A 62,772-nucleotide genomic window follows, 5' to 3' on the forward strand; every position below is an offset into this window, starting at 1 on the left:
CAAAAGCTCAGGCTTCACATATTGTTTTGTGCACTTGGATCTACATGCCATAGAGATAGGACATCCTTATATGGTCATCTCAGTCACAGCACCTGCAGTCTTTTGTTTGTGAGGGGCAGCCAGTCAGAAGAAAGGAAGGGAGAGGAGCTAAAACTTGTTTCCAACAGTGGATCAAATGAGGAGCTGCACTGCAGCTCAGTGTAAATAAGGATTATTTTAAACTCAGAACATGCAGAGCTCCTACAGGAGTCCAAATTCTGACTTATTACTTCATTTCTAGAGTCTAGTAATATAATACATATTTTAAAAAACATACATTGCAAAAATAAAGTGAAGAATATGAGGACTCGTTTGATTTTAAAGCATTTGGAAGGCGTGATATAAGTGATATAATTTGAATGTTATTAAAATGATTCAATGGAGGAAAAAAAAACACCTTAAAACCGGAGTAAAGACATTTTTAGGATTTTATTTATATTTTGTATGTTTCTCAGATTTATTCCACAAAGCTGGTTCTCAGCGGCGAAAACGATTCAACAGTATACACAAGCATTGAGGGCGACTTCAAGACACAAAGTTCAGAGATGTGTGTTGCTTCAGGGGAAAAAGGCAGAGCTGTCGTCATATCAAGTGTTCAGCAAACAGATGGCTCGTCGACGGCGGCGGCTCCTTCTGTGACGGCTTTGACGCACTTCGCCATTGTTTGGGAAGCCCTGCTGATGGAGTCTGAAGACAGAACGAAGCAGCACAGATTATGATACATATTTGCTTGCACATTATTTTGAGAGAAAAAAATAGCTATTATATATATAAAAAAATAAGTAAACAAACATACCTGTCATGTAGAAGTCCTTTACTGTAAGCTGAGGCGGCACCAGAGGAGCTGCTAAGAGCTCCTGGTTCACAGTCTGAGAGGAACAGAGTGAGGAGATAAACAGCTGAATCAAGTTGTCAGGTAAATCAGAGGCAGACCAACTAACTGTGTTTCTGTACCATAGCGAGCTCATTGGCTTGTTTAAAGTAGTTCGCCTCCTCTACATCGTCGTAACGGACCAGGTTAGGAGAGACTTCGGCTAGCCTGGATCGGATCTCATCTAAGGAGTCGTAGGGCAGCGTTACACCCGTCAGCTGAAAACGCACAGAGACGTTAAGATGACTGGTTTCGTGTTAATAGTGAACATCAGTACGGAATACTCAAAACACTTCCTGCTTACTTCAGACAAAGCTCTGATGATCTTCCAGTCCTCTCTGGCGACTCCAGGAGCAGTGACGGCTATCTTGGTGTGCTGGCTCCTGCCTTCAGTGTTGACATAAGTGCCGTTTTTCTCCGTGTATGCAGCACTGGGTAGGATGATGTCTGCCATCGGTGCTCCTACGTCACCGTGATGACCTGAAGGGGTTGCAAATTGATGTTCATTCATGTCCCCAGATTAGCAGCATTTGGTTTGTCAAATCTGTGTGTGTGTGTGTGTGTGTGTGTGTGTGTGTGTGTGTGTGTGTGTGTGTGTGTGTGTGTGTGTATACCCTGGTAGATGATGAGGCTGTCTTTGGGCAGGTCAGCTCTGCTGATGCAGCCCGCATCAGCTCCCAGCAGGAAAAGCACTTTAGGTGGATTCTTCCTGATGGCGTCCACTCCGGCCTTGTAGCCTAGATCGAGGGCAGCCACTTGACTCGCCACCCTGCTCTCACACACACACACACAGACACACACACACACACAGTATGAGCACCTACTGTATCTCATTGCATTAGGGTTACTTGAAATCAGCTGCTTAGCTGTACCTGTGCAGGACGTTAAGGACTTTCCAGCTGTCCTCCACTCCGCTGCTGGCTCGAGCGTTCTGAGCAATGGTGGAGACGGCGCTCAAAATTGCAACTCCATCTTCTCTTTGCAGAGCGCCGCTGCCCACAACCACAACTGGACGCTTGGCAGCTGAAAGGACCTGCCAGGAGAGAACGGAAAAAAGATATTCAGTCTGGAAATGACTGCCCCTGCCTGAGCCCGGTTCTGCTGGAGGTTTCTTCCTGTTAAAAGGGAGTTTTTCCTTCCCACTGTCTTCAAGCGCTCACTCATAGCGGGCAATCTGATTGTTGGAGTTCATTCTCTATATATTCAAGCGTTTAAGGCCATTTACCATTTTGAATCTCACTGGACGACGTGAGTGCCCATTACCTTGCAGAAAGCATGTGTGCCATTGGCCAGCTGCTTCAAGACTGAAGTGTCTTCTCCTAGGTGATCGTACGTGTAACTCAGGTCAACCTTGTGGCCCACCGTAGCAATCTGCAGCTCATTATGGAGCCAGCTGACGGAGTGAGACGATAACAATTACAAAACTTAAAAAAAAAAAAAACAACTTAAAACTTAGACTTAAATAACAAACCGTTAACTGTGATATGTGTTTACCTCTTGCGGATTCTGGCATTGAACAGTGGGGCTTCATAGCGAGGGTTCGTTCCCACGAGCAGCAGCAGGTCACAGTCCTCAATGCCAGCAATGCGAGAGTTTAGCAGGTAGTTGGAACGCAGGTCAGTTCTGCAGAAAGCAAAAAAAGAAGTAAAAAATAACACTGTCAGCTAATAAAGCCATGTATTTTAGCACCTAAGGGATGATGAGAGGTTCTTCCTTACCCTGCACCTGCCATGGGGAACAGCTCCTCAGTGCACAGGTTTTCTGAGTTGAGTCTGTTGAGGAGATCTTTGAGGGCGACCAGAGCTTCAGCGTCCGCCATCCCTCCCACTATGGCTGCCACCTCACTCCCCTGCACGCTCTGCAGCTGCACAAACACAAACATTTATGCATGACGACAGCCCCAAACTTCCTGACTACAAACAACAACAAACCTTAAAGTTTCCCAGAATTTATTTATGATTAATTTAATTACCAAGCAAGAGCCAACAAAGAAGCAAAAGCACTTACTGCTCCAGCAACACGAGTGAGAGCATCCTCCCAGGTGGTCGGGGTCAGCTGACCTGATTCATCCTTCACCATTGGTTGGGTCAGCCTCTGCCTCTTCAACCCATCATATGCAAACCTGCAGATACAGTTTAGTTCAGATACAGTGGAATAGATATATATATTTAAAACAAAAACACACCCAACTGTTTTAAAGATGATTATAAAGTGTGAGACTTTATGTCCAGTTCTGTATTACCTGGTCTTATCAGAAATCCATTCCTCATTGATGTCATCGTGGAGCCTGGGCAGTATCCTCATCACCTCGCCTCCACGTGTGCTCACAACAATATTGCTACCGACAGCGTCCAACACATCGATTGACTCGGTTTTCCTGCAAAGACGGCGGAACAACATGACGTAAAACTGCTCCGGGAAGTTCAAGAGAACTCGTGTTAAATACAATCGAGCATCAGACCCTTTCCTACCTAGTCTCCCACGGTCTTGCAGTGAAGGCGTAGGGCTTGGAGGTGAGCGCCCCCACAGGACAGATATCGATAACGTTGCCCGACAGCTCCGACATGAACATCTTCTCCACGTACGTCCCGATCTGCAAGTCGTTTCCTCTTCCTGTCGTTCCCAGGTCTTCAACGCCGGCAATCTCGCTTGCAAAACTACAAACACACGCAGGCAGGGCAAGCTGTTTGAATATCCACCTCCATGCAAATGTTACAGCTCCATCAAAGCATGAACTGGTTTTAATCACTGTACATCAAATCTTTCAACACTGCTTTTAGTTATTTATTCACCCTTTATTACAGAAGTGCAATATTTTCTTTAATTACTGTGACCTTTCCCTCTTGAAGCACACATTGATGTCTAGCACTGTGCATGTATGTGTGCGTTTTAGATGAATAAGTGTGTTATCGGTCTTTATTATGTCCTCATGTTCGGTTTCTAGGTAGTTTAAAACACAATTATAAAGGAATTGTGGACCTTCCATGAATGTAACGTGTCTTTTGCCACATTACATCGCTGTTAATGCCACATTATTACATTATTCGTGACTGACGTGTACATGACACTCACCGGACGCAGCGCGTGCACTGAATGCAGCGGGTCATGATGGTTTTAATGAGAGGCCCGATGTTTTTGTCCTCCACTGCTCTCTTTCCTTCTGAGAAGCGGCTGCGGTCTGAACCGAACTGCATGGACTGATCCTGAGAAAAGAGGAGAAAAAGACGGGAAAAAAGCTGATCCTTTGATCTAAATGCACTCATGAGAATAACTTAAATTACACTTCTGCAAGGTTACCTGCAGGTCACACTCTCCTCCCTGATCACAAATAGGGCAGTCCAGTGGGTGGTTGGCCAACAGGAACTCCATTACTCCCTCTCTGATGAGACACAAACACATGAATACACGCCTTTAATTTTCCTTAGTTTGACTTGTTGTTTTCAAAGTGTGCCCAAAGTTTGAATAACATTAAGCTAGAACCAGAGACCGCTACAGTTTTTACCTGGCTTTTCGTGTTTTCTCTGAGTTGGTGAGGATGTTCCAGCCTTTCATGACGGGCATGGCGCAGGCTGCTACTGGCTGAGGGCACATGACACAATACGCATACATTACAAATAAATTAATCATTAATCATTAATAGATTAATCATTTACGCTGAGATTGGTCCCAAAGCATCTTAAACTCAGTCTCAGCTAAAATCCTTTTCATCAAGTATAAACAGTAGCCTGACGTTACCTTTGGTGCTTTCTCAATCTCCACCAGACACATGCGGCAGTTTCCTGCCACAGAGAGGCGCTCGTGGTAACAGAACCTGGGGATTTGAACCCCGACCTTCTCACAGGCCTAGCCAGGAAAAGAAACAAGGCAATTTGGTTAATATACGTGATGTGAAATTACAATCCAGGCTTTAGCGAATAGATTGCCAGGTATTTTACGTTTTCTTGCTAATTTTGTGGTCTGCCTTCTTTAGAATTAAAATGTGAAAATGACTAACAGATGAGTCAAAGCTTTGCTAAAATATGCACATTCCTATTGCACTAATATTCCTTTATAAAACAGGAAAGTGACTAAATGTCAGCTGATCTGTCCTAAGTGGTTACTGCCCAGTTGACTGGTGCTTGAAGGAATCATAAATCCAGACTGCGTGGTGTTATTTCACAGTGTTTGAAAACTAGGCCAAAACTTAATCCAGAGATTAGCTAGCTACCTAAAACTGACCCATTTGTTCATCACCCCTATCCTCGCTACTCTACACTGGCTACCTGTTAGATACAGAATTAGTGTATTTGAGCCCATTTTTGAATATGAAGCTCAGATTCACTTTGATTCACATTGATGCACGAAATTACTATCATGAAAACACAGATACCACAAAGTACTACACAGCATGAGCTGGCAACACTATGTGACATCTACAACAGCTTGCAGTAAAATTGTGTACTGAAGCTTTCGTACCTGCAGCACAGTAGTTCCAGGCTCCACCTCCACTGGTTTCCCATCCACAAATACCTCCACCATGTTGCTGGCTGCACGCACTGGGGTACGCACTTGAAGTGCATGCACATAGAAAGAAAAGATCCTACTCAATCAACAGGCACATTTTTATGCCTGTTACATGCATACAGTAGGTGCTATATTTAGAAACTTGCATTAACTGCTATGTAATCTCTACTCTAACTCACAGACCATACCTGGGTTGGAAGAAGCCAGGCTGCCCTTGGCAGCTCCAGCTAGAGCCCGGCCAACGGTCGGCAGTCGCAACATGACTCTGTGAGAGAAAACATATGAGCGCAACTCAATGTGCTAATGCTGAAGTCATCATAATTACTGAAAGTGTACACAAGTGTTTGCAAAGAAGAAAGCAAGCATAAATGCCAGATCGTTACTTTTGTTTTTATAACACAATCACTACAGTGCAGAAAAACGACAGTGCACTAAAGGCCTCTGCTGTTGCCACTTTTGTCCCCATCTATATTCTGAAAATGCTTTATTACATGGTTGTTATGTTTGATTCAGTAAACCTAGTTTAGGTGACAAACTCCTACTCCTGAGCCACGGTACCCAGTGCGTCTGGGCTTTGCAGCTGTCAACAATAACAAGTGTTATGGCCGCGATTTCAGTGTTCAGCATTTTAACAAAATAATGCAGAGAAATGAAGAATTTACAAATAATATCGAGACAACAAAACATCAAACAGCACAGCACAACGGCTTTAAATAATACCCTGCTTATGTGGATGTGCTAATGAGCTGCGGGCTAACAGTGACAGCTAACAGTATTACTCAAGGACACAGAGACGCTGCATGTTCGTAGAGGGTAACTGAAGTTATAAGCTCAAATATTTCCTTTTTCGTTTCCTTCCATTTAATTACACATATATGTCGATGCGTTCATGTATGCATCACATTTGTTTGGTTCTTACCTTTCGCTATTTGGCCTTCTTGACCAGAACAGCGGTGATCTTAGTTATACCACCAATTGAAACGGCTATGGCGTTAGCGGAAATAGCAGGATGTCGTGTTTCCGCTTGAATACGAGGTCACACTTTTCACAATAAAAGTCTTAAAATCGTTCAAACACTAATATTCAGCATAAATTGCAGTTTTTATTTACAGTCTGTAGCTTCAATGTAGCAACAAAATGTCCCCGACTTAAAAAATTAAAAAAATTAAAGTAAAGTAAATTAAAACTCTAAAATAAAATTTGAAATCTCAATTATTTAAAACATGACGGTGTTTGAAAAAAAAAAGAAACTGAACTCGGTTTGTAAATTTTATCTTGTGGACATAAAATGTATTAATAATATGGAACAAAGTAATGATATATTGGTCTGTGTTTTGGGAAAAAACAAAATAAAACAAACAAACAAACAAAAAACCCACTGATAACTACACGGCGTTTTAAATTGCCACACTGGAGACTTTCTCACCGTATGAAAGTTCAAACTTCACCTTTGACTACATTTCCCATGAGGAAGGGAACGTTACCGGAACTATCTACGTGTGCATTTTCGCGACAGTTCAGGAAGCATCATATGCAAACAGCTACAGAAAACGAGCAGTAGTTTGGGCTTTCTCATGTGAAGGACTGCAAGAGAAACAGGTAATTTTGTCGTTAAGTGAGGAATTTCAGTCGTTTACCAAAAAACTAAATAGCTACTGAGCAATTTGCGTTATGGTTATTGCTGGTGAGACTTAACGGGCCGTCTCATCTTATTAAAGTAGCTAGCAACGTGCTAACTGTGTCTGCTAGCAAACAAAGCGACAAGGAGATTAAAACATATCAGTGTTTATGCAGGAAGTCACTATTATTATTTAGTGTGTGTCCTATTTAATTGATACGTATGAGATGACTTTACATAATGTGTAGATGTTTATTCCAACTTAGTGAAAATGCACCAGATAGCTGCTTCTGTGCTGTTCTTTTTAAGCAGTTGTTTTTTTTTTTATTGAAGAAAGCCAAGAATGCTTATCAATCACAACTTGCTGTAGGACATATATAATATTACAGGTTAAGAAGATATAGTGTACAAGTTTGCTTTGCAGGACTATGTGCCAAATTTGAAACCAGAATTTACAGCTAAGGTACAGCTTATATATAACTTACACTAGGCTGTAGGGCATCGTGTCTAGGAGTTAAGCTTGATGAACTTCTCTATGGCTGTCCATGGTTTTCCAAAATGGCTTTATTGTGGGTTCCTTATCAATTTTACAATCACGCACCAAATCCTTCATACTAAGCATTTAAGCACATTTATATGGCAAACGTATCACACAGAGCATGTCAGGTGTAATAAAAATGAGTGGAAATGCACGTAAATCATCCATCATTGCTCTGGAAGCTTTGAGAGTAGGCATAAAATGGCATAATACAGTATAGTTATAAATTCATCCTAATTTTGTCTCAGGTTAGAGTCCTTTTCACTTTTCACTCTTCTCATCTGATTTTCAGCACCATGTTGCCAACCACAAACAGCAACGGTGCCCTGGCTTCCAGGGACGCTGCACGCCACACAGCGGGTGCGAAGCGCTACAAGTATCTGCGGCGGCTGCTTCATTTCAGACAAATGGACTTTGAGTTCGCCCTGTGGCAGATGCTTTACCTGTTTACCTCTCCTCAGAGGGTGTATCGCAACTTCCAGTACAGGAAACAGACTAAAGATCAGTGGGCCAGAGATGATCCTGCTTTCCTGGTCCTGCTCAGTATCTGGCTATGTGGTAAGTCAATACTCATTCCCTAAATAATTAAAGAGCACTGTGGTCAAGGTTTGATGAGGATATTTGTGAATTTTACCTCTAACCTAATCTGTTTGACTACATTTAAACAATCACTTGTCCTGCCAGTGAAACCCCGATGTTGGCTGTCTGCTATGATACCTAAACACTCCCTGTGTTGTTGTGCAGTGTCAACAATAGGCTTCGGTCTTGTGTTGGAAATGGGAGTCGTGGAGACGCTGAAGCTGCTGCTCTGGGTCGTCTTTGTTGACTGTATAGGAGTCGGTCTGCTCATATCAACTATAATGTGGTGAGCAGTAGCATTGAATAAATTAATGAGATGTCCTCTTATTTACTCTAATTAAGGCGTATTGTTTGTTCTTTACTGCATGCCAAATCTTATGTGTTCTTCTCCAGGGTGGTCACCAACAGGTACCTGCTGAAACAACCCAGCAGAAACTTTGACGTGGAGTGGGGCTACGCATTTGACGTTCACCTCAATGCTTTCTACCCGCTTTTAGTCATCCTGCACTTCCTGCAACTTTTCTTCATCAACCGTGAGTAGCCTGTAGATCTGTATGAGTTTAATCAGCATGTGTGAAATTAAATCATCTGATTCAAACCAACAAATGTTTGTCAGTACAGTTAAAATAAAATTTAAAGGGCTAAAGAAATGTTTATGATGCTCTTGCTTCACTACATTTCTCTTTTTCATTTCTTAAATTTTGTACCATGGCAGTTGCTAATATTTAGGCTTGATAATTTCTCCATAGATGCATTACAGCACTGATGACTCTTCTTGTGTGTTGTTTTGTGTGTTTTTTAGATCTTGTGATGATAAGTTCAGATTGGTTCTTGGGATATTTTGTCGGAAACACTCTATGGTTGATTGCTATTGGTTATTATCTCTACATAACCTTCTTAGGGTACAACGGTAAGTACCCTGCACATCATAATGCTGCATGCATTTTCTTAATCTGTTTTTGATTTATTGCTGAAAATTCAATTTCATTATATCTTAGTTACATTAGAAATGAAAAAAAAATCTTATTTTTTTTAATTTATGAATTTTCAGGTTCATCATTTGTTGATTTTCTTAGTCTTAATCTGTGAAAATACTGACTGTTGATTTCTCCAACAATGTGTCACTTTGTTATCACTAAAAAGCTGCTGTAAATTGGTGATTAACGCCAAAAGGTGATCAGAAAAGTAGCAGAACATTTTCTACTGCGCATGAAAATGTTTCATAAATTTTTGTAACTTAACAACTATAATTTTGCTATAATTTACAAAGTCCAATCAGCCCTAATTTTCAACATTATTAGTATTTTATGGGCTTAGATGTGCAATAACAAAATGTAATACAGCACTAAACTGTGATCTTGGTTTTGCTACCATCTAGTGGCCATTTGGTGACATTGACACAAGTGCAGCAGACTAAACTTTGAATTTACACACATCTACAGGTGTTTTCGCTAAAGTAAAGTGAGAAGGCTTTAACTTATTAGAGATTCATTTTCTTTGTGGCTATAAGGCAGCATGACCACCATGGAGCACGTATACCTTGAGAGAAATGTAGTTCTTGCTGTCAGTGGTTCATGTAAAGAGTCTTCTCTTTCAATCCTCACAGCTCTACCCTTCCTGAAGAACACCGTGGTGCTGCTCTACCCCTTTGCTTTGCTCGGCCTTCTCTACATCCTCTCCATATCTCTGGGCTGGAACTTCACTCGGGGTCTCTGCTCGTTTTACAAGTACAGAGTCATGCAGGACCGGCTTGCCTCTGAGATTGGACACTAGCTGGCTCCAGGCTGACGCAAAATCTGTTTTCAGCTCATCTCTACGTGACAATGACTCCACGTCCAGCTGCTGTCAGACAGGATTTTGCTGAGAGGGACCTCTGGTGGACTCTTGGTAAACTGGTTGATTGATGCCGAGCTGGGTGACACTGCTCAGCTCTCTCTTGATTTTCTGTTTGGCTGTGATGTTGAGCTGCGGCTACAAAGTCCGTAAACGGTGATGTGTTCAGACTGGTGACAGAAACGATGGGGGGGTGGGGATGAGACGCAGCTTTTACTGTTGTTTTTTTTGAATGATTTGTAAATATGACTCTGGCAGGTTGTAATATAAACACAGAGGTTTGTTTTTGATGAGTTTGCTTTGTTTCTTTGAGTTTTCTTAAAAAAATAATCAGATTCTGCTTATTGAAGAAGGAAAAAAAGTTAAGTTAGAAACATGGGATGCAAACTTATTTTCTTTCTTTTCTTTTCTAAAAGTGTACATTCCAAAGCACTTTCAATAAAAGGTTTTAACTTAAGGTGCCTCAGTTTTATGTGCTGGCACAGGTTCAGCACAGTTTAGTTTAAAGCTCCCAGCAGCAGCAGCGTTTTTGTTCTCTGGATTGCTTTTGTAGTAACACGCTTCAGTCTCATGGTGTCGCTGTTGCAGTTGCAATCACAACTGAGAAACTCGCTGAAGCATCGCTGATGCTTTTGCTTTCTGTGTAAATGAAGAGTGACTATTACAAAGGCTGGAAGATCTTAGCAGATGTGTTCAGTGTGTCCCATCAGTTCATACTGATGATACAAAGCAAAAAAGGGTAAAATAGTCATCGTGCTATCCTGTGATGTTCTAAATAAAATGGAAAATTAATGTAGTCTTAACTTTATGAAAGTTATGTTACCAGTAGGGATAAATAAATAGCCCTAAAGGTAGAAAATTTATCTTAAAGTCCATAAAAATGTAATTTTATTTAAGAAAACATAATATCCAGCCTGCACGCATTAAAGAACTCATTCAAGTAATTTCAATAATTATGGGATGTTTGCCTTTCTGTGTGTGCATGTCAGTGGCCTCATTCAAAATGTCATGAGTGAGAAACTGATTTTCCCAAATTCCGCACCAATAAACTGAACTCAGTTCTGCTTAATATTAATTTTATTTTTTCATAAATGGCTGTTGGTAAGAGCAGATGTTAAAATTAGGCAATGGAAAGGTAAAATAGGCATGTTAAAATGTTATCACTATTTAATCAACATTCCCAGAGCAAAAAGTACATATTTTTGCAAAAAAAGTTTAACTTTATACAAAGTGCAGCTGCTGTTTTGCTTGTAGTTGAATTACTTCATCTGCAGTTTTTTCCCCTTGTAACAGTAACAGAAATGCACACATGAAGGTAGCTCCAAGGAACATCTTCTCAGCATCTCTTAAGTTTTCAGAAAAGATTAAAAGTCCATCAGTGATACTGGTGTGCTCTGACAGTAACAAAAGTGAATAAATCACTTACTGTCATCCATTTCACTGAGTGCATTGATGCCAGCTCCTCTGTAATCTCAAACTCTTTTGTTATCCCACGCTCTCATCGCTCACTGAATGACACGCAGTCTGACGACGCCACATTTTTGGATTGCCTTGGATCGCTTGGAACCCTGGCTCAATAGGTGCTAAGAAAGGACTTGGTACCAGGTGCTGCCACCTATTAGAAAACCCTTAAATATGTGTTGAGTTTACTCGAGTAGATACTAATGGAGAAGGGCTGTGTGAAGACGTATTAAATGTAGGATTTAGTGTGTGAATGTAATCAGCACCGTCACTTTAACCTCCTAAGACCCGAACTCTTCCACGGCATGCATTTTTAATTTCCCTTTGATATTTGGGCTGATTGGGTCCTGATGAATGTAAAAACAAAGAATTACCAGATTTGTTTTTTTTTACCTAATTTTTGTCTCTAAGAAAAATGAGAGCCACATGAGGATATTCGTTTAAAACTTTGATAGAACAGTAGCAGTATAATGTCCTCGTAAGTGGATATCAGGCCCTTGTAGAGCAAAATTGAGTATTTTGGTCTAAATAACCCAAAATGTGATGTCCACATATGTGGACGCCAGGTCCTAGGAGGTTAAATATTTAAATATATTTGATGTTTCCCACTCAGGATTTAAGCTAATGACCATGAACACCAAAGCCTGCTCTGTACCAGTCCAATTGTGCATCACTGTGATCTTCACCACAGTTCTGCAAACGAACTAGTTTTGTGTGCACTCGACTGTATCTAACTGCCTGGTACAATATTTCCATGCAGTCTTTCAATAACACAAAATTTTGCATGACGTTTCACAAAAAACACAATTTAATCACATTATGTGTATGAGTTAATTTTCCAGCTGATAAAATGTTTCTCTCAAATGTACAGTTCTAACCTTTGAAAATTACTTACCATCTTCCTCTGCTGTCTTTCTCACACCTTTCTCCATCTCTCAGTGTGCATATTTTTTTCTCTCAATGGGAAATAAAGTAGCTGTACTTTTATCTAGCAGATAAATTTAATGAGAAAGAGCATTCAGCCGTCAAGTCAAGTGGCGTTTTATTGTCATTTCAATCATGTACAGTGGTACAGTACAGAGTAAAATGAAAATAGGTTCCTCCAAGACCCTGGTGACAGACAATCGGCACAGGACTACGTAAAGTGCAATGTGCAAAAATTGCAAAAAAACAAGACAAGATAGTGCAACATTAGACATATCAGGATGATACAGACACAAGACAGTGCAATGGAAATGTGCAAAATACTGACTGCTGGATTTCCCAGAGGACCCCACACGAGGGATTAATAAAGTTTTATCTAATCTGTTGTGCCAAAAGTATCTTGGTGTGAGGGGTCTTTGCAGATGGAACGGGTGCTATAAGTGTCCGTGATGGAGGGGAGAGAGGCTCCAATGATCTTCTCAGCTGCTCTCACTATCCGTTGCTGGGTATTGCAATCCAATACGGTGCAGCTACCATACCAGGCAGATATGCAATTACTTGGGACGCTCTTGATAGTCCCACCGCAGAACGTGGGGAGAATGGATGGAGGGAGATGGGCTTTTCTCAGCTTCCGCAGGAAGTAGAGATGCTGTTTGACCTTCTTAGTTGAGGGATCAGGCCCCTCCTCTGTGGAACCAGCTTCCAGTTTGGATTCAGGAGACTGCCCCTCCCTGAGTCTGCTCTGCTGGAGGTTTCTCCCTGTTAAAAGGGAGTTTTTCCTTCCTACTGTCACCTTCCCTAAATATAATTGTTGGGGTTTTCTCTGTTTTCTTTGTATTGTTGTAGGGTATTTACCTTGAAATGTAAAATGTCTTGAGGCAACTTTTGTTGTGATTTGGTGCTAATATATATATACAGTGGGGCAAAAAAGTATTTAGTCAGCCATCGATTGTGCAAGTTCCCCCACTTAAAATGATGACAGAGGTCAGTAATTTGCACCAGAGGTACACTTCAACTGTGAGAGACAGAATGTGAAAAAAAAATCCATGAATTCACATGGTAGGATTTGTAAAGAATTTATTCGTAAATCAGGGTGGAAAATAAGTATTTGGTCACCTCAAACAAGGAAAATCTCTGGCTCTCACAGACCTGTAACGTCTTCTGTAAGAAGCTTTTCTGTCCCCCACTCGTTACCTGTATGAATGGCACCTGTTTGAACTCATCATCTGTATAAAAGACACCTGTCCACAGCCTCAAACAGTCAGACTCCAAACTCCGCCATGGCCAAGACCAAAGAGCTTTCGAAGTACACCAGGAAAAGTATTGTAGACCTGCACCAGACTGGGAAGAGTGAATCTACAATAGGCAAGCAGCTTGGTGTGAAAAAATCAACTGTGGGAGCAATCATCAGAAAATGGAAGACATACAAGACCACTGATAATCTCCCACGATCTGGGGCTCCACGCAAGATCTCATCCCGTGGGGTCAAAATGATCATGAGAACGGTGAGCAAAGATCCCAGAACCACACGGGGGGACCTGGTGAATGACCTGCAGAGAGCTGGGACCAAAGTAACAAAGGTCACCATCAGTAACACACTACAACGGCAGGGAATCAAATCCCGCAGTGCCAGACGTGTTCCGCTGCTGAAGCCAGTGCATGTCCAGGCCCGTCTGAAGTTTGCCAGAGAGCACATGGATGATACAGCAGAGGATTGGGAGAATGTCATGTGGTCAGATGAAACCAAAGTAGAACTTTTTGGTATAAACTCAACTCGTCGTGTTTGGAGGACGAAGAATACTGAGTCTCATCCCAAGAACACCATACCTACTGTGAAGCATGGGGGTGGAAACATCATGCTATGGGGCTGTTTTTTCTGCCAAGGGGACAGGACGACTGATCCGTGTTAAGGACAGAATGAATGGGGCCATGTATCGTGAGATTTTGAGCCAAAACCTCCTTCCATCAGTGAGAACTTTGAAGATGAAACGAGGCTGGGTCTTCCAACATGCCTAGCCAGTCTCCAGACCTCAACCCCATAGAAAATCTGTGGCGGGAGTTGAAAGTCCGTGTTGCTCGGCGACAGCCCCAAAACATCACTGCTCTCGAGAAGATCTGCATGGAGGAATGGGCCAAAATACCAGCTACTGTGTGTGCAAACCTGGTAAAGACCTATAGTAAACGTTTGACCTCTGTTATTGCCAACAAAGGTTATGTTACAAAGTATTGAGTTGTATTTTTGTTATTGACCAAATACTTATTTTCCACCCTGATTTACCAATAAATTCTTTACAAATCCTACCATGTGGATTCATGGATTTTTTTTTTCACATTCTGTCTCTCACAGTTGAAGTGTACCTCTGGTGCAGATTAATGACCTCTGTCATCATTTTAAGTGGGGGAACTTGCACAATCGGTGGCTGACTAAATACTTTTTTGAGATATTCCATTTATGTATTGCAACTGCTGCTTTATCTAGCCTGGACTATGACTAGATTATGGGAATGACAACTAAAAGAGGGTCAAAGGGGGTCAGTTAACCTCACAGGATGAGCAGAGATTGCATGCTACAAAACTAAATGCAACAGCTTGAGTTCAGCTTTGACTTATGCTATCTAATATAACCAAAAAAAATAATGTTTTAATGTTTAAAAAGTAAAGGTTGAGCATGTAAGCAGACTGTGGGATGACATTATATTGTCATTAGGAACTTAGCAAGTATCTCCAGTAATATGTGTGCACATCAGAACTAATGGGAACAAGTTCTTATCATCAATTGATAGCATCTGAACACTGTACACTTTATCCCCTGAATTATGCTACACATAAAAATAGATAAGTGATAAAATCCAAAGTTTATCACAATTTATTCAACAACGGCTTTTAACTTTATGTGAAGTGCTGTTTCTATTTTGCTTGTAGTTAATTACTTTGAAAGCAACAATGTAGCATTTTCATATTTTACAATTCTTGTAGCATTCGTTGTCATGGTCATCATCCTGATATCCTGTTGCAATTATGACGTAAGTGTTAGGATGAATGGGTTAGGGGTTAGGGTTTGTTTTTAAGGATTTAGCAATTGCACAATGTGATCATGGCAACTTGGCCTCACAAAACTCCCTGACTGAAATGAGCCATCAATCCCTTTTTCATTTATTGTAATTGTTTATTTGTATATATATACAAAATCTGTACTTTTTAAAGAGTCTTCATATGTTTTTTTTATCATCAAATTTATATTTCAAATGTAAATAAATATACATGATAGTATCGATCCCAAGTCGGCATCGGTATCGGATCGATACTAGCCTGGTGAGATCGATTCTTTACTTTGAGTTCTGCTTGTATGCTATGCTGTGCTTTCGGCAAAAACGAAACAACCAGGTCGCTGGACTCACCGCTCCTGTGTCAGCGGAGAGCACTTTGCTCCCTCTCCCCCACTTTTATGTTTCGGTGTAGCACTGACACGTCACGTGACTTAGACACTTTGGGGGTTGTTAAGTTGTTTACATATTAATTATATATATATTTTTTGTTTTTGTTGTTGAGAATTTTAATTGTGATTTTTTTTTGTATTATAGTTTATCAACAGTATTTGTTTTAATTTGTTTACTGGTTTGCGTGCACTTAAGATTAAAAAAAAAAAAAAAGATCGCCACCACGGCAGACCCGATGGCATTTTCATAATTAATTCTTACAATAATCACACGGTTGCTGTAACAGTACATTCAACGGCTGCAGCTCTCCCGCTGGCAGCCGTACACATCACCACCACCAAACCTGCAGCGGCATCGCAGAACACGCCCTGCCACATACCCCCATCGCCCGCTTCACCTCACCCCGCGAGCAGCAGAGGGAATCGACTCGGACCATCGGCGCCCCATGCCCCAGCCCAGCGATGGGGAAGTGTCAACTCTGGTTGCCCGCGCCTCCAGCGGAAGCCCCTAGCCTGATGGCCACCCATATCGCAAGCAGCGGCGGCGCAGCAGGCGTGGAAGTGAGCTGGCGACCATGCAGCCTGCCGAAGTGGACAGCATGCCGCCTTCAGGTGTGGCAGGACCCCCACGCACCTCGACCTCCGTCTCCAGCTTGGCAGGTCCTGCTGGCGCGCCAGCCTCCGGCTCACCCCGAGCCGCGCGCTGTCCACCCTTACAGTGATCACACGGTTGCTGTAACAGTAGCCTACATTCAACGGCTGCAGCCCTCCTGCTGCCAGCTGTACACATCAACTACAAAAACAACAACAGCACAAGCAGCGCACAGGTTTTAAGCTGGCGAGGCATCATTGTAGATGCAGTGAAGGTGAGTCCATCTCACCTGCAGCGGCATCGCAGACCACGGCCGCCACAATAATAAAACATTTTTTATTTAATTATAAATATATTGTTTCTCCTAATTATGCCCCGGGTTTTAACTAATTATTAATACCAAAGGAAACATCACAAAAAACACTTAAGGTCATGAAAATTAATTGCGATTTAGCAATTCAGTGAGGCATCCACCTTATTTATTGAAAAGTATCGTATCGGTATTGGTATCGGCGATACTGGCCCGAATTTACTTGGTATCGGATCAATACCAAAATATGCAGCATCGCACACCACTACAGGCTACTGAACTGCTGAAATGTTGGACAATGGACAACACTGAGGGGACTAACTTCACTAACTTTCACATTGGTACTTAATGTGGTACTTAAAAGTACCACCACAACACATGAGGTGCAGATTACAATACAAATATCGTGGTTTCATTCAACTTTTAGGTTCATTGTTAAAGAGCATGTACAAAAACATTATGACATCTTTCATTAGCATGATACACCACCTTCCCCCAGAGACAGAGTTGTGCTAAAACAGGTGCACGTGTCTTAATGAAAGAGGCTCACCCCGACATAAAGTCAGACTTTATGTTCATTTGATCACCACAGAACTTGTGTGGTTACATCATTAGCAAAAACCTCGATTTAATTCTTTCACCTCTGCAGTGGAGTTTAGTCTGCGGACACTCAACAAAAAGGTGCTATTGTAATAGGGGGCCATTTCTTACTCCTGTGAGAAGCAAGAGTTAACTTGAGGATCAGGTTGTACATGTCTGTTGGTGGTTGGCATCCCAATGACACTTCTTCCAGGGCTGAAGTGGGACTGTTAAAAAGTGTGTTAACGCATTAGTATTACAGGCTGTGCCAAACTGCATTCTTGACACTTGATTCGGGAAGGTGTGAAAGGTAATCCTGCAGCATATTTTGCCACTCACACTTGACAATACACCTGTGTTTGCTAACATCTTGCTGCCACGGTACAGTGTAAATATAAGCAAATGAATGAATGAATTAAAAAAGGAAAATACATTGATAATTTTCTGCTGGGACATTATGTGTTTTTTAAGAAGTCAGCTAATTGGATTATATTTCAGAAAAGCTTTTTAAGTATTTTTTAATTTTATTTTTAAATTTAATGTTATTTTTTCGCCATTATAAAGCAAGCGACTGCTCCACCAGAACCTGAGTTTTTACATGTTTGCATGAGGAGATTTTGGCTGGACATAAAAAAACAGTTTTGAGGAACACTTTCCCTTTTTATTGTTTGCTTACACGTATATGATTTATTTAAAGATGAAATAACTTGGTGTCATTGTAAAGTGTGGGATCAGATTTATTAATTTAAAAGATGGCTGAGTGCTGTTTAAGTGAACAGTCTGCTCACTGGAGTTCAATCATTAAACCTTCTAATAACTAAAAACAGAAAGCTTTATGTAGCTTTAATTTACACATTTCATGCCACAGAGTAAAATCCATGCATAAAAGTGAACTTCACACATAATTTGAGCTTTAAGAAAGTGACATCTGGTTCTTTGACAGTCACTCAGTCAAACAGATACGAAGATTATTTGATAAGACATCCTGAGAAACTGAAACTTCAACACAGATATACCAACAGATGAACTGTTGATGTAAAAGTTTGTACTTGTTTGTAAAGTGACATTGCCATTTTGCTTTTAGTTTAATTATTTTATCTGCAGGTTTTTTCTTGTTAATTGACAGAAATCCAGTCTGCTGTCCACTTATATTTCTGTCAGAGGAGGACAGCTGTCCTTTTCAGATCCCTCAGTCAGATGTGTGTAAATACTTTTAAAAGGTAAACACACGGAAAGCTCCCCGACCAGATAACATCCCAGGTCGTGCTCTCAAAGCATGTACACATGAAGTGGTAGCTGTCTTCACAGACATCTTCAACCTCTCCCTGTTTTTGTCTGTAGTCTTCTCATACTTTAAGAGGACGGCCATCATCCCTGTCCCAAAGAAACCTAATGTGAGTTAACTGAATGACTGTCACCCAGTAGCACTCATCTCTATCGTTATTCACATCTTCACTGCCTGCTACACTTGATCCTTTTCAGTTTTCATACAGGCAAAATAGATTCACAATGAACTTTTTAACTATCAAATAAGGGACACTCTGGCATGCCAGAAGCACAATGCGCAACCAGCTGGGTACAATGTAAATATACAGTGTAAATATACAGAGATTTAAGGTTGACTAAGGGAACCAATTTTTGCTCATCATACAAGACCTCCTGGCTAAAATGGGATAGTTGGCAACCCTAGCTCTCCCACCGGGACCATAACAACACATGTGTGGATGCTGTTTATTGACTACAGCTCAACTTTCAACATTATAATTCCATCCAGACTCATCACGAAGTTTGGGAATCTGCACATCAGCATCTCCTTATGCAGCTGAATTTTGACTTGTTCCTGAGCCATAGCAGTTACATTTTTTTCTTCTTATCTTGGTAGAACGTGCGCTTTGAGCGTCTGAGGTCTCGGTTCTTGGCAGTCACTCGCTTACACAGATAAAAAGATCATCTGATTAGAGATCCAGAGAAACCCCAACTTCAACATACCGACTAACAAGTTGTTGTTGCCAATGTTTATCCATGGCCACTATCCTCAAATCTTTGGTACATTCTTCTTTGTTTACAGTGATCTTATGCAGGAGCAGCAATATTCAAACTTCCTGCTGTCAGATTTTCCCCAGGTGCATTTAACAATAACTGAGTTTAAAAACAGAAAGGACGAAGATGTTGATGGTTTTAACAGGACTGTGGCACTTTGGTACTTGGAAAAACAACTACACTTCATTTAGATAGAAAAAAACTTGGTTATATTATAAAGATGAGAACACAAAACATGGGGTGCAGACTGCATTACATATATCATTGTTTCATTCAACTTTTAAGTTCATTTTTGAAGAGCGTATATAAATATATTAGGGCATCTTTCATTAGCATGATACGCCACTCTATCGAGAGTATTCTGTCTGCCTGTCTGGTAACCCTGTATGGCAATTGTAATGCTCTGGTCTGCAAAGCTTTAAGGAGGGGGGTCAGAGAAGCACAACAATCACCATGTCTGAACTGCCAGCAATCCAAGACGTCTACAGACAGCGCTTTAGAAGGAAGGCCCAGAGGATCCTCTCTGATCCTGGCCAGACATCCTTCACGCTCCAGCTGTCACACAGAAGGTACAGGAGCATTCGGACCTGCACCGGCAGATTCTGGGAAAGTTTCACAAGCCATCAGGCTGCTGAACTGCTGAAATATTGGACACTGAACTCATTCCTACGTAAAGACAGACTTCATTTGATCACCACAGAATTTGTTTGTGTTCACCTCATTTGCCAAAACCTTAATGTAACTTTTTCACCTCTGCAGTGGAGTTTAGTCTGAGGACACTCAACAAAAAGCTACTGCTATTGCTACAATATGCTATTGTAATAGGGTTCTATTTCTTACTCTTATGAGAAGCAAGAGTGAACTTGAGGATCAGGTTGTACGTGTCTGTCAATGGTTGGCATCTCAACGACAGTTCCTACAAACTGTTGTTCAACACAAACCGCTGCAGGGCTGAAGCATGTTTGTGAAAATGTTAACTCATTATTATTACAGGCTGTTCCAAACTGCATTCTTGACACTTGATTCAGCAGGTGTGAAAGGTAATCCTGCAGTATATTTTGCCACTCACAGTTGACAATACACCTGTGTTTGCTAACATCTTGCTTGACATGTTTGCATGAGGAGATTTTGGTGGAAAGTAACCAAACATAAAGACTAGTTCATACGATTTTGAGGAAGACTTAAGAAAAGCTTTCTTTTTGCTTACACGTATATGATTTAATTCAAAAATGAAATAACTCTGTGTTATTGTAAAGTGTGGGACCACATTTAGTAATTTAAAAGGTGGCTGAGTGCTGTTTAAGTGAACTGTCTGATCACTGGAGTTCAATCATTAAACCTTTTAATAACTAAAAACAGAAAGATTTATGTAGCTTTAACTCACACATTTCATGCCACAGAGTAAAATCCATGCATAAAAATGAACTATTCTTTTTTTTTTTTTTTGCCTGTCCCATTTGGTTCTTTAGCCGTCAGAATTGTTGCCTGAAGACCAACAAGGATACCAATGGATTTACTTTGCCAAATGGATCATCACGGCCTTGCTGTATTGGTCCCTTTGATCGACTTTGTTGTTATTATTTATTTTATTTTATTTTCAGTTGTTACAGACGGGACAGACATGACTGAGGGATAGGAAAGGGAGAAATAAAGATGAAGCAAAAGAAAAACAGAAGGGGAGAGGGGCAGTGAGAATGGGCACTTAAAAAGAGAAAGAAGAGGAAAAAAAATCTCCTGGATCACCTGTTGAGAGAGAAAGAAGAGAAAACAAGCAAAAAAAACAGAGCAACATACTAAACACAACACCATCACGTTAATGTAGCTAAGTGTAAACAGCAGTAAATACTAAATATTGAATGTTGTTGTGTAGCAAGCAGGACCGACAGCGCACAATGTGCTTGGAAGTAGCAGCCAATAGAGGTGTAGTTTATGTCTATGAACAGTGAACACCCGTGTGCACACCTGTGTGGATCAGCCTTTTGTATTCAAAAGGTTTCCCCATATAATGGTCTGCAAGCGGATGTAGAGAGCCATAGCCCTGTCCCCCAGGGCATGAAGCAGGCATGGAGGAGATCCAGGCTCCAGACATCCAGAGGCCCCAGAGTGCGAGAGCCCAAGGAGGACCACCGGAGGGGCATCCGTGCCACCCTCCTGGGAAGAGCTGAGGAGAGCCCCAGATGAGGGCTCACCCAGTAGCCACGGAGCAGAAGCCAGAGGGGGCTGCACTGGCGTGCCCGCCAGCTCTGCCGGCAGCCACCTGTGCCAGAGTGAACCGAGCTGCAGGCCCAGAGGCCGGAGGCCCGAGGGCCCCCTTTGTCCCGGAAGAGGCCTGACCGAGCAACAGGGGCCAGGCCCCGCCAAGTAGTTACCGGGAGTGAGCTGGTACATACCTGAGCGCCCAGCCCCGGACACCAAGAACCACCAACGCACCGACCCCTGAGGGCATTAGTCACCGGCAGGGAGTGTGGTGAGGGGAGATAGGCCTCCACACTTTGGAGGGCCTGGGAGTTCCCAGAGAGGTGGAGTGTAAGACCCGACCTGACATATAGACACAGACAAACAGGCACACAGACACAAACATGCATTCCCACTCTCATGCACACATATACAAATACTCAGCACTCACCCAACGTAGGGATAGACATACATGGACACTGTACACACAATCACACTCCCCAAACAAACTCTATACCCCGGGTCCAGGTACCCTCGCCCCTAGAGGGGGAAATGGTACCTAGGTCCAGGAGATGTTACCCTTTCCCCCGGGGTGGAGGCAAGCAGACCTCCACAGGTTCCGCAGCAGCAGAGAGGCCCCGCATCCCAGATCCCAATCGAATGGCCAACACCTCCTCCCAGTCCCCCCGCCCCGATGGCCAGCAGAGAACAGGGGTGTGTGAATGAACTTCTCAAATAATTATAGCTTTGAGCAAGTGAGATCTGGTTCCTTGATAGTCACTCACTCAAATAGATAAGAAGATCATCTGATAAGAAAATAAGTGACAGAAATCCAGTCCGTTGTGTACTTATATGAGTGCTTCAAAGTTAGGTTCAGGGTCTGAAGTGGAAATGTGGAGGCCAGCAGACAGGTGATCATCATATCAAGAGTCGATCTGTGTCTGGATTTGTTATACTTCAACAATTACAATGTTTGTTCCAATTCTGTGATTGAATTCTGTACATGGAGTTGGCTCTGATTCTGCAGTCATACTCCGATGATGTTAACTATTTTAGTTACAACATCAAAAACACGGGTAATTTTTAACGCTGACTCACATAGTACCTCCTGATGTATAAGACAATGCAAAAGTACCAATTTCATTTCCTGGTTCATTTCAGTCACTTTATCTTGCATTTGCTTCAAAAGTCTGACATTTTGTCCTGTCAGATTTGCACATGTGGCCTGTTAACGTGTTAAGTTTAATGGGCTAGGGGTTAGGGTTCATTGATGAGGAGTTAAGGTTGGTGGGTTATGATGTTGGGCAATTTGGCCTTGCAAAACCCCTTACGTCACATGAGCTCCTAGTCCTTTTTTCATTTACTGTAAATTTATTTTGCTGTGTTTATTTGTATGTATGCAGACAAATAAAATCTGTACTTATTGCAGTTTTGTCTCTTATTATATTTTGTGTTTACATTGTAAATGTACATAAAGATATAAGTAATGTGGTGGTAGTACCATCTCATATGGAGAGCAATATGTCTCAAAAACGTGACAAATGTGTACAATAGGGGCAGGGATAGCTCAGTAGGTAAAGTGGTTGCCCCATGATCGGAAGGTCGGCGGTTCGAATCCACTTAACGGCTACCCTGAGGTACCCCTGAGCAAGGTACCGTCCCTACACACTGCTCCCCGGGCGCCTGCTTAGTTGGCTGCCCACTGCTTCACTGAGTGAATGGGTCAAATGCAGAGAAAAACAAGTAATTTCCCCATGGGGATCAATAAAGTATCCATTATTATTATAATCCACAAGTATAAACTAAGGTTTACAAATGTGTGTGCAGTCATTTGTGTGTAACTTTTGAGGACTCACTAGCATGCGCTTCAGTCCACACACAAATACAAAGTAATTTGACCACACATAAAACTATTTTGCAAATGCATATACCTAAACCTGAATAAATACTGATCATTTATGCAGATACATTTGGGTCACAGCATTAACTTTATTTACTACTACACAGTTGAGAACTGGTCAACTTCTTCAACACCAATCTGGACAAACTGTTTCTTAATGAATGTTGTACATGGTTTGTGAGACTGCAACACAAAAGTTTTTATTTGTTGTTATGAATCATAACACTCAGGTCTCAGAGTGTACAGCATCACTCTTTTTGACTGCATTAATCAACATTTCCTTGAACTTCTCCAAGTCGACGTTCTTCATGATGAAGACTTTGTGTTCTTTTTTCAGCTTCTCGTCGCGGTCCAGCACCATCATGCCTCGAGTGTAGATCCCCTGCAACTCCACCGTCACTGCAACCTGAAAGAGTAACAAAATAATTCATTAAACAATGATTTCAGCGAAGATGTTTTACATTGTAACCTGACAAAAAAAAGTTGCAGTCACTCGCCTCTTCACTCTTAGGTATGACTGCATCATTGATGGCTGCAGCCATGGCGTAGGCGTCACAGGGATTAAATTCTTGATGTTTCTGTTCACACTTCTGTTCACACAGTATGTCAGAGGTAATTAGACATCTTATAATATTCTGTAAGTTGTCACCAGTGGGGCACCAAGATTTAAGCAAAAGGGCTGCGAGCATATTTACACAATACTGAAGATGGATTAAATTCATTGCTAACTGGAGCTTATTTTCTTGTACAAAGTGAGGACTTAAGACTTAAATGCTTGATGCTTTGTGTCAATTAATACACTCTTACCTGTCTTGAGATGCGTAAAATCTTTTCCACAAAGTCTGATTTTTCAGTATGTACAGATAACCAGGTGTCACAGAAAGACTAAGGGAAAAAAAGACTGTAAGATATTTTCAAATACCACTTTATACACAAACTCAGTGTTAGCAGAGATCCTTTCAAACTTTAAAACTGTTCAGACATTATTCATTGGAACAGAACTGAAGCCCTCGTTCAGCTTGTTTCCCTCCTCACCCATGGCAGGCAGTTCCAGCAGGTGAACTCCCAGGTAGCGATGTAGGTTGGGCATGTGTAGCGGTCCAACACGATGTAAGCAGCCTCTGGGTCACACACAAAGTTAAACTCTCCACATATTGTGATGTTACCCCTGGCTGCACACAGAAACAAGCACAGTCACACACTCATTCTCATATATATCAGATATTTATAAGACTAAAATCACGAATGGATAATGAGAGACAGAGGAAATACTCTGTGAGGAGACCACCTTCAATGGTTCCCCCCATGATGTAGAGCGCCTTAAGCTTTTTAGGCAAGGAAGGGTCCAACTGCACTGCTGCAGCCAGGTTCATGAGGGGGGCAGTGGATATGAGGATCACCTGGAGGCAGGAGACAGAGTTGAATTGATGATTTTATTGCCTCCTAACCAACCTTTGAGCTGAAAACAAACCCTCAGTTGTAAAATAATAATTTTCCTTGAAAAGTTTTTTAAAGAATTATCATTTATAAATGTGTTTAGAATGAATTGAGAATTAAACTGGTTTGGTTGGCCCAGTGGTGCAGTTTGTCTATTAAGCACTTGAAACTTGATGAAAATTGACAGATAATTTTTACGACTTCCCAATTTAAACTGCATTGAAGCTTCAAGTTATGCTTTTTTATGTGTGTTTGGCAACTTTGTAATACTTCGCAACGAGTTGGCTTCTTTCACATCAAGTGCATTGTACCCTTTGCAATCCATAACCAACAGATGATATCATTGTGTCTACATCCATTTTTACTGGTCACCATGAAAAAGCAATTAAATCATTAGCTCTGGGTAAAACAAGTTTTTATTAGTCAAGTGATGCAATTTCATCTGTGGGAGTTCAACAATTTTCAGCTAAATGTCAACATACTTTTTTAGGAAGACTTCAAGGCATGTCTGCTGAAATAATCTGTGACTGGGCCTTTAAATAAAACGTTTGATCAGAACCACAAACCATTTATAAAAAGTGGGTAAATGTATTCATGTATTTTGAGATCACCTACTTCTCCACACAGCATTTTTACCCAACCCCTGTGTAAGCTACAACGTTCTTAGTGTACACATATCACAGGAAAATGAGGCTCTCAATTTTCATTCATGTAAGAAGCTTAATGGTGCAGACACTCACCTCTTTATCATTTGCGTTCACAAGGTCAACAATGGCCTGTTTGGCTTTTTTCTGCTGCACCAGATCCAGGCTTGGTGCGTGTGGATCTGGAACGTCCCCAAACCCGTCTGATCCAAAGAAATTATCTGCATGGTTTTCATGGTCCACCAAAGGCTTTGAGCAGCCACGGTACACTGGAATCTGTATGAGTATTATATGCTGGATGTAAGAACATATCTACGAACATATTCGTGTAGAAGGGCTCTCTTACAGCGTGACACAAACTTACGTCCAGCCTGTCGCAGACTTTCAGGACACGAAGGACATTTCTGAGGACATTCTCCACAGACGTGTTGCCATAGCAGCAGGTGATCCCCAAAACTTCCACATCAGGTGTGGAGAGGGCCATCATGATGGCAATAGCATCATCCACCCCAGCATCCACATCAATGATGAGCTTCTTCATCCTGTGTTTAACCACAGGATTCAAACCTGAAGAGTGATTATTTCTAATAATAATCCATTTTTGACCACATGTCTAACTGTAGCCTATCTCAGCTGTCAGATGGAGGGAAAGAGGCAAAAACACAGATAACTACAAATATTTTAAATAAACACAATACAGTGTTTTTCTCTTCACACTCTCAAAACCTTTCTCTCATAGCATAACTACATGTTTTGTAGCTTTCCTAAATATGAAGGTTAGATTGAAAGACTGCTTCAACTGTTTTATGGTAGAGGCAGGAGAATGTTTTAGATACAGCATTAAAATGTGTAGTGTTCAGTACAAATATCATAATTAGATCAGCTTTTAAAATATCTGGGATCTTCATTTTACAATATATATGAAAATAGTCGCTTGCACAAAGATTTAGAAAAATGTTCATGAACAGGTAATTGACCTGCATCTGATTGTGGCAAGGTTAAAGAATTTTAAACAACAGTTTCCATTGTCAAAAAACAAAAAACAAATCAAAACACCACAAAATTATGCTTTTAGGTGCAATAAAAAGAAAGAAAGAAAAAAATAAGTGATTTCTGGGGGTTTTAAGAATTACATTTTAAAGATATGTTAACCTTCACAAATACTGTGAGATTCTGAAATTATTACTGAAATAAAATGTAAAATACTCACCTGGTAAATGGATTCTGGCAGATGTTTAGAGCTTAGTGATTGGAGCTGTGATAGCTGAATGCTATCAACTGAAGAGCAGCCAGCTTTATATAAGGAAGTGTTACATAAGTACATGGCTAACTCCACCTTCAGATATGCTGTAGGTGTTACAAATTTAGCTTGAGATTTAGATTGTCCAAATTTCCACTTGCTTGAATAAAGTGAAAAAAATATTTTTGTCATGTAAATGAACAGCATTTAAAAAAATCACGCACAGAGAGGTGGGTTGGGAAAGTAGATTCTTAAGGTGTAACACTTGTATCCTTTGGTATCGACTAATGGGTGTTATCTTTGTATTAATGTTTAAGAAGACGGTTACAAAAGTGCTACCTGCTAAATTATGTAAAAAGTGGCACACTAAGATAGACATTTTCACTTTTTATTGTCATGCAGCAACAATTTAGATAATTAGAATTAGAATCAAATATTTAGAACATTTACTGGAAGGAACAGAATTTATTTCATTTGACGGACTAGTTACACAATATGGGATCAACAAGAAAAGATTTTTAGAATATCAACAAATTAAATCCATAGTAAAAAAGAAATTTAAACCGGGTCAAGTTGAACTACAAACACCACCAAGTGTGGTTCAATTTCTTACTCTTAAAACCCCCAAATTACTATCCAAAATATACAGAATGTTTTCTAAATCAGATGAATCAATATCACTTCCTATTGCAAAATGGGAAGCGGATTTATCAGTTAACTTAGACCAAAACTTCTGGTCTCAGACTTGCTTAAAAACCTTTCATCTAATCAGAAATCCCAGTCTTCAATTCATTCAATACAAAATATTACACAGAATGCACTATACAGGTCATCGGATGTTCAAGATGGGCTTTACGTCTACCAACAACTGCTCACACTGCCAAACCAATTCACCGGCAATTATATCCACGCTCTTTGGTTCTGTCCACCAGTTCAGAAGTTTTGGCGCGAGATATGTGAAGACTTATCAAAGTGTCTGAAATGTAACATTCCAACTTCCCCCTTAGTGTGTTTGTTGGGCAGCTTAGATAATGTCACTTCAGAAAAGAATATAGCCCATATGGTTTTCACTGCCCTATGCATAGCCAAGAAAACAGTCCTCATGAACTGGAAAAATAAAAATAATCTTAATTCTAACCAATATAGAAATTATCTATTAGATTCTATTAGATTAGATTAGATTAGATTAGATTAGATCTGCCTCAATTTTATCCTAACCACATCAGATCAATTGCTCTGGGGGGGGCGGGGGTCATAGTTTGGTCCCGCCTTCACTGTTGTGATTGGTGTGGGGGTAGGGACAGGCTTAGGGCGTCGGGGGGTTCCCCGGAGGCATCTTCCTTGGGGGGCTCAACCCGGGGTAGCGGTCATGTCCGGTTGGGGGCTCTTTTGGCTCTCAGGTGACTGTTTCCTCGTGGCTGCGTGCAGCGGGGCTAGGGGAGGGTCTGTGCTGACGGACGTGGGTTACTGACCTGGTAGCCTGGCTGCCCCTGGGTGGGTCCAGGATGGGCGTGAGGTTCTGGGGGCGCTCCGTCTCTGGGCTGGGGCCTGGGCCGGGCCTCGGGGGCTTGGGTCCTGGTTGGTGTGTTGCCGGGGTTGTGGGCGGGTGGGTGCATGGGGGCCCAGCCCTGGCGCAGGGTGCCGCCGGTGCGTCGAGCCACCTGGGGGGGCTCTTCAACTGGTGAGGGAGGTTGTCACATCTTGCAGGAGCTTTCCTCTCCTCAGGAACTCTCTGCAGGAGGGGGAGATACAGGAGAGGTGGAGGAAGATCTCAGCCTGGGTGTTTATTGTCTTATGTAGTCTGGAAGATGAGTGGATGGTGGGGTGGGTGCAGTTTTCTCTGTGGTGGGGTTGGGTGGACTGTCCCGGGCTCTGTGGGGCCGGGCGGCGCTGCTGCACTGGGCCCCGGTCTGGATGGGCCTGGGCCCCCTTTCCCTGGCGGGTCGCGGAGTATGGGGGTGCCTACTGGGGTCAGCGGGGGAGCTGGCCCCAAGGAGGGGACACTTGCCCCTCCCTTCCTTCCCTCCCCATCTCCAGCTGCCTCCCTCTTCCCGCTCCACCACAACCACCCACACATGCAGGGCCTTGGAGTAGGGGTATGTCACCAGGGTGCAGAGGAGGCTACCCCCCCCCCCCCCCCCCCCCCCGTCCCCCGTCCCCCGTCCCCTTCTGGCTGCCTCTGCCTCAATTTTATCCCACAACCTAGACATTCACATTACTCACACTCTCATTACACATACATATAGGATCTTGGGGGTGGGCACGATACACGGATTCCAAAAGACCATCAGGGTGTACACCTCACCCCTGGCGTCATTGCCCACCTCTCAATTTTAAATACACGTAGACATTGAGGGCTAGCAGGAGGGACCATGCGCTTACCTGCTGCTCTCTGGCAGGTAGCTCCAAGCCCTCCTGGGTTTTAAATGCACCTTAGAACACACATGCATCAACATTACAATGAGCGGGTGGAGGGAGGTTTGGAGTCTTCTCTCACCCCCCGTTCTCTGCGGCCTGCTGGAGCGGGGGGGCTAGGAGGAGGAGTTGGCCGTCCGACTGCGGTCTGGAGTGTGGGGCCTCCCTGCTGCTGCGGAGTCGGGGCGGTCTGCTTCTCCCCACCACAGGGAAAAGGGTAACACCACCTGGGTCTGGGTGCAGTTCCCCCCCTCCAGGGGCAAGGGTACCTAGACCCGGTTCGTAGAGTACGCTTGGGGAGTGTGATCGTGTGTACAGCGTCTCTTTATGTCTGTCTCCACGTTGGTTGAGTGTGGAGTAAGTGCATATGAGAGCATGAGGGTGGGAATGGATGTTTGTGTCTGTGCGTGCCTGTATGTCTGTGTCTATATGTCAGGTTGGGTATCAGACGCCACCTCTCTGGGGACATCTCAGGCCCTCCAAGGTTTGGAGGCCTATCTCCCCTCACCACCACTTCCCCTGCCAGTGGCGGACTCCCTCAGGTGTCGGTGCGTTGGTGGTTCTTTGTGTCTGGGGATGGACGTCCAGGTACACACCGGCTCACTCCTTGGCGGCCGCTTATCGGGGCCTGGAGCCTGGGGCTCGCTCGGGCCACTTCGGAGGTGGGGTGCCCCCGGCCTCTCGGCCTGGGGCTCGGTCACTCAGGCACAGCTGGCTGCCGGCGGAGCTCACGGGCGCGTCACTGCAACTCCCCCTGGCTTCTGCTCCGCGGCTGCTGAGTGACCCCTCATCTGGGACTCTCCTCAGCTCTTTCTGGGACAGTGGCGCGGCTGCCCCTCTGTTGGTCTTCCTTGGTCTCTTGTGTTCTGGGGGCCTCTGGATGTCTGGAGTTTTGATCTCCTCCATACCTGCTTCATGCCCTGGAGGACGGGGCAGTGGCTCCCCCACACCCTCTAGCAGATCATTACATGAAGGAACCTTTTAAAAAAACAAGCGCGTCCATGCTCACAGGTGTACACACGGGTGCTCACAGCCACAAACTACACCCTTTTTGGCTCCTACCTCAAAGCACACTGTGTTCTGTTGATCTTATGTGCTGCACAATAATGTTTAATATTTAGTATTTACTGTCATATTCCCATATATCATTGTGATGCTGTTTATTCTATTACTCTTGTTCTCTTCTGCTTGTTTTCTTTTTTCTTTCTCAACAGGTGATCCAGGTGATCGATAGATGCATTTTTTTCTCTTTTTTTTCTCTGCCCATTCTGTTGGTTTTTGTTTTTTGCCCTTCTCCCCCGTCCCTCTTCTCAGCTGTTTCATTCCCTCTTTCTTTCTCCCCTTCTTTCCCCCAGTCAAGTCTGTCCCGTATTCAGCAAGTGAAAATAAAATAAACAATAAAAGGTGAATCAAATGGATCGTTACGGCAAGGCTGGGATGGTCAATTTGGTAAAGTAAATCCGTTGGGCATCTTTCTTTGCCTTTAGACAATAATTCTGATGGCAAAAGAGCCAAACGGGACAGGCAAAAAAAAAAAAAAAAGACATTTTCACTTTTTATTGTCATACAGCAACAATTTAGATAATTTCGTCCACTCTCGTAGGTAAAATATGATGCTCTTTTATCTCTGCAGTTATTAAGCATGGGGGGTCTTGGTCTTTTTCTACTTACAGTCTGTGCTAAACTGCATTCTTGACACTTTATTTCAGCAGGTATGAAAAGTAATCCTGCAGCATATATTGCCACCCACACTTTTTAGTATAGCCATGTTTACTAAATATCTAAATATCTTCAGTGGAATTCAATCATTCAGCCTTTTTAATATCTAAAAAGAGCTTTACACACACATGATGGCACCGAGTTACATAATTCCCTTAGGGATTAATAAAGTATCCTGATTCTCAAATATATGCATACGAATGAATTTCTTCATAATATTTTTTTTATTCTTACCTTGGTAGAATCTGAGTTTTGAGCAAGCAAGGTCTGGGTTCCTTTACAGCCACTTGCTTACACAGATGAAAAGATGATCTGAAGAGACACTAAAAGAAACCGAAACTTCAACGTACCAACTGATGAGTTCTTCTTTCCAATGTTTATACTTATCCATTGTCCTTAGAAGCTGCATCACATTCTTGTTGGTTTGCATACATTGGTACACTCGATCCTTTTCAGTTGACCAAATAGATCCAGAGATATTGCCATAGCACTGGCTCTGCATACTGCCCTCTTCCACCTGGACAAGTAAGTAAATAAGTAAGTAAAATTTATTTATATAGCACATTTCACAGATAAAAATCACAAAGTGCTTTACAATAGATCAGACATACAAGTTAAAATTAATTAAAAGCCCGTTTGTATGAAAATGTCTTCAGCTGCTTTTTAAAGGAGTCAGTAGAGTCTAGATAGCGTAAAGACAACGGCAGAGAGTTCCACAGCCTAGGTGCCAGTGTCTGAAAAGCCAGATCCCCACGTGTTTTAAACCTAGTACGTGGGACCATTAGTAGCCTCTGACTTGAAGACCTAAGTGCTCGGGATGAAGCATGAGGTTTCAACAGGTCAGAGATATACTGGGGAGCTTCACCGTGCAGAGCTCTAAAAGTCACAACTAAAATTTTAAAATGAACCCTAAAATTTACAGGCAACCAATGAAGAGAAGCCAAAACTGGAGTAATGTGTGACCTCTTGTTTGTACCAGTTAAAAGTCTTGCCGCTGCATTCTGTACAGACTGAAGGCGATCCAGAGCTGATTTGTTGAGACACGTAAAAAGACCTTTACAATAATCCAAACAAGACGAGATAAAAGCATGAATAATTATCTCAAGTTCTGCCTTTGACACCAGTAGTCTGAGTTTAGAAATGTCTCTTAGATGATGTTTAGAGTGTTTGTCAAGAGACATTTAACTGTCAAATATAACACCTAAGTTTCTGAGACTCGACTGAAATGAACAGTCTAAAAAACTGATATGCTGCCTAATTTCTGAGAGCATGTGATCAGGTGCAATAATCACCTTTTCAGTTGGCCAAATAGACCCAGAGATATTGCCATAACACTGGCTCTGCATACTGCCCTGTGTTATTGTGGTGGACAATAACACCACATGTGTGCGGATGCTGTTTATTGTTTATTGATTACAGGTCCACTTTCAACATTATAATTCCATCCAAGCTCATCATGAAGTTTTGGCATCTGCACAACATCATCTCCTTTTGAAGCTGGATCTTGACTTCCTCACAGACAGACCACAGTGGTACAGATCGGCAATGGCATGTCATCTACACTGACGATGGATGTGTACTCAGCCCCATGCTGTACACCTTGTTCACCCATGACTCTGAGGCCACACACAGCACCAACACTATAGTTAAATTTGCAGATGATACCACCGTCAAGTCTGCTTCCAAAGCAGAGGTGAGAGCCCTGATATCATGGTGTTGAGACAAAAACCTACTGTTCAGTGTCAGCAAGACCAAGAAGCTGTCACGGCTGCCGGGGCGAGCCGTGTGGTGTAGGAGGAAAAGGACCCAAAATGCAGGCAGTTGACTGGTGATGATAGTGACATTTATTTACAGAAGTGGCAGTGACAAAAACAGGCAAAGAAGGGTGGGGAGCTAACCGAGACCTAAACTGGAGGAAACTAAAGAACAGACCTGAACATGGGACCGAGAACAGAGGATGCAGAGGGACGGAGAACACACTAATTTACGCGGAGTTACACAGAGAAACGCAGGCGATCCGACGATGAGAAGAGGCAAACACACACTATAAATACATACAAATAAATGAGGAGATGACATGCAGGGGTGGACACAGCTGAAACTAATGGACATAACGAGAAGCAGACCTAGAAAATAAAACAGGAAACACACAGACTGTTTTACAACACAAACTCAGGGACACAAACAAAACACAGAGGGAAGACACAGGTAGGGATGATAAACATGACAACCAAACCCAAAGAACTAATACAAAATCAGAATAAACACCAAACCCAAGATGAAGCCAAAAGGAAACACAAAAAGCTGGGTCAACAACCCAGGACCATGACAGAAGCTCATTGTGGACTACAGGAAACTGCAGGGCGGAGGGCACACCCTGATTTACATCAAGGAGACAGAGGAGAAGGGAGTCAGATACTTCAGGTTCCTGGGGATTAACATCAGTAATGATTCGAGTTGGTCACATCGAGTGGATATGATCACAAAAGCAGTGAAACAGTGGCTCTTTCAGCGGCGGTTCAGGGCGTTTGACGTAGACTCCAGAATACTTACCAATATCTATCAATGCACCATCGAGACTATTCTGTCTGGCTGTGTCTGGTATGGAGGTTGTAATGTTCTGGTCCCCAAAGCTTTAAGGAGGGGGGTCAGAGAAGCACAACAATCACCAGGTCTGAACTGCCAGCCTTCCAAGACGTCTACAGACAGCACTGTAGGAGGAAGGCCCAGAGGATCCTCTCTGATCCTGGCCAGACATCCTTCATGCTCCAGCTGTCACACAGAAGGTACAGGAGCATCTGGACCTGCACCAGCAGATTCAGGGAAACTTTTACAAGCCATCAGGCTGCTGAACTGCTAAAATGTTGGACATTGGACAACACTGAGGGGGCTAACGTCACTAACTTTCACATTGGTACTTCTTAAAAGTACCACCACAACACATTACATTACAAATTATTTTTTTTGTTCTCGTTTGGTTCTTGGCGAAGGCGGTCCACGTTTCTTCTCTCCTCCTCTCCCTTATCTTCCCTGCTTAGCCTCTTATGTCCTTGTCTAGTCTCATGTTTTTTGTATTACTTTTCCCTGGAACACTCTCTCACAGTGTGTTCTCTAAAACCTAAAAGAGAATTATGGATTTGATCAACTGGTCCCTGAATGCAATTGACACCCTTTTCTCAACGAGAAGTCTGGGCTTGGGTGAGCCTGAGTGTCCTGGAGGTACTTTCCCTGCCGGCTACACGATGGACGGGTGGCAGAAATGGAGAATCGTGTGCCTGGAGGGACTGTCGATCGAAGACACTGAAGATATCTACCTATTCGGAACCATGATAACAGGGTTCTTGCTGATCAGGGCTGGCTTGGCCCTGGCTTATCGATGAATTAAGAAAGCGGAACTGGCTGTTCAAACCCCCACAAGGCTGCCTGCTGGGATTGAAACGATGGGACGAGGCATGACTTCTCAGAATGGGCTCACTGAGTGCAGCATGGATAAGATCTTGGAGAAGCTTACGGCTGCCGTGAACACTCAGAATAAGACCTCTGAGCGCAAACTGGATCACATCCTGGAGCAACTCACTGCGGTCATGAGTTCTCAGAATCTGCTCTTTGAGCACAAGAATGACAACATCACGGAGCGCAAGTTTGATAACATCATGGAGAAGCTCGCGGCTCTTCAACGGGAGACGGAGAGACCAGTGTCGGAGTGTTAAGAACAGCTTTGAAATTCTCATGAGTTGTTCACACTAAAGAAAACCACCATCATAATGCTATCCCTTCGGCGCCAGCTGCGGGCTCAAGGCTGGAGCCGAACAAAAACTCCCTGATAACGACTGTGTTTAGACTGTTCTTCCCACTCCATGCAGGCTACCTGGGTTGGCTGGAAGACTGTTTACTTAGCCTGGGCGAAGGACACTATCTCAGCTGAACTCTGGAAACGCACACACATACACTGATAAGCACTCACTGTGTTGTGTGTGTAAGGTTGGGGGGGGCGGGTCCATTCCACTGCAGGGCAACCTGCATGTGGCGAATAAAGCTGTTGACTGTTAAAAAATATTGTGGTTTCATTCAATTTTTAGGTTCATTCACAGACATAATGACATCTTTCATTAGCATGATATACCACCTTCCCCCAGGAACAGAGTTATGCTAAAACAGGTCTACATGTCTTAATCAAAAGGACTCATTCCTACTTAAAGTCAGACTTTATGTTCATTTGATCACCACAGAAGTTGTGTGGTTACATCATTAGCAAAAGCCTCAATTTAATTCTTTCACCTCTGCAGTGGAGTTTAGTCTGAGGACACTCAACAAAAAGGTGCTATTGTAATAGGGGCCATTTCTTACTCCTCAAGTTCTTGATCCTCAAGTTCACTCTTGAGTGAACTTGAGGATCAAGTTGGACATGTCTGTCAATGGTTGGCATCTCAACGACAGTTCCTACAAACTGTTGTTCAACACAAACCGCTGCAGGGCTGATGTGTGATTGTGAAAATGTGTGTTAACTCATTATTATTACAGGCTGTGCCAAACTGCATTCTTGACACTTGATTCAGCAGGTGTGACAAAACAATGGTTTTGTCACACCTGCTGAAACCATTGTTTTTCCTGTGACAAAACCATTGTTTTTCTTGTGACAAAACCATTGTTTTTCTTGTGACATTATTGGTAATGCCACAAGAAAAAACATTGTTTTTCTTGTGGCATTATACTGCAGGATTCCCTTTCACACCTGCTGAATCAAGTGTCAGGAATGCAGTTTGGTTGATTCAGCAGGTGTGAAAGGTAATCCTGCAGTATCCTTATCCATCATTAACGCCCACTCACATCCTGGGCCATGATAAGGTGGGGCCAGGTTTCACAATGAGCTCGCCTGAAACTCTGGCTGATTGGGACCCACACCCAGTTTCACACCTTGGCTCAGGCGATTAGAGGATCATCAGGGGGTCCTTCTGTCCCTCTGTGGGAGGACACTCCCACTAGGTTTAAATCTGGGACTCCCCACCATTTGACCTTAGAACTGAAGAAGCTTCTCGGATGAGAGGTGAAACGTCTTCAAGTAACTTAAAGAAATCCAGATGCTTTTCTTTGCAAAATTGGTAACATTACAGAAAACCACTGAAATGTACACTACAATGGGAAAGTACAAGAGGGAAAAAAGACACCTCTACTCATGCTGGGCTCCTATGGTATGAGAACAGGAAACAAAAAAACTCCTCTGCACAGAAAGCACATAAATGTCCACAGCACAACATTATGGAGCACGTGACAACCAACAGGGTTGGGTAGGGGATGAGGAGTAATCCTAAGCAAACATAGCAGCCATCCTGCCACTGCGCCGTCTCTCCAGCGCAGGCCCAGACCCGCCGTGTTCTCCAGGAGGGAACAAGCATCGAAGGCGTTTGGAAAGGGGGGGTGGGGGACGAGTGAGTGCTTATCAGTGTAAGTGTGTGCGTTTCCAGAGCTGAGACAGTGTCCTTCGCCCTGCCAGGCTAAGTAAACAGTCTTTCAGCCAACCCAGGTAGCCTGCATGGAGTGGGAAGAACAGTCTAAACACAGTCGTTATCAGGGAGTTTTTGTTCGGCTCCAGCCTTGAGCCCGCAGCTGGCGCCGAAGGGATAGCTGATAAGGTTTCCGAAAGAGACTCAGGCGCAGGCCAGGGTTTTCCTTTAAGCGAAGGACAGTGCGTTTATTTACAGTGAACACATACACCAAGTGGCTATATACAACGTGCAGGGGAAACGGGTCCGGGTCGCCAGGGTCCGTGGGAAACAGGGTTGGGAGAAGGGTGTTCCACACTTTCTGTACAAAAACGTTCCCCCTCAATCACTCCTCTCCGCATCGGGTTCCAAAAACGATCTACACACAAAACGTCGGGTTAGCAGGATAATTATAAGAAATTCTCAAGGTACAGGTTAGCAGAAACACAAGTCTAACTGACACTGATAGCTCAACGATCCAGCGAAGACTAGTGCAGACTCGCCATCTAAGTAGTGCAGTAATCAGCTGGGATCAGCGGCCGGTGTGGTGATGAGCAGGTGTGTGGGCCAGCAGCGGGAGCCCGCAGTGAGCATCGCTGTGGCGAGAGAGAGAGAGAGTGAGAGAGAGAGGGCGAGAGAGCAAACAAACCACAAACATATTGCCCCATAGAAGATTGACCAGCGGGGCACAGGGACCATGACAATAGCATTATGATGGTGGTTTTCTTTAGTGCGAACAACTCATGAGAATTTCAAAGCTGTTCTAACAGTCCGACACTGGTCTCTCAATCTCCCATATAAGAGCCGCGAGCTTCTCCATGATGTTATCAAACTTGCGCTCCGTGATGTTGTCATTCTTGTGCTCAAAGAGCAGATTCTGAGAACTCATGACCGCAGTGAGTTGCTCCAGGATGTGATCCAGTTTGCGCTCAGAGGTCTTATTCTGAGTGTTCACGGCAGCTGTAAGCTTCTCCAAGATCTTATCCATGCTGCACTCAGTGAGCCCATTCTGAGAAGTCATGCCTCGTCCCATCGTTTCAATCCCAGCAGGCAGCCTTGTGGGGGTTTGAACAGCCAGTTCCGCTTTCTTAATTCTTCGATAAGCCAGGGCCAAGCCAGCTCCGATCAGCAAGAACCCTGTTATCATGGTTCCGAATAGGTAGATATCTTCAGTGTCTTCGATCGACAGTCCCGCCAGGCACACGATTCTCCATTTCTGCCACCCGTCCATCGTGTAGCCGGCAGGGAAAGTACCTCCAGGACACTCAGGCTCACCCGAGCCCAGACTTCTCGTTGAGAAAAGGGTGTCAATTGCATTCAGGGACCAGTTGATCAAATCCATAATTCTCTTTTAGGTTTTAGAGAACACACTGTGAGAGAGTGTTCCAGGGAAAAGTAATACAAAAAACATGAGACTAGACAAGGACATAAGAGGCTAAGCAGGGAAGATAAGGGAGAGGAGGAGAGGAGAAATGTGCGACCGCCTTCGGCAAGAGCTAAACGAGAAAAAAAAAAGTAATTTGTAATGTAATGTGTTGTGGTGGTACTTTTAAGAAGTACCAATGTGAAAGTTAGTGACGTTAGCCCCCTCAGTGTTGTCCAATGTCCAACATTTTAGCAGTTCAGCAGCCTGATGGCTTGTAAAAGTTTCCCTGAATCTGCTGGTGCAGGTCCAGATGCTCCTGTACCTTCTGTGTGACAGCTGGAGCATGAAGGATGTCTGGCCAGGATCAGAGAGGATCCTCTGGGCCTTCCTCCTACAGTGCTGTCTGTAGACGTCTTGGAAGGCTGGCAGTTCAGACCTGGTGATTGTTGTGCTTCTCTGACCCCCCTCCTTGGAGCTTTGGGGACCAGAACATTACAACCTCCATACCAGACACAGCCAGACAGAATAGTCTTGATGGTGCATCGATAGATATTGGTAAGTATTCTGGAGTCTACGTCAAACGCCCTGAACCGCCGCTGAAAGAGCCACTGTTTCACTGCTTTTGTGATCATATCCACTCGATGTGACCAACTCGAATCATTACTGATGTTAATCCCCAGGAACCTGAAGTATCTGACTCCCTTCTCCTCTGTCTCCTTGATGTAAATCAGGGTGTGCCCTCCGCCCTGCAGTTTCCTGTAGTCCACAATGAGCTTCTGTCATGGTCCTGGGTTGTTGACCCAGCTTTTTGTGTTTCCTTTTGGCTTCATCTTGGGTTTGGTGTTTATTCTGTGCTCTGTTTGTGTCCCCGAGTTTGTCTTGTAAAACAGTCTGTGTGTTTCCTGTTTTACTTTCTAGGTCTGCTTCTCGTTATGTCCATTAGTTTCAGCTGTGTCCACCCCTGCATGTCATCTCCTTATTACCTGGTGTGTATTTATAGTGTGTTTGCCTCTGGTCGTCGTCGGCTCGCCTGCGTTTCTCTGTGTAACGCCGTGTAAATCATTGTGTTCTACGGCGCTCGCTGCATCCTCTGTTCTCGGTCCCATGTTCAGGTCTGTTCTTTAGTTTCCTCCAGTTTAGGTCTCGGTTAGCTCCCCACCCTTCTTTGCCTGTTTTTGTCACTGCCACTTCTGTAAATAAATGTCACTATCATCACCAGTCAACTGCCTGCATTTTGGGTCCTTTTCCTTAGTGATGGGCAGATGAAGCTTCATGAAGCACTGAAGCTTTTCATCCAAATGGTTCACTCCAGTGCAAAGCATCTTGAAGCTTCATTTGCTCTAGTAGGACATCTACTGGATGTAAAAATATTAGTTGGCATGAATTGGAAGAGCGTGACCTTTTGCACACAGCCTGTAAATGTCAACAACAAAAGGAGTGTGTAAAACATGTATATTGTAGTGATGGCAGTATACTGTGTATATTTACACTGGCAGTATGGAAAATGATTATTTGGAAATGTTTAAAATGGAAATGATCATTTACTGTGTGGTGGGGTTAGGGTGTGGACAGTAGTTGTGCTTTTGTAACGTTGAGGTTACTCTCATAAACCTCCAAACTGTCTCCAAACTCTCACTAACCGCAACTCTCCATCAAACACCTACATTTTGAATGAAGTCTGAGGGGTTTATATCTCTGTCATAGCTCGCGGCAAAGTTCGAACCACTTCATGAACCAGTGACGTGGTACAGCCGGGCAGCGAGGCTTCAGACGTCATCATTTTCAGCTCCTCCCATAAATTAAGCAAGCCTCGATACGCGCATCGCGGAAACGCCCCCTCAATTACTCGACACAAGCTTCGAAGCCTCGATACAGAATGTCACATCACTACTTTTCCTCCTACACCACACGGCTCGCCCCGGCAGCCGTGACAGCTTCTTGGTCTTGCTGACACTGAACAGTAGGTTTTTGTCTCAACACCATGATATCAGGGCTCTCACCTCTGCTTTGGAAGCAGACTTGACGGTGGTATCATCTGCAAATTTAACTATAGTGTTGGAGCTTTGTGTGGCCTCAGAGTCATGGGTGAACAAGGTGTACAGCATGGGGCTGAATACACATCCTTCGTCAGTGTAGATGACATGGCACTGCCGATCTGTACCACTGTGGTCTGTCTGTGAGGAAGTCAAGATCCAGCTGCATAAGGAGATGATGCTGTGCAGATGCCAAAACTTTATGATGAGCTTGGATGGAATTATAATGTTGAAAGTGGACCTGTAATCAATAAACAGCATCCGCACACATGTGGTGTTATTGTCCAGGTGGAAGAGGGCAGTATGCAGAGCCAGTGCTATGGCAATATCTCTGGATCTATTTGGCCAACTGAAAAGGATCGAGTGTACCAATGTATGCAAACAAACAAGAATGTGATGCAGCTTCTAAGGACAATGGATAAGTATAAACATTGGAAAGAAGAACTCATCAGTTGGTACGTTGAAGTTTCGGTTTCTTTTAGTGTCTCTTCAGATCATCTTTTCATCTGTGTAAGCAAGTGGCTGTACAGGCAGTGCAGAATTATTAGGCAAGTTGTATTTTTGAGGAATAATTTTATTATTGAACAACAACCATGTTCTCAATGAACCCAAAAAACTCATTAATATCAAAGCTGAATGTTTGTGGAAGTAGTTTTTAGTTTGTTTTTAGTTTGAGCTATTTTAGGGGGATATCTGTGTGTGCAGGTGACTATTACTGTGCATAATTATTAGGCAACTTAACAAAAAACAAATATATACCCATTTCAATTATTTATTTTTACCAGTGAAACCAATATAACATCTCCACATTCACAAATATACATTTCTGACATTCAAAAACAAAACAAAAACAAATCAGCGACCAATATAGCCACCTTTCTTTGCAAGGACACTCAAAAGCCTGCCATCCATGGATTCTGTCAGTGTTTTGATCTGTTCACCATCAACATTGCGTGCAGCAGCAACCACAGCCTCCCAGACACTGTTCAGAGAGGTGTACTGTTTTCCCTCCTTGTAAATCTCACATTTGATGATGGACCACAGGTTCTCAATGGGGTTCAGATCAGGTGAACAAGGAGGCCATGTCATTAGTTTTTCTTCTTTTATACCCTTTCTTGCCAGCCACGCTGTGGAGTACTTGGACGCGTGTGATGGAGCATTGTCCTGCATGAAAATCATGTTTTTCTTGAAGGATGCAGACTTCTTCCTGTACCACTGCTTGAAGAAGGTGTCTTCCAGAAACTGGCAGTAGGACTGGGAGTTGAGCTTGACTCCATCCTCAACCCGAAAAGGCCCCACAAGCTCATCTTTGATGATACCAGCCCAAACCAGTACTCCACCTCCACCTTGCTGGCGTCTGAGTCGGACTGGAGCTCTCTGCCCTTTACCAATCCAGCCACGGGCCCATCCATCTGGCCCATCAAGACTCACTCTCATTTCATCAGTCCATAAAACCTTAGAAAAACCAGTCTTGAGATATTTCTTGGCCCAGTCTTGACGTTTCAGCTTGTGTGTCTTGTTCAGTGGTGGTCGCCTTTCAGCCTTTCTTACCTTGGCCATGTCTCTGAGTATTGCACACCTTGTGCTTTTGGGCACTCCAGTGATGTTGCAGCTCTGAAATATGGCCAAACTGGTGGCAAGTGGCATCTTGGCAGCTGCACGCTTGACTTTTCCCAGTTCATGGGCAGTTATTTTGCGCCTTGGTTTTTCCACACGCTTCTTGCGACCCTGTTGACTATTTTGAATGAAACGCTTGATTGTTCGATGATCACGCTTCAGAAGCTTTGCAATTTTGAGACTGCTGCATCCCTCTGCAAGATATCTCACTATTTTTGACTTTTCTGAGCCTGTCAAGTCCTTCTTTTGACCCATTTTGCCAAAGGAAAGGACGTTGCCTCATAATTATGCACACCTGATATAGGGTGTTGATGTCATTAGACCACACCCCTTCTCATTACAGAGATGCACATCACCTAATATGCTTAATTGGTAGTAGGCTTTCGAGCCTATACAGCTTGGAGTAAGACAACATGCATGAAGAGGATGATGTGGACAAAATACTCATTTGCCTAATAATTCTGCACTCCCTGTAAAGGAACCCAGACCTTGCTTGCTCAAAACTCAGATTCTACCAAGGTAAGAATAAAAAAAAAATATTATGAAGAAATTCATTTGTATGCATATATTTGAGAATCAGGATACTTTATTAATCCCTAAGGGAATTATGTAACTCGGTGCCATCATGTGTGTGTAAAGCTCTTTTTAGATATTAAAAAGGCTGCATGATTGAATTCCACTGAAGATATTTAGACTTTTAGTAAACATGGCTATACTAAAAAGTGTGGGTGGCAATATATGCTGCAGGATTACTTTTCATACCTGCTGAAATAAAGTGTCAAGAATGCAGTTTAGCAAAAAGACCAAGACCCCCCATGCTTAATAACTGCAGAGATAAAAGAGCATCATATTTTACCTACGAGAGTGGACGAAATTATCTAAATTGTTGCTGTATGACAATAAAAAGTGAAAATGTCTATCTTAGTGTGCCACTTTTTACATAATTTAGCAGGTAGCACTTTTGTAACCATCTTCTTAAACATTAATACAAAGATAACACCCATTAGTCGATACCAAAGGATACAAGTGTTACACCTTAAGAATCTACTTACCAAACCCACCTCTCTGTGCGTGATTTTTTTAAATGCTGTTCATTTACATGACAAAAATATTTTTTTCACTTTATTCAAGCAAGCGGAAATTTGGACAATCTCGATTAAAGCTAAATTTGTAACACCTAAAGAATATCTGAAGGTGGAGTTAGCCATGTACTTATGTAACACTTCCTTATATAAAGCTGGCTGCTCTTCAGTTGATAGCATTCAGCTATCACAGCTCCAATCACTAAGCTCTAAACATCTGCCAGAATCCATTTACCAGGTGAGTATTTTACATTTTATTTCAGTAATAATTTCTGAATCTCACAGTATTTGTGAAGGTTAACATATCTTTAAAATGTAATTCTTAAAACCCCCAGAAATCACTTATTTTTTTCTTTCTTTCTTTTTATTGCACCTAAAAGCATAATTTTGTGGTGTTTTGATTTGTTTTTTGTTTTTTGACAATGGAAACTGTTGTTTAAAATTCTTTAACCTTGCCACAATCAGATGCAGGTCAATTGCCTGTTCATGAACATTTTTCTAAATCTTTGTGCAAGCGACTATTTTCATATATATTGTAAAATGAAGATCCCAGATATTTTAAAAGCTGATCTAATTATGATATTTGTACTGAACACTACACATTTTAATGCTGTATCTAAAACATTCTCCTGCCTCTACCATAAAACAGTTGAAGCAGTCTTTCAATCTAACCTTCATATTTAGGAAAGCTACAAAACATGTAGTTATGCTATGAGAGAAAGGTTTTGAGAGTGTGAAGAGAAAAACACTGTATTGTGTTTATTTAAAATATTTGTAGTTATCTGTGTTTTTGCCTCTTTCCCTCCATCTGACAGCTGAGATAGGCTACAGTTAGACATGTGGTCAAAAATGGATTATTATTAGAAATAATCACTCTTCAGGTTTGAATCCTGTGGTTAAACACAGGATGAAGAAGCTCATCATTGATGTGGATGCTGGGGTGGATGATGCTATTGCCATCATGATGGCCCTCTCCACACCTGATGTGGAAGTTTTGGGGATCACCTGCTGCTATGGCAACACGTCTGTGGAGAATGTCCTCAGAAATGTCCTTCGTGTCCTGAAAGTCTGCGACAGGCTGGACGTAAGTTTGTGTCACGCTGTAAGAGAGCCCTTCTACACGAATATGTTCGTAGATATGTTCTTACATCCAGCATATAATACTCATACAGATTCCAGTGTACCGTGGCTGCTCAAAGCCTTTGGTGGACCATGAAAACCATGCAGATAATTTCTTTGGATCAGACGGGTTTGGGGACGTTCCAGATCCACACGCACCAAGCCTGGATCTGGTGCAGCAGAAAAAAGCCAAACAGGCCATTGTTGACCTTGTGAACGCAAATGATAAAGAGGTGAGTGTCTGCACCATTAAGCTTCTTACATGAATGAAAATTGAGAGCCTCATTTTCCTGTGATATGTGTACACTAAGAACGTTGTAGCTTACACAGGGGTTGGGTAAAAATGCTGTGTGGAGAAGTAGGTGATCTCAAAATACATGAATACATTTACCCACTTTTTATAAATGGTTTGTGGTTCTGATCAAACGTTTTATTTAAAGGCCCAGTCACAGATTATTTCAGCAGACATGCCTTGAAGTCTTCCTAAAAAAGTATGTTGACATTTAGCTGAAAATTGTTGAACTCCCACAGATGAAATTGCATCACTTGACTAATAAAAACTTGTTTTACCCAGAGCTAATGATTTAATTGCTTTTTCATGGTGACCAGTAAAAATGGATGTAGACACAATGATATCATCTGTTGGTTATGGATTGCAAAGGGTACAATGCACTTGATGTGAAAGAAGCCAACTCGTTGCGAAGTATCACAAAGTTGCCAAACACAAATAAAAAATCATAACTTGAAGCTTCAATGCAGTTTAAATTGGGAAGTCGTAAAAATTATCTGTCAATTTTCATCAAGTTTCAAGTGCATAATAGACAAACTGCACCACTGGGCCAACCAAACCAGTTTAATTCTCAATTCATTCTAAACACATTTATAAATGGTAATTCTTTAAAAAACTTTTCAAGGAAAATTATTATTTTACAACTGAGGGTTTGTTTTCAGCTCAAAGGTTGGTTAGGAGGCAATAAAATCATCAATTCAACTCTGTCTCCTGCCTCCAGGTGATCCTCATATCCACTGCCCCCCTCATGAACCTGGCTGCAGCAGTGCAGTTGGACCCTTCCTTGCCTAAAAAGCTTAAGGCGCTCTACATCATGGGGGGAACCATTGAAGGTGGTCTCCTCACAGAGTATTTCCTCTGTCTCTCATTATCCATTCGTGATTTTAGTCTTATAAATATCTGATATATATGAGAATGAGTGTGTGACTGTGCTTGTTTCTGTGTGCAGCCAGGGGTAACATCACAATATGTGGAGAGTTTAACTTTGTGTGTGACCCAGAGGCTGCTTACATCGTGTTGGACCGCTACACATGCCCAACCTACATCGCTACCTGGGAGTTCACCTGCTGGAACTGCCTGCCATGGGTGAGGAGGGAAACAAGCTGAACGAGGGCTTCAGTTCTGTTCCAATGAATAATGTCTGAACAGTTTTAAAGTTTGAAAGGATCTCTGCTAACACTGAGTTTGTGTATAAAGTGGTATTTGAAAATATCTTACAGTCTTTTTTTCCCTTAGTCTTTCTGTGACACCTAGTTATCTGTACATACTGAAAAATCAGACGGTTGGCGAATTCAGCTTATTTAGCAGAGGCAACGGCCCATTTGTCTCATCTTTTTCCTTCACAGTCCGAAGATGTACTTGGGCTACTCCACTCTTACCCTTTTCTCTTTGGGGATGTGCCCTCGCGTACTAATGTCTGTGAACATGATATCAATGTTGGTGATGCAACCCCAATCAAACAGCATGCGTACCGCTGTCCCATGGGAAAGTGCGAGGTGATGAAGAAGGAAGTCAGTTATTTAGTGGAGAACGGTTTGGCACAACCAAGCCACAGCCCTTGGAGCTCCCCGTGTTTACGTGTCTGATGGCACCCCACGTTTCTGCACCGACTACCGGAAGGTAAATGCAGTGACTGTCTCTGATTCTTTTCCACTTCCTCGTAATGAGGATTGCATTGACAATATAGGTCCTGCCAAATACATTTCCAAACTGGACCTTCTTAATGGGTATTGGCAGGTGCCTCTGACCTCCAGAGCCTCCGACATTTCTGCATTTGTCACACCCGACCATTTCATGCAGTACACCGTGATGGCGTTTGGCATGAAAAATGCTCCAGCCACATTTCAGCGTTTAATGCAGCTGGTGTTGGGGGATGTGCCTCAGTGTAATGTGTGCGTGGATGATGTAGTGATATACACGGACACGTGGGAAGAGCATGTGGCCATCCTACAATCAATGTTTCAGCGATTGGCCGAAGCCTCGTTAACTCTAAATCTCGCTAAGTGTGAGTTTGCCAAAGCGACAGTCACGTACCTGGGAAAGCAGGTGGGTTTTGGGCAGGTTCGCCCGGTGGAGGTAAAAGTCGAGGCTGTCCTCAGCTACCCGGCCCCAACCACTAGGCGGGAGCTAAAGCGGTTCTTGGGCATGACTGGATACAATCGCTGTTTTTGCAAGAACTTTGCAGTAGTTGTGGCCCCTTTGACGAAGCTATGTAGTAGTGATGGGTCGTTCGCGAACGAAATGGCTCTTAGAGCCGGCTCTTTGACGTGAACGACGCGAGCCGGCTCCTTATCGCGAGCCGGCTCCTTATCGCGAGCCGTCACGTGGGTTTTTTTTTCTTTTTTCTTTCTCTCAGCCTCTCTCTCGCACTTTTTTCCCGCTTCACTCTGCACGCGGGCCTTGTGCTTTACGCTGGGCAGAGGGGGGAGGGGCGGTAGTTACACTCAGTAGCACAGGAACAGAGCCAGAGAGAGAGAAAGAGAGGCAGGGACAACAACATTAGAAAGGTATAGTAATCATCCACAACTATTTTCGGTTGCAGATGATAAAGGATTGAGAAAGTTTATTCATGCAGGTCCATATGACAGAGAATATGCATGTTCTTTTAGTTTTCATATTATAATTTATATTTAATTGTGTTGTGGTTTGCAGTGTTTTGTGTTCTTTTCACTTTAAATTTGTGAAAGGAAAAAGCTGAAAATTTAAATAGTTAAAACTTGAAATGTGAATAGTTGATTTTTGTATTATATGATTTATTTATTACATTTTATGTGGAGTGAATAAATAAAAGTATATTTACGGTGGCCCCTAGAGACAAAGCACATACAAACTTCAAATCACGTACGAACTCTGAAGCATGTACAAACTCCAAAACACGTAAAAACACGTACAAACTCCAAAACACGTAAAAACTCCAAAACATGTAAAAACACGTACAAACTCCGAAGCACGTAAAAACTCAGAAGCATATAAAAACTCAGAAGCACATAAAAACTCAAAACACGTACAAAAGACAACAGAAGTGCTCCAGGATGCTGGGCGCAGTGTTGAGCCTTTGTTATCTTGTGGCTACACAAGCCAGCAAGTACCAACGACCGGATTTGGTGTGTGGTAATAACAGGTAAATGAACTTTTTTTTAAATTATTTGAATATATATATGAGTGCCTGTGTATAAATACACAAACAATACACACATGCTTTCAATTGTGTAATTTAAGTGATCTAGTAGCTCTGCTTTGGAAGTTCAGTTCATGCTAGAAATGTGTTTTGGAGTTTGTACGTGTTTTGTCTCTAGGGGCCACCGCATATATTTATATATAAACATATATAAATAAAACCACTTGTTTTTATGTTAGTAATTCCTTTTGTGCATAATTTTATATTATTGTTAATAATAAATAAATTAAAGCAACAAAACAACCTGAAGAGCCGGTTCGGAGCCGAAAGAGCCGGCTCTTTTTAGTGAGCCGAACCGAAAGAGCCGGATCTCTAAAAAGAGCCGGAAATCCCATCACTACTATGTAGCCCCCAAATCCCTTTTGAGTGGTCAGGGGAATGCCAGCATGCATTTGAGTCTGCAAAATCTCTCCTTTGCAGCACCCCGGTTGAATGTTACATCTGTGAGGCTGTGGGAGTGTGTGGGCGTGGTGTTGTCCTCTCTCTCTCCTCCTCCTTCTTTATTGCCCCTCCCCTGTTTCTCTCTGCCCCTGCCTTCTCCTTTAGGACACACCTGCTGCTCATCTGCCCTCGCTTACCACCAATTACCCTCCAGAGGTGATATAAGCTGGAGGAGAGCAGTGTGGGTGTGGGAGAGGCTTTTGCTGGATTTCCTTTGTGTCGGTCGGGCAGCGTTGCTGTCTTTTTCTGTTGAATCCTTGCTGTTATCTTAGTTGAAGCAGCCACCATCTCTTTCTGTTGTTACTGCTTTTATGATTATTAGGTTAATTAATTATAATAAAGATTTATTTTGTGTTAAACCCCTCTGCCTGGCGTCCTTTTCATTTCAACCCGGATCCAACTGTTACTGTCCCCCACCCTCTTCGCCTAGCCTTCATGTGGGGGCGTAACGCAGTAATATCCAGAGAAGTAGAATTAAACAAATGAGATGATTTTATTTACCTGCAAATAGTGCGGTTGTTTTAAACCTCTACAGCAGAGGTTCGAGTAGTGTTTTAGAAGACAAGCCAGGTGTGCAGCAAACGCAGTTGTCTGCTGGAGGACAGGCTGCACATGTGAATTTGTCACAGTTTTTTCCTCCTCCTTTTCGTTGCGTTTTTCTCCCAAGTTGGTTTTAGAGTAGGGTCAACTTTTAAAACTGTGTTGTTGTTTTTTAATGCGGGGTTTGTTTTTATTTCTACTGGGCTGGTGCAATATTAGTCCTGCAGGTTTTAGATCTCACCTTGGGTCAACACACCTGAATCACATGATTAGTTCGTTACCAGGCCTCTGGAGAACTGCAGGAGCTAATTTAGCCATTTAAATCAGCTGTGTTGGTTCAAGGACACATCTAAAACCTGCAGGGACACCGGCCCTCGAGGCCTGGAGTTGCCCACCCCTGCCTTAGGGGAATTAGGTCTTTTAGAGGTGCACCGTGTGGATTTGCAGTGAATAAGTTTTATTAAGAGTGATTTTAGTGCCATCAATTATTTCCTGAACTAAAACAATTAGTGCATGCGATAAGTGTTCTGTTGGGCTCGAATTTATTTGGAGTGGATTTGTTTTGTTTTTTTAAAGCAACGAGCATCTGGGACCACTGGGGCAGAGCAAGCTCTCAGGTGATAGTTGCATTGCTGGCAGGTTGCACCAATAAAACTATATTGTGGTCGTTAGTGACCTTTTCTAGTTTGGTGTTTTAGGTAGTGATGGCCAAATGAAGCTTTCTGAAGCACTGAAGCTTGTATTGAAAAACGGTTCATTACTCGAAGCTTTTCAACACAATCCTCTCTGGTGACATCTGGTGGCCAAAAATATGAAGAGCAGCTTGAATCCACAAAATAAAACCAACTGCTTCATTATGATTGCCCACTCGACAGAGTGGAGTTCTGTCAGATATTGGGCCACCGCTGTGTTGCTTTAAATATGTATTTTTGGGGGTGAAAAAAATGTTGTTTATTTCTTTAATACATAATTTTGACCAGTAAACTTTCCTTATTTAAACATGCACCATGGCGTGGTCTTTCTTTGCTTGTGACTTCTTGATGTTGGTAAATACAATGATTGAAAAATACCACGCTACATATAATATACATAAAATAATGTACAACACATTATGGAGTATGTTTCTGCTCTGAGGTCCCGCCTCCTTGTACTTATGCAATTAATCGCCGGACGGGTGTATTTATAAATAATATTATATTAGGGACATTTTCCTATACATATTTTTGACCTGGGGGTAGAATTGATTGTGAACTGGAAAAGGAAAATGCTTATGAACTTGTAAATTAAAAACATGATGCATTTAAGGTAACCCTTTTTCATTTTTATTTAAGAAGAGAATTTGTTTCACTGTGCGGTGACCAAACCTGTTCCTTTCGTGGAGATAATTTCTCCTGCCTTAAGGAAAATCCCTTCACATGGCACAGAGGACGCTGGAGTGCAGAGACACTGGTAGAGATGCAGTTATACAGTCTACCTGGGCCCCACCAACTACCAGCTAAAGAGAATAAATAAATTAAATTGCTGCACATTTTGCAGACTAACATTTTAAGATTAATTAAAAAAATAAGATATATTTTTATAACATTAAATGTAAAGAGTCAAAGTTTTTCTAAAGTTATTTAATGATATTTATATTATGAAAAGCAGATTTATGACATTTTAAGTTTTTCCCGTTTTCAGATAAAATAAACACGCACAAAACAAAAGCAAACAGCCAGAACACAAAGCAGTGGCGTGTCCAGCGGGGGTGGCCTGGGGGGCACAGGCCACCCCAGGTGCCACCCTGAAGCTAAAACAATAAAATTTAATGAAATATCAAATGTACGATTATGGTTTCACGGTGAAGCTCAGATGTCCGAGGGTAAGTGAATGCAGCAGCGACTTCTGCACTATGAGCATCATGTTAGCAAAGGTAGGAGAGCCAAGTACGAAAGACGGCACCACAGAAAACATTTTTTCAGCGAAAGATTAACAAGTTAACATAGCTGGACTAGCCATCGGACATTTGCACAGTGGGCTGATGACTTATTTATTTATTTATTTTTTGTAACGGCATGAACAATGAACTGCGTGAGCTAGCATGAAGGAGTTTCTATACAGCTGTTCGGTTGCTTCGGTTGCTATGATGTTACTGATAGTGAACTTTATTTTATTCATAAGGTTAGTTAGTAGAGTTGCCAACGGCTCCTTAAAAAATGGAATGGTCCCTCATTCAGAGAAAATATTACGCGTTTTGTATTGAGCTGAGAAGAGACACAGTTTGTCCCGTACTTTAGGAGAACCTTTCCTGGAGTGTGAACACCTCCGAGCTGCTGAAAAAGGCCCAACAGAGACTGTACTTCCTGAGAATTCTCAGGAGGAATAACATCACACAGAGACTGCTGGTGTCCTTCTACAGAGCCACCATTGAGAGTGTTCTAACTTACTGCATATGCATCTGGTACACTAGCTGCACAGGGGCTCAGAGGAAAGCACTCCAAGGGATCATTAACACCGCCCAAAAGATCACTGGCTGCCCTCTCCCCACACTGGAAGTTCTACACAACGCCCACTGTTTTAAAAAGGCCCAAAACATCATAAAAGACACCTCACATCCTGGCCACTCCCTGTTCGAACTGTTGCCCTCAGGCAGACGGTACAGGGCAATCAGAGCAAGGACTAATAGACTCAAACACAGCTGTTATCCAACTGCAATAACACATCTGAATACTACAAAAAAATGTCCATCACGCCACTCTTGTGTTAATCTATGCACGGTCTGAAGCATGTGTGTGGGAATGTATGTGAATGTTTTACTGTTATATCTTATTAGTATTTTAAGTATTCTATCTATTTTATTTATTGAATTTTATTGTTTTATTTATATTTTGATATTGCTAGGGATGATGCAATGATCGGGGACCATTCTTAATTTCGTTGTTCTCATGACAATGACAATAAAGTTTCTGATTCTGATTCTGTACTTTAGCTAGAATGGGAAAAGACAAAAAGCTGGAGTTATTCCGTCTTTACGCTGCACAGCTGCCTCTTCTCTTATCCCCCCCCCCTCCCTCCCTCTTCTGTTGCTACTTTGATCATGAAACTGATCAATGATCAGCTGATCGGCTTTTCTCTCTTGTTTATTTATCTCCCACTTTGCGCCAGAAACAGGAATCAGAATACTTTATTGATTCTGATTCCTGTTTCTGGCGCAAAGTGGGAGATAAATAAACAAGAGAGAAAAGCCGATCAGCTGATCATTGGAAACCAGCGGATGTCACGCTAAACAACAGCAGCACGTTTAAGCTTGATCAGCTGTTGTTAGAATTTATTTAATATTAATTTCTAGTATCAGCTGATGTTTGCTGGAGCCACAGCTGTAAAGCTGCTGGTCATGATATCGGTTTGTATATGTGGTGAGAGGGAAACATGAAGATGAAACCAGGAGATGTCCTTACTGAATCATCAGAGCAGAACAGTGATGGAGAAACAGGTTTACCTTTTAGGTGACATGAATGAGTTGAAGGGAAGTTATGAACTGTTTCTGAGAGACAAATAACACCAGCATCCTTTTTCTAAGTAGCTGACAGCTGGTAACTGTGCAGGGGCGGGTCTAGCAAAGTGTTGCCAGGGGCCAGGTAGGGCATTAACAGGGAGAGGGGGTCACAAAGAAATACTTTTCTTTCTTATTCTCATTTCAAATATTTAGCTTTTATTAAATAATTATCTCAATCTTGCGAACAAAGTTTTTATCTGACGTAAAATGTATAGAGATCATACATATACCAAAAAGACAGTGTACATCGCTGTCACAACAGCGTTTGTTTTCATTCAAAGGCTTTATGGCTTTAATACCTGGTGGGCTGGTCTGTAGTGAAAATGCCCAATTTTTTGTCCCAGTCCAGCCCTGCAGGTTAATACTGGCAGTGTCACCATGCCAGCTGACTGTATTTCATCATCAGCCAGTGTTGTTCTTTATACATCAATATTACCAAAGTTTACCATAAGGCAGCATAGAAAGTATTTACTTGCTTTCAGGTGTTATTCAAATGTTAGTCTTTTCATTTGTTTCCACACTTTTTTCCTGTTTCAAAATCAAACACCAGTTTGTGAGAAGATTATCTTCTTTTTTTAATAGGCATTGGTTTTGCATTGGCATTGGCTAATTTGCCAATTGTATGTTAAAATGTTCGTATTTTAATATTAAAAAATGTTTTTGCCCAAAACATATGTGCACTACATGTCAGTAAAAATACTATGCAAATATTGATGTCCTTGACTGCTGAATAAACACTGACTGATTGTATCTCTTGTACTTTATCAACGCAGTATCTAAAAACTTTGCACCGTAGTGGTTAAAATCTCATTCTAATAAGAGTTAAAAGCGCATTCGCTTATTAGGTTTATAGGGTTATTGAATTATGGTTAACGGTTGGTAGAATTGTTTTTAACATTATCTGACAATTACATCTGCCACCCTTCTCCAAATCTGTGCCCCTACCTGGCCCCCCCAACAAAAATTTTCTAGACACGCCACTGCTCGTTTACGGAGGGTGCAAAATGCGGCAGCTTGTGTTTTAACTGGCACTCGAAGGTTTGAGCACATCTCCCATAATTTAGCTTCACTTCACTGGCTGCCCATTTCTTTTGGCATTCATTTTAAAATTCTTTTATTTGCCTTTAAAGCTCTCCATGACCTAGCTGCATCTTAACTCTCTGAGCTGCCACAGTCTTATAAACCCACCCGCTGTCTCAGATCAGCTGATCAGCTGTTCCTGAATGTTCCCAGGACTGAGCGTAAACTTAGAGGACATCGTACTTTTGCTGTAGCATCTCTGAAACTGTGACACGATCTGCCTTTAGAGATTAGACAGGCTTCTTCTCTGCCTGTTCTTAAATCACTCCTGAAAACTCATCTCTTCACCCTGACCTTTGACACCTTGTAAGATGTTGGTTTTTAGTTTGAGTTTTTTAGTTTATTTTTGCTGTTTTATCTTGTTTTTAAATATAGGGCTGTTTAAATTTTTTATGTATTATGTGTTTTATTTTCTTACTGTTAAGTTTTATTCTATTGTTGGGTATTTTAAAGTGCTTTCTCAATAAAGATGGATTGGATTGGACTGGAAGATAAACACTTTAGTTTGCAGTACTGTGGTGAGTTCACAGTAAAGCACTGTGTTGGACTGGCGCACAGTGATTGTGGCGTTCATGGTCAGTGTTAGGTTACCTCAAGTACAGTGGATTCATTTGCATTTAAGCTGATGATGCTTCGATTAAGTCATCAAATTTCACCTTTATATCAGCTGTATAAGACAATTCTCAGGATACTGTTAGTGTAGGAAATGGAAAGACAACCAAGATATCTGTGAAACGTCTGCTTACATCTTGAATTCAGCTCCGGCGTATGTGGTAAGTTGTTAATGAGTGACTTTAATTGATTCTTTCTTCAGATGTGGCTATACACTCTACTGAGAATAAGCATACTGTCATGATATGAGTGGATCTTCAAAATAGACATCAAAATAGTTCATGGAGAAAATAAGTAGAAAAAGTAAAGATCTTCTTAGGAACAATACTGTTTGGATAATTATAACCATCATAAGCAACTGAATCATTTCAAGATGTATTTGCTCAAAAATTTATTACAAACACGTATTTAATTATCAACACAAGCAAAATCAACAGTTTCTAGAACTCCAACAGGGGCAGGACTTGGAGGTACTGGGATTTCAGGAGGCAGCAGAATGGTACACTGGTCAGTGTCATTATTATTGACCGGTGATGGTGGATGGCCTTGGGGGGAGCTGAGAGGTAACTCAGACCTCTTATCTTCAGGACACGGAAAGCAAACATACTTCTTTTCAGCAGCTGGAGACTTAGAGACATCCCAAGTCATCAGCCTCATGCGTTTAGGCTGAGGCAAAGGTTCCTCTTCATCCTCCACAGAAAAAACGCTTGAATATCTGCGCTTTCTGCCCAGACCTAACTCTGCAATGGGTGGAGGTGTCAGAGGCAGAGGAGACATTAAAAAGGCCAAATCATCATCCAGGGATGAACAATCATATTTAAAATCTGGATGCATGATCTTGTCTGTGTCCTTTGACTGAAAGCTGGCATCAGCAGGTGGTGGACTTGAAGAAAGTGGAACATCAGAACTCATCAGCCTCATGCGTTTAAGCATCAAATGTTCCTCTTCATCCTCCACAGAAAAAACAGCAGAATGTCTGCGCTTTCTGCAGAGACGTAACTCTGCAGTGGGTGGAGGTCTCGGAGGCAGAGGAACATCAGTAGGACACATGAAAAACGCCACTTCATCATCCAGGGATGAACGATCATTTTTCAAATCTGGGTGAATGATCTTGTTTGTGTCCTTTGAATGAAAGCTGGCATCAGCAGGTGGTGGACTTGGGAGCTCACATGCAGGTGCACTGATAGGTCTGAACATGAAAGCGGGAACTTCATTGTCCAGAGCACAACGGTCTGCATCGGATGAGTGTGGGAGCTTCTCCTTTGCCTGTGGAGGAGGCAGACTTTGAGCCAAAGGGATCTTGTGTTGCAGAGGAACATTCAAGTCATCTGACGTTTTGCTCTGTTACATATTATTGTTGTTGTTGTTGGATTTTTCTTTAAAAATTCACACGATTTAATGTTTAGAAACAGACACAGTGAAGGGTAACTTACCACAGCTCGAGCCATTTTAGGCGTCTGTCAAGGCAAAGACGCAGGATTTGGTTTCTCTGTGTAAGATTACAGGACAGTTGTCAGTTTCATTTTCAAGTCAGTTGGATAAATTCATATCAAACTTCTCAAACTGTATCATTAAAGCATTGTTTAGGTGGACAAATATGAAAGATATGAAGATAAAAACAGTAACAGCTGGCAATCAAGGGAAAACAACCTTACGAAAAAGGTCTTAATAATTATTGTTTAAAAGTAAATCTTTCAGTCCTTACTTCAGTGATTGTTTGAAGTCTCTGTGCTTGTTGTCAGTCGCAGATTTGTGTAAAATAGTTGCAGTTTGTGAATAAAGTTTGCAGGAGCTCCAAGGTTTGTCTGTTCAGTACCAAAGTAATGAGGAGACTGAGTGCAGGTTTGGAATCCTCAGTGACAGAAGAATGCAGCAATGTTTGAATTTGAATTTGTTATTGTTTTATTAACAACAACTACCAGGATCATGCCATAGCAACACAGTGATGCCCAGTCAAATGTCAGGTACAAGGGATAACCCACATACACATCCAACAGCACAGTAAAGCAATGGGCACCAATGCCACCAGTCAGGCCTTAACAGTGGCGTGTCTAGAAAATTTTTGTTAGGGGGCCAGGTAGGGCACAGATTTGGAGAAGGGTAGCAGATGTAATTGGCAGATAATGTTTAAAAAAAATTCTACCAACCGTTAACCATAATTCAATAACCCTATAAACCTAATAACCGAATGCGCTTTTAACTCTTATTAGAATGAGATTTTAACCACTACGGTGCAAAGTTTTTAGATACTGCGTTGATAAAGTACAAGAGATACAATCAGTCAGTGTTTATTCAGCAGTCAAGGACATCAATATTTGCATAGTATTTTTACTGACATGTAGTGCACATATGTTTTGGGCAAAAACATTTTTGAATATTAAAATACGAACATTTGTAACAAACAATTGACAAATTAGCCAATGCCAATGCAAAACCAATGCCTATTAAAAAAAGAAGATAATCTTCTCACAAACTGGTGTTTGATTTTGAAACAGGAAAAAAGTGTGGAAACAACTGAAAAGACTAACATTTGAATGAAACCTGAAAGCAAGTAAATACTTTCTATGCTGCCTTATGGTAAACTTTGGTAATATTGATGTATAAAGAACAACACTGGCTGATGATGAAATACAGTCAGCTGGCATGGTGACACTGCCAGTATTAACCTGCAGGGCTGGACTGGGACAAAAAATTGGGCATTTTCACTACAGACCAGCCCACCAGGTATTAAAGCCATAAAGCCTTTGAATGAAAACAAATGCTGTTGTGACAGTCCCATATGGAAAAGAAATAGTAAAAACGTATATGATTTACTCATGAAAGTGGCCACTTTCTCATTACTTTCATATATTGTTTTAGTAAGTATCCAAAACATACAAGATTCATTATATAATCTTTCAAGGGATCTTATATCTGTTTTTACTCTTGTATGCTTTTCATACAAGTTTCACACAAGACATTTACAAACTTTATAAAATTTATATATATCTTTTCCATATGTACACTGTCTTGTTGGTATATGTATGGTTTCTATACATTTATGTCAGATAAAAACTTTGGTTGTAAGATTTAGATAATTATTTAATAAAAGCTAAATATTTGAAATGAGAATAAGAAAGAAAAGTATTTCTTTGTGCCCCCCTCTCCCTGTTAATACCCTACCTGCCCCCCTGGCAAAACTTTCCTAGACCCGTCCCTGCACAGTTACCAGCTGTCAGCTACATAAAAAAAGGATGCTGGTGTTATTTGTCTCTCAGAAACAGTTCATAACTTCCCTTCAACTCATTCCTGTCACCTAAAAGGTAAACCTGTTTCTCCATCACAGCTCTGATGATTCAGTAAGGACATCTCCTGGTTTCATCTTCATGTTTCCCTCTCACCACATATCCAAACCGACATCATGACCAGCAGCTTTACAGCTGTGGCTCCAGCAAACATCAGCTGATACTAGAAATTAATATTCAATAAATTCTAACAACAGCTGATCAAGCTTAAACGTGCTGCTGTTGTTTAGCGCGACATCCGCTGGTTTCCTGTTTCTGGCGCAAAGTGGGCAATAAATAAACAAGAGAGACGATCAGCTGATCATTGATCAGTTTCATGATTAAAGTAGCAACAGAAGAGGGAAGGTGGGGGGGATAAGAGAAGAGGCAGCTGTGCAGCATAAAGACAGAATAAATCCAGCTTTGTGTCTTTTTTCCATTCTAGCTAAAGTCCGGGACAAACTGCGTCTCTTCTCAGCTCAATACGAAACACGTAATATTTTCTCTGAATGAGGGACCATTCCATTTTTTAAGGAGCCGTTGGCAACTCTACTAACTAACCTTATGAATAAAATAAAGTTCACTATCAGTAACATCATAGCAACCGAACAGCTGTATAGAAACTCCGTCAAGCTGGCTAGAACGCAGTACGAGTTATTGCAACTGACGGTAAAAAGTCAGCATAACGAAAATAAACTCCACCTAAACTTGGTTTATATCTGACCCAGATAGACTGCAGGTCATAACTTCTTACCTGAAGTTCAGTTCACCTGACACTCGGACTGGCGGCTGCCTCGGGTCTCTTCTCCTGCCTCCCCTTCCCTCATCCACCTGCTGGCCTCTGTGGAAGCTCCACAATAGCCACCACCAAACAATTGAGTTATTTTTACACATCTCCCAGCATCTGGCCAATCCACCACCTTTCAGTGTTTATACTGTTACGGGGAAAAAATGAAAAAAAAACCATTGGCCCATAAAAACGAAAAATCACCATCGGCCCACCGGGCAAATGCCCAGTATGCCCGATGGCCAGTCCAACTATGTCCTCTGGGCTGGAGGGTGGCGGATGAAAAGCTTTGGTGCATTACCGTGAGGCGAAGGCCATCCATCACAGCTTTTTTGGGTTAGATAAATGAAAACTATGTTTTTGTAATAATTCCTGTGACTCCTCCTGCTTTTTCAACTCAGCCCATCACACGTCTATGTCTCTCCTTGTTTCGTCTTTTATTAAGAAAGGGTTGTGTTTCCATGTTCAGTGTGTTTCATTTTGCTTCCCCTGTGGTGTCAGGTTCATTTGTGTCAGCTGTGTTTCCACTTCCCCTTTTATTTTCTGTGTATTTAAGTCTGCTGTCTTCCTCTGGTCAGTGCTGGTGTGTCTGTTTTCCTCCGTTCACGTTATTCCGGGTTTCAGGTTATCTCCTGATTCTGTTTAGGTCCATGTTCATGTTCATGTTCATGTTTTTTCATCAGAGTTTCTCGCATGCACCTCCTCGGATTCATGTTCATGTTTTTCCTGTCATAGTTGTCATAGTCATACTGAGTTATTCCCAGTGTAGGTTTTAGTTTTAGTTGTCGCCCCTGTTTGCTGGGCCTTGTTTTGTGTTCAGTTCACCTGACACTCGGACTGGCGGCTGCCTCGGGTCTCTTCTCCTGCCTCCCCTTCCCTCATCCACCTGCTGGCCTCTGTGGAAGCCCCGCCATAGCCACCACCAAACAACTGAGTTATTTTTACACATCGACCTGCATCTGGCCAATCCACCACCTCTCATTGTTCATGCCCTTACAAAAAAAAAAAGTCACCAGGCATATGCCCGGTATGCCCGATGGCCAGTCCAGGTATGTTAACCTGCAACCAAATCTGCAGCTCCATACAGCAATGTTACGACTTAGATTATATCTTATAACTCATAACTCTTATGTTAGCTCCCCTCAGTAGCATACTGCCTGAAATATTCGACGGCTGCAATAATAAGTGTTATTTTTTCCTTGGTATTCTAATTTCACCGAAGTTTACTAAACTCAACAAACTTAATATTACTTACCGGGACATTTATTCTGTCCTCATTTTCTTTCACCGAAAAATTGTTTCCTGCGGTGCCGTCTTTCGCGCTTGGCTCTCCTACCTTTGCTAACGTGATGCACATAGCGCAGAAGCCGATGCTGCATTCACTTACACTCGGATATCTGAACTTCACCGTGAAAACATAATCGGACATTTGATATTTGATTGAATTTTATTGTTTTGCCTTTGGGGTGGCCAGTCTGGTTGGGGGGTGGCCCCAGGCCACCCCGCTGGACACGCCACTGGGCCTTAAAAATACCTGAGTTATATAACAGCACACTGACAGTGTCTCATCCAAAAAAAGAAAATGTATAAATACAGTTAATATCATTTTCATTTAAATTTTATTTAATTCTCTTCCTATAGTGCCAAACAGATGTCTCAAGTCGTCACTGTTACAACATAGATAAACATGAACATGAAATCCATTATTTAATTCTCTTCCATTCACTCCAGTTCAATTCAATAGCTATATAGATGGATAGACAGATACTGTATTATATACTATATTGATTCCAAATGGAGAATTAATGTGTTATATCACCAGGATAATGAATTCAAGTAGTACAATCTCCAATAAACAGACAACACAGTTAAAGTTCAAAGTGCAATATGTGCAGGATCCAGGCTTTATATTGTAAGATGCAAAACGTTTATATATACATAATATTGTTGAAAAAATAAAGAAAGTTAAAAATCAAAATAAGTTTATTGTCACGGTGGCTGATGTGATTGCAATATGAACCCGAAAGCAGACAAGGGAGAGATGGAACTGAATCTTAACAAAAAGCAAACCATTTATTAGGTTGAAAAAACATGAACACAAAACAAGGCCCAGCAAACAGGGCATTTGCCCGGTGGGCCGTGCTATGATGTTAATGATGTTGAACTTGTTTTATCTTATTTTATTTATAAGGTTAGTTATTAGAGTTTCCAACCATCCCGTAAAAAACGGAATGGTCTCGTATTCAGAGAAAATATTGTGCGTTTCGTGTTGAGGTGAAAAGGAACAGTTTGTCCCGGACTTCAGCTACAATGAAAAAGACACAAAGCTGGAGTTATTCTGTGTCTTTGCTGCACTGCTGCCTCTTCTTCTCTCATTCTCTCCCTCCCCTGTTTCTACTTCAATCATTAAACTGATCCATGATCAGCTGATCGGCTTTTCTCTCTGATTTGTTTATCTCCCACTTTGTGCCAGAAACAGGAAACCAGCGGATGTCGCGCTAAACAACAGCAGCACGTTTAAGCTTGATCAGCTGTTGTTAGAATTTATTGAATATTAATTTCTAGTATCAGCTGATGTTTGCTGGAGCCACAGCTGTAAAAGCTGCTGGTCATGATATCGGTTTGGTTATCTGGTGAGAGGGAAACATGAAGATGAAACCAGGAGATGTCCTTACTGAATCATCAGAGCTGAACAGTGATGGAGAAACAGGTTTACCTTTTAGGTGACAGGAATGAGTTGAAGGGAAGTTATGAACTGTTTCACTTTTTAAAGGTTGCCCTGTTGGAAAAAATATTTTGCCCTGCCATGCTGTTTATTGATGTGGTAAATGAATGGTTTATGAAAATATATGTAAATCTGTCATCAGTAATCAGTAATGATCATGTCTCACCTCTAGTCTTCTCTGTCTTAATTTCAGGTTTTCACCATGTGTTGTAGATAGTTCAGGAGGTTAACTCGACCAAGCAGTCTACTTTCGGGTACTGTTTAGAATACCAGAATAGGGAGGATGGTGTAGGTTTAAGTTTATTAGACTGACGCATATATACCAACAAGACAGTGTACATCACTGTGACAACAGCGTTTGTTTTCTTTCAAAGGATTTATGGTTTTTCCTATAATACCTCGTGGGCTGGTCTCTAGTCAAAATGCCCGGGCCGATTTTTTGTCCCAGTCCAGCCCTGCCAGAGGAACGAGACGCTCTTTTAAAATTGACATTCTCCTCCCTGGCAGCGTCCCCAGCAAACCATGTGGAAGTCAACCTGACCGCGGAGCTGCTCATGCAGCAAGGTGGTTCCCCTCTCTTCCTAATCTGTCTTGGGTGTGTGAGGGCTCAGAGAAGCACTTCCAGTTCATTAAATGCCTCTCACTTCATACCCCATCATTCAAAGTTGTTAAGAATACATCACACTAAGTGTGCATTTATGTCTCATAGTGATGCATTGTACATACTAGGAGTACACTGCTGCTGCTTAGTGTAGTCTAGACCGCGGTCAGCTCCTCGACTAGATGGATGAGGTCCCGATGATACCGAGATTTTTAATTTTGATCATTTAGAGACAAAAAACCTCCACGAGGCTTGCATATTTCTGGTTCATGCTCCAAGTCACGCACATATAAAATTAAAATAAATAAGATGTAATGTTAATGGAACACCTTGAAAACCCATCAAATGTCAATGAGAAAGAAATCATGCTGGAACAAGAAGACGTCACAGCGTTAGACAGAAATGAAAATGATCATCCTACATCCCAAAAATCAAAGTAAAAAAATTACTATTAAATTTTACTTGATAACTAAATCAAAACTAATGCACGAGGACAAAAACGATGGTTGACTGCACTGACACTTTGATTAGCAAATAAAAAAACAAAAACAATCATTTTCACTTAGTTATTGGATGTGTATATGATCTGTTTTAATAAGTTATTTATTTTCATATTGTGAAATAGCCTAAAAAACAGACTAAGCATTCTAACTTTGTGCTATTCAGTCAGTCCCATACATGAACATGGACACACACTTGATCTTGTTTTATCTCATGGTTCTTCTGTTTGTTTCTGTTTTTAACGTAGAGATTTGTGATGCTGTGTTTTCTGACCACAGTCCTGTGATGCTTCAAGTTCCTCTTGCCCGTACCTCAGTTAAACCGCGCTGCTGCTCGCCGCTGTCGTATTTTTGACCCACTGCTGAGCAGTTTTTAACAGTTTTTAAGCAGAACTGTAAAATCCCGGAGCTTTTGTGCAGCCAGACTGAGGAACTGAGCTCATGGTTTTATTCCACCTACCAGATTGCTTTGGACACTGTGGCTCCGTTAAGAACCAGGCAGCCTAAAACTAAATCTGACCCCTGGCTGAAGGCTGTCAGACGCAAGTGCTGTCGAGCTGAGCGTGAATGGAAACAAGCTACAAGTGTCATTCCAGATGCTAAAGGACTGTTGGCATCAATATCAAAAAACTGTAAAAGATGCCAAAAGACAACACTTATCTGACATTATTTCATCAAACTGTCACAACCTGCATGTTTTATTTAAAACCATTAACTCTGTTCTTAGTGCACCACATACTGACTGCAGCCTGTAAACGTTTTTTTAAACACTTTTTTATTGAGAAGGTCTCCTCCACCAGGGTTCAAATCTCTTGGCAGCCCTACTGAGACCCCCAATGTGTATTTAGATACCTTGACACAGTACGTTAAACCAGCTGTGACAAACATGGAGGTCAAAGTGAACTCTGACCTGAAGCTTGTCAGCCAGATTAAGGCAGTGGTAAAATCAAGCTTCTTTCAGCTCAGGCAGCTGATAAAATAAAGACATTTATTTCACAGCAGCACTTTGAGACAGTTATCCACGCCTTTGTTAGCACTCGGCTGGATTACTGTAATCAGTGTTGGGGAGTAACGGAATACATGTACCGCCGTTACGTATTTAAAATACAAAATATGAGTAACTGTATTCCGTTACAGTTACCGTTTAAAAAGGTGGTATTTAGAATACAGTTACTTTGTTGAAATAAATGGATTACACTGCGGTACTTTCCTGTTTCATTTTGTCGCGGGTCAGGACTGTTTGGGTTTTGTTTGACAGCTACGTTCTGTTGTTCCAGGCGGCAGCGTTATGGTTGCCATGGTTACAGGGTGACGCTCTCTCTCTCTGTGTTTCCTGGGTGAGAGAGGCCTTTTTGTTGTTGTTGTTGTGCTAACAGGCAGAATGCTACAAGCATAGCTCTAAAGAATGTAGCATCATGGGCAGTGTAGTCCATGCTGCAGGGAGAATGGACTGCCATACACGTTATGTGTCTGTGAGCGAGGGAGGGAGAAAAAGGAAAAGTACGAGTTGTCATCGAGCAGAAACGGGAGCTGGAAGCATGTAAATATAATAATAACCACTGCAGCCAAACAGAGAGCCTGACGAGCCCAGCTGTAAGTAAGCTATTTAGACTCGACTGTACACCGTGTTCGTGTTTTCCTCCGAAACAATAAGTTCAGTTGGAGCAGCCT

At 42.1% G+C, this 62,772-nt stretch overlaps 4 protein-coding genes and 1 long non-coding RNA gene across 7 annotated transcripts; 2 read left to right on the top strand and 3 right to left on the bottom strand.

Annotated features, from left to right (window-relative positions):
* Nucleotides 1-449: 449 nt before the first annotated feature.
* ndufs1 (NADH:ubiquinone oxidoreductase core subunit S1) lies at nt 450-6,470 on the bottom strand. Its single transcript, XM_026158426.2, has 19 exons — nt 6,333-6,470; nt 5,602-5,678; nt 5,366-5,457; nt 4,646-4,753; nt 4,413-4,489; nt 4,208-4,289; nt 3,983-4,113; nt 3,382-3,567; nt 3,153-3,287; nt 2,918-3,032; nt 2,629-2,774; nt 2,405-2,533; nt 2,174-2,303; nt 1,783-1,943; nt 1,525-1,679; nt 1,215-1,390; nt 994-1,128; nt 836-908; nt 450-726 (listed from the first exon to the last, which is right to left on the bottom strand). The coding sequence occupies exons 2-19, from the start codon at nt 5,672-5,674 to the stop codon at nt 635-637; spliced, it is 2,196 nt and encodes a 731-aa protein (XP_026014211.1). The 5' UTR covers nt 5,675-5,678; nt 6,333-6,470; the 3' UTR covers nt 450-634.
* Nucleotides 6,471-6,872: 402 nt separating this feature from the next.
* On the top strand, nt 6,873-10,438 carry unc50 (unc-50 homolog (C. elegans)). The gene is made up of 6 exons (XM_026158446.2): nt 6,873-7,012; nt 7,862-8,127; nt 8,314-8,434; nt 8,542-8,681; nt 8,951-9,058; nt 9,755-10,438. The coding sequence occupies exons 2-6, from the start codon at nt 7,866-7,868 to the stop codon at nt 9,919-9,921; spliced, it is 798 nt and encodes a 265-aa protein (XP_026014231.1). The 5' UTR covers nt 6,873-7,012; nt 7,862-7,865; the 3' UTR covers nt 9,922-10,438.
* A 13,029-nt stretch (nt 10,439-23,467) lies between these two features.
* Nucleotides 23,468-26,770, bottom strand: LOC113016002 (nucleoside hydrolase-like). Of its 2 annotated transcripts, none has more exons than XM_026158442.2 (8): nt 26,690-26,770; nt 25,844-26,021; nt 25,576-25,755; nt 24,687-24,798; nt 24,434-24,570; nt 24,206-24,283; nt 23,896-23,988; nt 23,468-23,804 (listed from the first exon to the last, which is right to left on the bottom strand). In XM_026158442.2, exons 2-8 carry the CDS (start codon nt 26,018-26,020, stop codon nt 23,625-23,627), a joined length of 957 nt encoding a protein of 318 aa, XP_026014227.1. In that variant the 5' UTR covers nt 26,021; nt 26,690-26,770; the 3' UTR covers nt 23,468-23,624. The 2 variants fall into 2 exon arrangements, with proteins under 2 accessions (XP_026014227.1, XP_080153608.1); XM_080297482.1 differs by having other exon boundaries at nt 25,844-26,046; nt 26,690-26,766.
* A 9,745-nt stretch (nt 26,771-36,515) lies between these two features.
* Nucleotides 36,516-36,945, bottom strand: LOC145424236 (uncharacterized). Its single transcript, XR_013905257.1, has 2 exons — nt 36,795-36,945; nt 36,516-36,712 (listed from the first exon to the last, which is right to left on the bottom strand). It is a non-coding gene; the product is annotated as an uncharacterized LOC145424236 (long non-coding RNA).
* A 5,647-nt stretch (nt 36,946-42,592) lies between these two features.
* On the top strand, nt 42,593-45,109 carry LOC113016007 (uncharacterized). 2 transcript variants are annotated; one of them, XM_026158448.2, is made up of 6 exons: nt 42,593-42,669; nt 43,338-43,515; nt 43,604-43,783; nt 44,561-44,672; nt 44,789-44,925; nt 45,076-45,109. In XM_026158448.2, the coding sequence occupies exons 2-6, from the start codon at nt 43,339-43,341 to the stop codon at nt 45,091-45,093; spliced, it is 624 nt and encodes a 207-aa protein (XP_026014233.1). In that variant the 5' UTR covers nt 42,593-42,669; nt 43,338; the 3' UTR covers nt 45,094-45,109. The 2 variants fall into 2 exon arrangements, with proteins under 2 accessions (XP_026014233.1, XP_026014232.1); XM_026158447.2 differs by lacking the exon at nt 45,076-45,109 and having other exon boundaries at nt 44,789-45,040.
* Nucleotides 45,110-62,772: the final 17,663 nt, after the last annotated feature.

Source organism: Astatotilapia calliptera, chromosome 23, assembly GCF_964374335.1.
Source record: "Astatotilapia calliptera chromosome 23, fAstCal68.1, whole genome shotgun sequence".
Lineage (NCBI taxonomy): Eukaryota > Metazoa > Chordata > Actinopteri > Cichliformes > Cichlidae > Astatotilapia > Astatotilapia calliptera.

Coding starts and splice junctions, on each gene's coding strand:
- unc50 (XM_026158446.2), top strand. CDS start 7,866: ATGTTGCCAACCACAAACAGCAACGGTGCCCTGGCTTCCAGGGACGCT. Junction 8,435..8,541: donor CTCATATCAACTATAATGTG/GTGAGCAGTAGC, acceptor GTTCTTCTCCAG/GGTGGTCACCAACAGGTACC. Junction 9,059..9,754: donor AACCTTCTTAGGGTACAACG/GTAAGTACCCTG, acceptor CAATCCTCACAG/CTCTACCCTTCCTGAAGAAC.
- ndufs1 (XM_026158426.2), bottom strand. CDS start 5,674: ATGTTGCGACTGCCGACCGTTGGCCGGGCTCTAGCTGGAGCTGCCAAG. Junction 2,775..2,917: donor TCACTCGTGTTGCTGGAGCA/GTAAGTGCTTTT, acceptor GTGTTTGTGCAG/CTGCAGAGCGTGCAGGGGAG. Junction 1,129..1,214: donor TCATCAGAGCTTTGTCTGAA/GTAAGCAGGAAG, acceptor GTGCGTTTTCAG/CTGACGGGTGTAACGCTGCC.
- LOC113016007 (XM_026158447.2), top strand. CDS start 43,339: ATGAAGAAGCTCATCATTGATGTGGATGCTGGGGTGGATGATGCTATT. Junction 43,784..44,560: donor TGAACGCAAATGATAAAGAG/GTGAGTGTCTGC, acceptor TCCTGCCTCCAG/GTGATCCTCATATCCACTGC. Junction 44,673..44,788: donor CATGGGGGGAACCATTGAAG/GTGGTCTCCTCA, acceptor TTCTGTGTGCAG/CCAGGGGTAACATCACAATA.
- LOC113016002 (XM_026158442.2), bottom strand. CDS start 26,020: ATGAAGAAGCTCATCATTGATGTGGATGCTGGGGTGGATGATGCTATT. Junction 24,571..24,686: donor CATGGGGGGAACCATTGAAG/GTGGTCTCCTCA, acceptor TTCTGTGTGCAG/CCAGGGGTAACATCACAATA. Junction 24,284..24,433: donor GCTGGAACTGCCTGCCATGG/GTGAGGAGGGAA, acceptor TTTTTCCCTTAG/TCTTTCTGTGACACCTGGTT.